This window comes from Anomaloglossus baeobatrachus, chromosome 10, assembly GCF_048569485.1.
Source record: "Anomaloglossus baeobatrachus isolate aAnoBae1 chromosome 10, aAnoBae1.hap1, whole genome shotgun sequence".
In the NCBI taxonomy this organism is placed as follows: Eukaryota; Metazoa; Chordata; class Amphibia; order Anura; family Aromobatidae; genus Anomaloglossus; species Anomaloglossus baeobatrachus.
In genome coordinates, this window is record NC_134362.1 from 191440301 (window position 1) to 191511665 (window position 71365).

Below are 71365 nucleotides of genomic sequence, written 5' to 3' on the forward strand. Positions count from 1 at the left end.
GCCCTTCTCCAGGCTGGAGACCGGGATACCTACGAGATACTCATGGCAGAGCGCAGGGCAGAGCGGCAGGCAGCGCGTGACTACCAGCTGCAGCTAGCTCAGCTCCGGCCCTCATCAGCCACACGTGACCTTCAAGACACCAAACTTCCAAAGGTCCGTGTTGAGGACTTCCCAGTGCTGGAGAAGGATGGAGACTTGGACTCTTTCTTGACTGCTTTTGAGCGGACTTGCTTGCAGCACCATCTGAACAAGGACCAGTGGGCCAAATACCTGACCCCCCGTTTAAGGGGTAAGGCCCTGGATATCCTTGGGGACTTGCCTGCTGAGGCAGATCAGGGCTACGACACCATCAAGCGGGCCCTGATCCAACAGTACAACCTCACCCCGGAGTCCTACCGCAAGAAGTTCCGGACGCTGCAGAAGGGACCAAAGGACTCCTGGGCTGACCACCGGCGGGCACTTGCCCGAGCTGCCGACCACTGGACCCAAGGCCTGCAGCTTTCCACCGGACCGGAGATCCTGGACTTGTTCATCACGGAGCAACTCTTGTGGAACTGCCCTGAGGATCTCCGCCAGTTCATCCGAGACCAGAAGCCAAAGGGATCCACGGCTACAGCTGCCCTGGCAGATGACTACACCAACAATCGGGCTCCTGAAGCCAGGAGAGCAGCCACCAGCAGCGCCTGGAGAGGGGGTAAGATGAACTCTGCGACTGCCCCACCTGCCCCTAGACTGCAGGGGGTGTCCCCCTCAACTCCCCTCTCCAGGCCCGTGGCAGAACCAAGACGGTGCCACCAGTGCAACCTACCTGGACACTTCAAGGCCATGTGCCCTCAGCGTCCCAAGGCCCCGGCTCCGTCCCCGTCCCAAGGGCCGCCCAAGGTGTATTGTGTGGGTGGGGGTGGTGGTAGGTCCCTGGACAGCTTCCAACCTGTCACCGTCGGCCAGTCTGTGACCATAGGACTGCGAGACAGCGCCTCGGAGGTGACTCTGGTGCGGCCTGAGATGGTGTCCCCCCAAGACTTGATCCCTGGAAAAACCCTCGCTGTCTCCGGGATTGGAGGCATTGACTCGGCGCTGCCTGTTGCTGACATTTATGTGGACTGGGGCGCAGGGCGAGGGGTGAGGGAGGTGGGGGTAACTGATCGGATCCCTGCAAACGTGCTACTTGGGACAGATTTGGGGCAGATAACCTCCCAGTTTGGGCCCCAACCAAGGGCTGAACCTTCAGCCAGTATTGACATGACTCCTAACAATGTTAATGTGTTATCTATGAATGATGTAAGGGAGGAGGGAGTGAACTCTGATATTTCTGCTTGCATAGACACCATAGACACACACTCAGCTGCAGCTGTGACAGGGGAGGGGGTCAGAGAAAGGTGTGACAATGCCTCTACAAGTAACCAGCCTGTGAGCTGGGATCTGTTGCCCTCTGCAGGGATAAGCAGAGAGCAGGGTGCTGCAGGGGGAGGACCAGTGTGTGGGGTGGGGGCTACCACAGCAAATGTGGGGTCCCCAGAGATTTCACAGCGGGGTTCTGTTGCTGCAGGAGGGGAACAGGCAGGTGAGATTGGGGCCGGTCCAGGAGCGGAAGTGCTCCCAGGTAAGATCTCGGTGCATGGTTCCCCCACAACCGGGGTGTCAGGAAGCCAGGTAGGTCTGCCTGAACCGGCGACTTGGTCAGGAACGGAGGAGGAGCAGGCACGACCCACGGTCGCAGCGGCTGTGGCCGCTGTCACCCGCAGTGGGAGTGCTGGAAGCCAAGGGGCCTCCCGGAGGTCCGATAGCTCTTCCCCTTCTGACCAAGTGGCAGCCGAGTCAGGTGGAGGCCAGGACACAGGTCCCGGGGTACTGACTGAAGATGTGACAGTCTCGTCGATTCTGGCCACATCTAGTCAGGGGTTTCAGGCAGCGTTAGAAGCTGACGACAGCCTGAAAGCTCTAAAGGAGCAGGCGGCACAGCCTCCCTCGGACTCGGACCCGGAGCGAGTGGTCTGGGACCAAGGACGGCTGTACCGGGCCACGGTCCAGCAGGGTTCACCGGAGGCGTGGCCCAGGGACCGACAGTTGGTGGTACCCTATCCGTTCCGGACGGAGTTGTTGCGGATCGCACATGAGATTCCGATGGCCGGACACCTAGGGATCGCTAAGACCAAGGCCAGGTTAAACCAGCATTTCTACTGGCCAAAAATGGGGGCCGATGTGGCTGCCTACTGCCGTTCGTGTGAAACCTGTCAGAGAGTGGGGAAGGCGGGGCCACGCCCCAAAGCCCCACTGGTATCTCTGCCCATCATCGATGAGCCTTTCAGGAGGGTGGCTGTGGATCTGGTCGGCCCGCTGGCCATCCCCAGCAGCTCCGGGAAACGCTTCATACTGACGGTAGTGGACTATGCCACCCGGTACCCAGAAGCAGTGGCCTTGTCGTCCATTCGGGCTGACAAGGTGGCCACCGCATTGCTGGAGATTTTCTCCCGAGTGGGTTTTCCCCAGGAAATGCTCACCGACCGGGGGACCCAATTCATGTCCCAGCTGATGGAGACCCTCTGTAAGCAAGTCCAGGTGCGACATCTGGTGGCCAGCCCGTACCATCCACAGACTAATGGCCTGTGCGAGCGGTTCAATGGCACCTTAAAGCAGATGCTTAAGATGTTGGTCGACTCCCATGGGCGTGACTGGGAGCGGTATCTCCCACACCTGTTATTTGCTTACCGGGAGGTTCCACAGGCCTCAACAGGATTCTCACCGTTTGAGCTCCTGTACGGGCGACGTGTGCGGGGCCCCCTGGCTCTGGTGAAAGAGGCTTGGGAAGGGGATTTGGCCACCCCTGGAGTGTCGGTTATCGAGTGTGTCATGCGCTTCCGGGACAAAATGCAGGCCTTGACGCAACTGGTACACGACAATATGGCTCAAGCCCAGGCCGATCAGAAGCGTTGGTACGACCAGAACGCTTGTGAGAGGACCTACCAAGTGGGTCAAGAGGTGTGGGTACTGGTCCCCGTACCACAGGACAAGCTTCAGGCAGCCTGGGAAGGCCCATACCTCGTGTACCAGCAGCTCAACCCTGTAACGTACCTGGTCACCCTGGACCCTGCCCGTGGAAGGCGGAAGCCCTTCCATGTGAACATGATGAAGGCACATCATGAGCGGGAGGCATGTGCGCTCCCCGTGTGCAACCTGCCCGAGGAGGGAGAAGCGGAAACCCTCTTGGATATGCTAGCCCAGGTTAGGGCAGGCGGATCCATTGAGGATGTGGAGGTTGGCCACCAGCTCTTGGAGGACCAACGGTCCCAGCTGTGGGCCACCCTGCACCCCTTCCGGGGGTTGTTTACCAACCAGCCCGGAAGGACTGACTTGGCTGTCCATCACGTGGACACTGGGGATCATCCCCCGATCCGGCGTTCAGCATATCGGGTCTCCCTGGAGGTGCAGCAACACATGCGCCAGGAGATTGACGAGATGCTGGAGCTGGGGGTGATCCAGGCATCCAACAGCGCTTGGGCCTCGCCTGTAGTCCTCGTCCCTAAGAAGGACCGAACCACTCGGTTCTGCGTGGACTACAGGGGGCTCAATGCTGTCACGGTCGCCGATGCGTACCCAATGCCACGCATCGATCACCTGCTCGATCAGTTGGCCGGGGCTCAGTACCTGACCATCATGGACCTGAGCCGGGGATATTGGCAGATCCCCCTGACTCGCAAGGCCAGGGAACGCTCTGCCTTTATTACCCCATTTGGACTGTACGAGTCCACGGTGATGCCATTCGGGATGAGGAATGCCCCTGCCACTTTCCAGCGGATGGTCAACACCCTGCTCAAGGGACTTGAAGGGTACGCGGCCGCGTACCTGGATGACATTGCCGTCTTCAGTCCCACCTGGGAGGACCACCTAGAGCATCTAGCACAGGTGCTCAGGCGGATCCACCGGGCAGGTTTGACCATCAAGCCGGGAAAGTGTCAGCTGGCCATGAGCGAGGTCCAGTACCTCGGTCACCGGGTAGGTGGGGGAACGCTGAAGCCCGAGCCTGAGAAAGTGGGGGCCATCGCATCCTGGCCCACCCCCAGGACCAAGAAGCAGGTGATGTCCTTCTTGGGGACCGCTGGGTACTATAGGAGGTTTGTTCCACGCTATAGTAGCCTGGCAAAGCCCTTGACGGACCTCACCAAGAAGAAGCTGCCCTCTGCAGTCGATTGGACAGTGGACTGCGAGACAGCCTTCCGGGCCCTAAAGGACGCCCTGTCCAGCCCGCCCGTGCTACAGGCAGCCGACTTCACGCGGCCGTTTGTAGTACAGACCGACGCCAGTGACTTCGGCCTCGGTGCGGTGCTCAGCCAGGTGGACTCTGCGAGCCAAGAGCACCCAGTCTTGTACCTGAGCAGGAAGCTGTTACCAAGGGAAGTTGCCTATTCCACGATGGAGAAGGAGTGCCTGGCCATAGTGTGGGCCCTGCAGCGTCTGCAACCCTATCTATACGGGCGCCACTTCATCGTGGAGACGGACCACAATCCCCTCAGCTGGTTGCACACCGTCTCTGGGACGAATGGGCGATTGTTGCGATGGAGCCTTGCGCTCCAGCAATACAACTTCACCATTCGCCACAAAAGGGGCCGTGACCACGGTAACGCAGACGGGCTGTCCCGACAAGGAGAGGTCGCGGACGGGCGCACGGGGGAACACCGGAGTGTGCTGCCCCCTAGCGCCCTCAAAAGGGGGGAGGTGTGAGGTAAATCCGGAGATATGACGATAAATCATGACATTCAAGTCATGTCAGGAAGCCCTCTCCTGGTGTCACTACCCCCTTCCCTTCACACAACTGGTTTAGCAACAAACTCCATGGCCATGTCCTGTGATATGGAAATTAGGTGGCTTTGGGACAATGGACACAGGATGACTCCCTGCCGTCACCCTGTAGTAGGAGCTGCTATCTAATTAGCAAGGCTATGGAAATAGCCAGACAGAACGACTCCAGTAAAAAATGGTTCATATCTCGCAAGCCATATTTCCGATAAATATGGCAACCATAAAAATGGTGTCTCCGCATGTGGACGATGCCGGCACCCCCTTTTTATGGGAACAGGACATTGGGAAATGCCCCAGGCGTGATATCAGCCAATGGGGAACTGGCAGACAGGTCATGAGTCCCCTCGTTCTGTAGCTAAATTCATAACTGTCACAATGAGAGCATTGGCGTCTGCCTACGACGCTCCCAGGCAAAGTTATAGCCAAAATCCCCTTTGCTGGATAATTCTGATCCATGCAGGGGGAGTGGCAGTGCTTCCCTGTGAGGTCACTAAGGTAGGAGGGGACCTGGATCTGCCCAGGTTGATAACCCTACTTCGGCCATTTTCCAGCGTTCTTCTGCTCGGGGGCCTGGTTGGGACAGACCTGTGAGAGAGTTCCTGGAAACCTGGTCTACAGCGCCCCCCTGTGGCCAGACGCACAAGGTAACTGATTGAATTGCATACCTGTTGTAAACCATGCTTTATCTGTAACTGTACTCTGACATATGTATATTCTGTAGATTCCCTATTGTATATATTGTAGTTTCTAGTGTGCTTTAGGCGATTAAATTATATAATTAATCTTGGGCTGTTCTGTTATCTCGATCTTGAATCCCACGTCTGTGTGTTCGGCTAATAGTTACCGTGAAGCGGTTGGTGGCAGCGAGTTGTGCCAAGGATTATTGTGGGGAGGCCAGTGAGATTCGGGAAGATATTATATATTCCGCCCGCGGAGGTCGGGGGAATATATACCTTACTCTCACCGGGGACCCTTCAATAATCGGCATAAGTAGTATAGCGGCCTCCTTGCTTATTGTCGGGCAATTCCATAATTGGCCTGACTATAAGAGGGGCGCTAGAGAGCGCGTCACGTGCTCTGTCTGTCGGTCGGGAGGTATAAAGGAGGGGTGACCCCCACTTGTTACACCCCGATTGTGACGTACTGGTAGCCAGCGCGGGGGATTTCTGAGTGACCCCCCCGGTGGTTTGTGACAGCGGGCACTACCATGCTCGGGTGCTCAGTACTCGTAACTAGTAATGAGCGGGCACTACCATGCTCGGGTGCTCTGTACTCGTAACTAGTGATGAGCGGGCACTACCATGCTCGCGTGCTCAGTACTCGTAACTAGTGATGAGCGGGCACTACCATGCTCGCGTGCTCAGTACTGCACTTCAATATAAATTACATAGCCAGATGTTTGCACAGTACTCGTAACTAGTGATGAGCGGGCACTACCATGCTCGGGTGCTCAGTACTCGCAACTAGTGATGAGCGGGCACTACCATGCTTGGGTGCTCAGTACTCGTAACTAGTGATAAGCGGGCACTACCATGCTCGGGTGCTCAGTACTCGTAACTAGTAATGAGCGGGCACTACCATGCTCGGGTGCTCTGTACTCGTAACTAGTGATGAGCGGGCACTACCATGCTCGGGTGCTCAGTACTCGTAACTAGTGATGAGCGAGCACTACCATGCTCAGGTGCTCAGTACTCGTAACTAGTGATGAGCGGGCACTACCATGCTCGGGTGCTCTGTACTCGTAACTAGTGATGAGCGGGCACTACCATGCTCGCGTGCTCAGTACTGCACTTCAATATAAATTACATAGCCAGATGTTTGCTCAGTACTCGTAACTAGTGATGAGCGGGCACTACCATGCTCGTGTGCTCAGTACTCGTAACTAGTGATGAGCGGGCACTACCATGCTCGGGTGCTCTGTACTGCACTTCAATATAAATTACATAGCCAGATGTTTGCTCAGTACTCGTAACTAGTGATGAGCGGGCACTACCATGCTCGCGTGCTCAGTACTCGTAACTAGTGATGAGCAGGCACTACCATGCTCGGGTGCTTTGTACTCGTGACTAGTGATGAGCGGGCACTACCATGCTCGTGTGCTCAGTACTGCACTTCAATATAAATTACATAGCCAGATGTTTGCACAGCGGTTATGGCAGGGACTGTAGGAGAGCTTTAACAATACAAACACAGGCTATTGGATGTATTATCGTTAATTAGGCGGCAGTGTGGAGGCCACTGTCATAATGCTGGTATGTTGACATGTCCAGTGTGATAAATCTGATATCTCTTGTTTTGACACATATGATTGTTAATTTTTATCTGATTCAATAAAGTTTAGCTTTTTAGGTTAAAACACCGTCCCTAATGGTTCTTTGTGGTTAAAAATTGATGGTGGTGTAAAAACCCGGAGTATGAGGGCTATGGTTTCAGGACAAATGACGTATAAGTCCATCCTTAATGCAGCAGCCAGTGTCACCTATCTGGCTAACCGCTACTCGGATGCCTCTGCTCTGTGCCAGTCATTGCACTGGCTGCCCATATACCACAGGATCCAATTCAAACTGCTTGTTCTCACCCACAAAGCTCTCCACAGTGCGGCACCCCCTACATCTCCACCCTCCTCTCTATCACCACAAAGCTCTCCACAGTGCGGCACCCCCTACATCTCCACCCTCCTCTCTATCACCACAAAGCTCTCCACAGTGCGGCACCCCCTACATCTCCACCCTCCTCCCTATCACCACAAAGCTCTCCACAGTGCGGCACCCCCTACATCTCCACCCTCTTCTCTATCACCACAAAGCTCTCCACAGTGCGGCACCCCCTACATCTCCACCCTCCTCTCTATCACCACAAAGCTCTCCACAGTGCGGCACCCCCTACATCTCCACCCTCCTCTCTATCACCACAAAGCTCTCCACAGTGCGGCACCCCCTACATCTCCACCCTCCTCTCTGTCTATCACCACAAAGCTCTCCACAGTGTGGCCCCCCCTACATCTCCACCCTCCTCTCTGTCTATCACCACAAAGCTCTCCACAGTGCGGCACCCCCTACATCTCCACCCTCCTCTCTGTCTATCACCACAAAGCTCTCCACAGTGCGGCACCCCCTACATCTCCACCCTCCTCTCTATCACCACAAAGATCTCCACAGTGCGGCACCCCCCTACATCTCCACCCTCCTCTCTATCACCACAAAGCTCTCCACAGTGCGGCACCCCCTACATCTCCACCCTCCTCTGTATATCACCACAAAGCTCTCCACAGTGCGGCACCCCCTACATCTCCACCCTCCTCTCTATCACCACAAAGCTCTCCACAGTGCAGCACCCCCCTACATCTCCACCCTCCTCTGTATATCACCACAAAGCTCTCCACAGTGCGGCACCCCCTACATCTCCACCCTCCTCTCTATCACCACAAAGCTCTCCACAGTGCGGCACCCCCTACATCTCCACCCTCCTCTCTGTCTATTACCACAAAGCTCTCCACAATGCGGCACCCCCTACATCTCCACCCTCCTCTCTGTCTATCACCACAAAGCTCTCCACAGTGCAGCACCCCCTACATCTCCACCCTCCTCTCTATCACCACAAAGCTTTCCACAGTGCGGCACCCCCTACATCTCCACCCTCCTCTCTGTCTATCACCCCACGTGTCCTCTACGCTCTGCAAATGACTTTCGACTAACATCCACACTAATTCGAACCTCCCACTCCCGGATCCAAGACTTCTTCTGAGCTGTACAAGTCCTCTGGAACGCTCTACCCCAAGAAGTTAGGACGAATCACAACTTACTCAGCTTTAGACGCACCCTAAAAACACATTTTTTTAGGGCGGCCTATCACACTCCCTAATCAAATCCAAATCACATAGTCCCTTTACAAATTCTCACAACATAACCCCACGTCAAACTCCATGGCACCCAAATGCATCTCAAAGTTCTGGCCAATTGGTCCAGGAAGCCATTATATATCCTCCATTTCCTTGAGATGGCTGGATTATCATTGTAAATAAGCACTTGTATCTTGCCCCCCCCCATATCTCGTAGATTGTAAGCTCTCACGAGCAGGGTTGCCTTTTTTCCCTCTAAATATTGTATTTTCTATAAATGTTACTTGTTTGTATATGATCCTCCTGAATTGTAAAGCGCTGCGGAATATGTTGGCATTATAGAAATAAAGATTATTATTATTACTGAGCACCCGAGCATGGTAGTGCCCACTCATCACTATTTACTAGTACTGAGCACCCGAGCATGGTAGTGCCCACTCATCTCTAGTTACGAGTACTGAGCACCCGAGCATGGTAGTGCCCGCTCATCACTAGTTACCAGTACTGAGCACCTGAGCATGGTAGTGCTCACTCATCACTAGTTACCAGTACTGAGCACCCGAGCATGGTAGTGCCCACTCATCACTAGTTACCAGTACTGAGCACCCGAGCATGGTAGTGCCCACTCATCACTAGTTACCAGTACTGAGCACCCGAGCATGGTAGTGTCCGCTCATCATTAGTTACGAGTACCGTGCACCCGATCATGGTAGTGCCCGCTCATCACTAGTTACCAGTACCGTGCACCCGAGCATTGTAGTGCCCGCTCATCACTAGTTACGAGTACTGAGCACCCGAGCATGGTAGTGCCCGCTCATCACTAGTTACGAGTACTGAGCACCCGAGCATGGTAGTGCCCGCTCATCACTAGTTACCAGTACTGAGCACCCGAGCATGGTAGTGCTCACTCATCACTAGTTACCAGTACTGAGCACCCGAGCATGGTAGTGCCCGCTCATCACTAGTTACGAGTACTGAGCACCCGAGCATGGTAGTGCCCGCTCATCACTAGTTACGAGTACTGAGCACCCGAGCATGATCGTGCCTGCTCATCACTAGTTACGAGTACTGAGCACCCAAGCATGGTAGTGCCCGCTCATCACTAGTTACGAGTACTGAGCACCCGAGCATGGTAGTGCTCGCTCATCACTAGTTACGAGTACTGAGCACCCGAGCATGGTAGTGCCCACTCATCACTAGTTACCAGTACTTAGCACCTGAGCATTGTAGTGCCCGCACATCACTAGTTACCAGTACTGAGCACCTGAGCATGGTAGTGCCCGCTCATCACTAGTTACAAGTACTGAGCACCTGAGCATGGTAGTGCCCGCTCATCACTAGTTACGAGTACTGAGCACCTTAGGATGGTAGTGTCCGCTCATCACTAGTTACCAGTACTGAGCACCCGAGCATGGTAGTGCCCGCTCATTACTAGTTACGAGTACTGAGCACCCGAGCATGGTAGTGCTCACTCATCACTAGTTACAAGTACTGAGCACCCGAGCATGGTAGTGCCCGCTCATCACTAGTTATGAGTACCGAGCACCTGAGCATGGTAGTGCCCGCTCATCACTAGTTACCAGTACCGAGCACCTGAGCATGGTAGTGCCCGCTCATCACTAGTTATGAGTACCGAGCACCCGAGCATGGTAGTGCCCGCTCATCACTAGTTATGAGTACCGAGCACCTGAGCATGGTAGTGCCCGCTCATCACTAGTTACAAGTACTGAGCTCCCGAGCATGGTAGTGCCCGCTCATCACTAGTTACCAGTACTGAGCACCTGAGCATGGTAGTGCCTGCTCATCACTAGTTATGAGTACCGAGCACCTGATCCTCCAGTCAGTCCCTTTAACCCGATGTTCTTACCGTTCTTTTATGGCCATGCTGTCTTCGTACTACCCCACCCCTTTCCCCCCGTAGATTTGTCAGCTTCTATGAGACCGCCACCATAGACAGCGCCCAAAGCTACACCATTGCCTTCCTGGTTTCGCTATTAACCATCAAGCTCTGGCGCCTCCTCAACCTGAACCCCAATCTGCACCTGATCACGGTGACGCTGCAGAAGGCGTGGAACGAAATCAGCGGCTTCCTCCTCACCATCCTCATCCTCCTGGTGGCGTACGCTATTTCGGTGAGTATTACGCGCTCCTGATGGCCGAGATTTATTTTCATCCTATTAATTTTATTATTTTTTTTTTATTTTTCAGTGCAATTTACTTTTTGGCTGGACCATTAACAATTACAGAACGGTGACCGACTCCGCTGTGACCATTATCAGCCTTTTAATTGGCATTTTTAATTATGATGAGGTAGGAGACGGATGCGGTCACATCCATAATACTCTTGATGCCGCGGCGCCCATGATCATGACTTTCCCCTGTGTTTGTAGGTGATCAGTCTGGACCCCGTCCTCGGCTCGCTGCTCATCTTCACCTGCGTCCTCTTCCTCGCCTTCATAATCGTCAACGTCTTCTTATCCGCTTTATTGAACGTCTTCTCCAGCGAACGCAAGAACCCGACGGTAAGAAAAAAACAACACTTGAAGCAAATGGGTCACCAGACTTCACTATAGAAGCTGCATCCATTATTAAATGAAGGGAATTTTGTTACTTACCGTAAATTCCTTTTCTTCTAGCTCCTATTGGGAGACCCAGACGATTGGGTGTATAGCACTGCCTCCGGAGGCCACACAAAGCATTACACTTAAAAGTGTAAGGCCCCTCCCCTTCTGGCTATACACCCCCAGTGGGATCACTGGCAGCTCAGTTTTAGTGCTAAAGCAAGAAGGAGGAAAGCCAATAACTGGTTCAAACAAATTCACTCCGAAGTAACGTCGGAGAACTGAAAACCGTTCAACATGAACAACATGTGTACCCGAAAACAACCAAAAATCCCGAAGGACAACAGGGCGGGTGCTGGGTCTCCCAATAGGAGCTAGAAGAAAAGGAATTTACGGTAAGTAACAAAATTCCCTTCTTCTTCGGCGCTCCATTGGGAGACCCAGACGATTGGGACGTCCAAAAGCTGTCCCTGGGTGGGAAGAGAAATACCTCATGTTAGAGCTGCAAAGACAGCCCTCCCCTACGGGGAGGCAACTGCCGCCTGCAGGACTCTTCTACCTAGGCTGGCATCCGCCGAAGCATAGGTATGCACCTGATAATGTTTGGTGAAAGTGTGCAGACTCGACCAGGTAGCTGCCTGGCACACCTGTTGAGCCGTAGCCTGGTGTCGTAATGCCCAGGACGCACCCACGGCTCTGGTTGAGTGGGCCTTCAGCCCTGATGGAACCGGAAGCCCAGCAGAACGGTAGGCTTCAAGAATTGGTTCTTTGATCCATCGAGCCAGGGTGGCTTTTGAAGCCTGCGACCCCTTGCGCTTACCAGCGACAAGGACAAAGAGTGCATCCGAGCGGCGCAGGGGCGCCGTGCGGGAAATGTAGATTCTGAGTGCTCTCACTAGATCTAGCAAATGTAAATCCTTTGCATACCGATGAACTGCATGCGGATAAAAGGAAGGCAAGGAGATATCCTGATTAAGATGAAAAGAGGATACTACCTTGGGGAGAAACTCCTGAATGGGGCGCAGCACTACCTTGTCCTGGTGGAAGACCAGGAAGGGAGCCTTAGATGACAGCGCTGCTAGTTCAGACACTCTCCGAAGAGACGTGACCGCTACCAGAAAGGCCACTTTCTGTGAGAGTCGAGAAAGTGAAACATCTCTCAGAGGCTCGAAGGGCGGCTTCTGGAGAGCAACAAGGACCTTGTTTAGATCCCACGGATCTAACGGCCGCCTGTACGGAGGGACGATATGACAAACCCCCTGCAGAAACGTGCGCACCTGAGAAAGTCGTGCTAGTCGCTTCTGAAAAAACACGGATAGTGCCGAGACTTGCCCTTTAAGGGAGCCGAGCGACAAGCCCTTTTCAAACCCAGATTGCAGGAAGGAAAGAAGGACAGGCAACGCGAATGGCCAGGGGGATACTCCTTGTGCAGAGCACCAGGATAAGAAAATCTTCCACGTTCTGTGGTAGATCTTAGCAGAAGTGGACTTCCTAGCCTGTCTCATGGTGGCCACGACCCCTTGTGATAATCCTGAAGACCCTAGGATCCAGGACTCAATGGCCACACAGTCAGGTTCAGGGCCGCAGAATTCCGATGGAAAAACGGCCCCTGGGACAGTAAGTCTGGTCGGTCTGGTAGTGCCCACGGTTGGCCGACCGTGAGGTGCCACAGATCCGGGTACCACGACCTCCTCGGCCAGTCTGGGGCGACGAGTATGACGCGGCCGCAACCGGATCTGATCTTGCGTAGCACTCTGGGCAAGAGTGCCAGAGGTGGAAACACATAAGGAAGCCGGAACTGCGACCAATCTTGCACTAAGGCGTCTGCCGCCAGAGCTCTTTGATCGCGAGACCGCGCTATGAAGGTCGGAACCTTGTTGTTGTGCCGAGACGCCATTAGGTCGACGTCCGGCACCCCCCAGCGGCGGCAGATTTCCTGAAACACGTCCGGGTGAAGGGACCATTCCCCTGCGTCCATGCCCTGGCGACTGAGGAAGTCTGCTTCCCAGTTTTCTACGCCCGGGATGTGAACTGCTGATATGGTGGAAGCTCTGTCCTCCACCCACATCAGAATCCGCCGGACTTCCTGGAAGGCTTGCCGACTGCGTGTCCCTCCTTGGTGGTTGATGTATGCCACCGCTGTGGAGTTGTCCGACTGAATTCGGATCTGCTTTCCTTCCAGCCACTGCTGGAAGGCTAGTAGGGCAAGATACACTGCCCTGATTTCCAGAACATTGATCTGAAGGGTGGACTCCTGCTGAGTCCACGTCCCTTGAGCCCTGTGGTGGAGAAAAACTGCTCCCCACCCTGACAGACTCGCGTCTGTCGTGACCACTGCCCAGGATGGGGGTAGGAAGGATCTTCCCTGTGATAATGATGTGGGAAGAAGCCACCATTGGAGAGAGTCCTTGGCCGTCTGGGAAAGGGAGACTTTCCTGTCCAGGGAAGTTGTCTTCCCGTCCCATTGGCGGAGAATGTCCCATTGAAGTGGACGCAGATGAAACTGTGCAAACGGAACTGCCTCCATTGCTGCCACCATCTTCCCTAGGAAGTGCATGAGGCGCCTTAAGGGGTGCGACTGACCATGAAGAAGAGACTGCACCCCTGTCTGTAGTGACCGCTGCTTGTCCAGTGGAAGCTTCACTATCGCTGAGAGAGTATGAAACTCCATGCCAAGGTACGTTAGTGATTGGGTCGGTGACAGATTTGACTTTGAAAAGTTGATGATCCACCCGAAGGTCTGGAGAGTCTCCAGCGCAACATTCAGGCTGTGTTGGCATGCCTCTTGAGAGGGTGCTTTCACAAGTAGATCGTCCAGGTAAGGGATCACCGAATGTCCATGAGAGTGCAAGACTGCTACCACTGCCGCCATGACCTTGGTGAAAACCCGTGGGGCTGTCGCCAGGCCAAATGGCAGAGCTACGAACTGGAGATGGTCGTCTCCTATCACAAAACGTAGAAAACGTTGGTGCTCTGTAGCAATCGGCACGTGGAGATAAGCATCTTTGATGTCTATTGATGCAAGGAAATCTCCTTGAGACATTGAGGCAATGACGGAGCGGAGGGATTCCATCCGGAACCGCCTGGCGTTCACATGCTTGTTGAGCAGCTTTAGGTCCAGAACAGGACGGAACGAGCCGTCCTTTTTTGGAACCACAAAGAGATTGGAGTAAAAACCTTGCCCCTGTTCCCGCAGAGGGACAGGGATCACCACTCCTTCTGCTCTTAGTGAGCACACCGCCTGCAGAAGGGCATCTGCTCGGTCGGGATGTGGGGAGGTTCTGAAGAACCGAGGCGGAGGACGAGAACTGAACTCTATCCTGTACCCGTGAGACAAAATGTCTGTTACCCACCGGTCTTTGACCTGTGGCAGCCAAATGTCGCAAAAGCGGGAGAGCCTGCCACCGACCGAGGATGCGGAGGGAGGAGGCCGAAAGTCATGAGGCAGCCGCCTTGGAAGCGGTGCCTCCAGTTGCCTTCTTGGGGCGTGAGTGAGCCCGCCAGGAATCTGAGCCCCTTTGCTCCTTCTGAGTCCCTTTGGACGAGGAGAATTGGGTCTTTCCGGAGCCTCGAAAGGACCGAAACCTCGACTGCCACTTCCTCTGTTGAGGTTTGCTTGATCTGGGCTGGGGTAAGGAGGAGTCTTTACCCTTGGATTGTTTGATGATTTCAGCCAATTGCTCACCAAACAGTCTGTCTACAGATAGTGGCAAGCTGGTTAAACATTTTTTGGAAGCAGAATCCGCTTTCCATTCCTTTAACCACAAGGCTCTGCGCAAAACCACAGAGTTAGCAGACGCCATTGCGGTACGGCTCGTAGAGTCCAGGACCGCGTTGATAGCGTAAGTCGCAAACGCAGACATTTGCGAGGTTAGGGACGCCACTCGCGGCACTGCTGGACGTATGATAGAGTCCACCTGTGCCAGACCAGCCGAAATAGCTTGGAGTGCCCACACGGCCGCGAATGCTGGAGCAAACGACGCGCCGATAGCTTCATAAACAGACTTTAACCAAAGGTCCATCTGTCTGTTATTGGCATCTTTAAGTGAAGCCCCATCCTCCACTGCAACTATGGATCTAGCCGCAAGCCTGGAGATTGGGGGGTCCACCTTTGGACACTGGGTCCAGCGTTTGACCACGTCAGGGGGAAAGGGATAACGTGCATCCTTAAGACGTTTGGAGAAACGCTTGTCTGGATAAGCATGGTGTTTCTGGACTGATTCTCTGAAGTCAGCGTGGTCCAGAAAAGTACTCAGTTTAGGCTTGGGATACCTGAAATGGAACTTCTCCTGCTGTGCAGCTGCCTCCTCTGCTGAAGGGGCAGGAGGAGAAATATCCAATAGGCTATTGATGGCCGCTATAAGGTCATTCACCATGGCGTCACCATCAGGAGTATCCAGATTGAGAGCGGTGTCAGGATTAGACTCCTGATCACCCTCCTCTGTGTCATCCTGCAGAGACTCTTCTCGCTGAGACCCTGATCCACGTGATGACGTGGAGGGTCTCTCCCAGCGAGCTCGCTTAGGCAGCCTGGGACTGTCATCTGAGTCAGAGCCTTCAGCCTGAGATGCCTGGGACCCCCTTGATGCACGGATTAACTCCAGCTGAGGGGGACCGGGGAACGTTGCCGCAGCAGTGTCCATGGTCTGAGTAACTGGCCTGGTCTGTAAGGTCTCTAGGATCTTTGTCATAGTGACAGACATCTTGTCAGCAAAAACTGCGAACTCTGTCCCCGTCACCGGGACAGGGTTCACCGGTGACTCTGCCTGGGTCACTACCTCCACAGACTCCGGCTGACGAAGTGGAACAGGGACTGAACATTGCACACAATGGGGGTCTTTGGAACCTGCTGGTAGATCAGCCCCACAAGCAGCACAAGCAGCGTATACAGCCTGTGTCTTGGCACCCTTGCGTTTTGCGGATGACATGTTGTCGTCTCCTCAGAGCAAGATAGGGTATACAGCCAAGAAGCGACCTTACAGTGCAATATATATATATATATATATATATATATGGTACAGAGAAAAAAGTACACCAATATAACACTGTGGCACAAGTGGGGCCAGCACTAATGTGCTGCTTACCGCCCGCTTAACGCGGGTGTGTGGTCGCCAGAAATCCCTTGTCTGGGTCTCCCAGAGCCTGTGTCCGTTCTCCAGCCAGACTGCATGAAGGAATGGCTGCCGGCGTCCTATGGAGGGGGGCGGGCCCTGGGCGTGTGCAGACAAAGAGCGGGAAACCTGCGCCCCACTGTGCTCAGTGAGAGGGCTGGAGCATGTAAATAAGGCTCCAGCCCTCGGCGCTGACGATTGCACAGCGTCTCTCCCCTTCCCTGATTGACAGGGAGGGGGCGGGAACGAAGCGGAGCTAGGCCGCAAAAGCCGGGGACTAAATTTATAAGCGACGCCGTCGTAAAAGCGCGGTCGTCGCTAAGTCCCCGGCGCACTACAAGTCTCAGCCGCGCCGCCGCTCCAGGGGCGGCCGGCGCGGCAGTCCCCCATACATAAAGTCACTCAGAGTGACTGTAACCCCAGCGCGCAGCGCTACAGTCCCCGGCGCACTAGCACACCCAGCAAGTCTGGAATGTGCACGGCCGTCCAAACGGGGACACAGAGTACCTGAATGTTGCAGGGCCTTGTCCCTGAATGGTACCCCGCTCCATATCCAGCAGGTTCTATGGGTCTGTGGATGGAGCCCGGCCTCAGGGCTTGGGGGCCGGTAAGATCCCACTTCCTCAGAGCCCCTCAGGGGGATGGGGAAGGAAAACAGCATGTGGGCTCCAGCCTCCGTACCCGCAATGGGTACCTCAACCTTAACAAACACCTCCAATGGAAATGGGGTGAGAAGGGAGCATGCTGGGGGCCCTAGTATGGGCCCTCTTTTCTTCCATCCGATATAGTCAGCAGCTACTGCTGACTAAACAGTGGAGCTATGCGTGGATGTGAGCCTCCTTCGCACAAAGCTTGAAAACTGAGCTGCCAGTGATCCCACTGGGGGTGTATAGCCAGAAGGGGAGGGGCCTTACACTTTTAAGTGTAATGCTTTGTGTGGCCTCCGGAGGCAGTGCTATACACCCAATCGTCTGGGTCTCCCAATGGAGCGCCGAAGAAAGATTTTTTTTTTTACCTGATGAAGCTGGTGTACTTACTTTGAAAATGCATATCAGAATGGCTATACTATGATACTGAAACATGGGCATCCTCACAATATACTTATTGGAATATTAGGCAGGAAAACATTGAGAAATGATCATACAATAGAGATGAGCAATTTTCTCCAGTCTTCACCCAGCGTCCGGGGCACTAAATGTGCCCCATGAAATAATGACATTGTGGGGCCCAATAAGCAGCGGAGGCAAGGATGTGATGCGGAGTGCTGATCTATCAGTCATGCTGAGATTGACTTTCACAGTAAGTACACCACCCTCATTGGCTCTAAAACCAATTGAATAATGCATTCAGTTTGTATAGTGAAATGTGATCTGCTTAATCCACCGTGGAGCGAAAAATAAAAACTGAATACTCAGCTCCCAGAATGGCGCCGGTCCTAGATTATCCGTGCAGTGTTGTCCAACGAGCACATGACAAAATGTTATGGGAGTACGTCAGCCAAAAAGCAGACTAGCATCGCCTACGAGTACTGAGCGACCGAGCATGGTAGTGCCCGCTCATCACTAGTTACGAGTACAGAGCACCCGAGCATGGTAATGCCCGCTCGTCACTAGTACAGAGCACCCGAGCATGGTAGTGCCCGCTCATCACTAGTACAGAGCACCCGAGCATGGTAGGGCCCGCTCATCACTAGTACAGAGCACCCGAGCATGGTAGTGCCCGCTCATCACTAGTTACGAGTATAGAGCACCTGAGCATGGTAGTGCCCGCTCATCACTAGTACAGAGCACCCGAGCATGGTAGTGCCCGCTCATCACTAGTACAGAGCACCAGAGCATGGTAGTGCCCGCTCATCACTAGTTACGAGTACAGAGCACCTGAGCATGGTAATGTCTGCTCATTATTAGTTACGAGTACCGTGCACCCGAGCATGTAGTGCCCGCTCATCACTAGTACAGAGCACCCGAGCATGGTAGTGCCCGCTCATCACTAGTACCGAGCACGGTAGTGCCCGCTCATCACTAGTACCGAGCACGGTAGTGCCCGCTCATCACTAGTACCGAGCACGGTAGTGCCCGCTCATCACTAGTTACGAGTACAGAGCACCTGAGCATGGTAATGTCCGCTCATCATTAGTTACGAGTACCGTGCACCCGAGCATGGTAGTGCCCGCTCATCACTAGTTACGAGTACTGAGCACCCAAGCATGGTAGTGCCTGCTCATCACTAGTTATGAGTACCTGAGCACCCCTTCTATAACGTGATTTTAAGGAGTTTTCTCTCCAGACCCCACTCCGAAACTGCACCAATCCTATCCAGAGTGTGTCGAGCATTGCTAAATATTTACATTCACATAAATAGGGCTGATCTGCAATACCGAACACAAGGATATTAGTTGTGCCTCTGGGGAACGACCCATTCTCTCCATGCCAGAAAGCCTAAATTCCGGACAAGTATCCCCCAACTTCATTATCTACCCTCTTCCACATTTTAGCCATATGAAGAAAAAGAAATTGTGGACATGCTCATGGTAAAGCTGTCGGGGCTCCTCGGAGCGTCCAAGAAGGCAGAACAGTCGTCGGCAAAGAAAAAGAAGTCATGATCTATCTAGTCCAATTGTAAGTCATCGTGGAGAGACGGAAGCGATGAGGTGTAATAAAATCCTATTTATTGGCAGTGAGTGTGATCCTTCTCAACCCCAGTATATAAATAAATATATATTTAATAGGTTGTCCACTACTTTTACATTGATGGCTTATCCTTAGGATAGGTCATCACTGTCTGATTGGCCACGGTCCGACTTCCCGCACCCCCACCGATCAGCTGTTCTCGGTGTTGGCCGTAAATGCTTGGCTCTGGAGCTGCGCCGTCTTCTGATAGTGGCTGCGGCCGGGTACTACACATCCGCCTCCTAATGATCTGAATGTGCAGTCCCCGGCCGCTATCAGAAGATGGAGCAGTTTCGGAAGAAGGGAATTTTGTTACTTACCGTAAATTCCTTTTCTTCTAGCTCTTATTGGGAGACCCAGACGATTGGGGTATAGCTACTGCCCTCCGGAGGCCACACAAAGCACTACACCAAAAAGTGCAAGGCCCCTCCCCTTCTGGCTATACCCCCCCGTGGTATCACGGGTTCTCCAGTTTTAGTGCCAAAGCAAGAAGGAGGAAGCCAATAACTGGTTTAAACAAATTAACTCCGAATAACGTCGGAGAACTGAAAAACCGTTCAACATGAACAACATGTGTACCCGCAAACAACCAAGAAATCCCGAAGGGCAACAGGGCGGGTGCTGGGTCTCCCAATAAGAGCTAGAAGAAAAGGAATTTACGGTAAGTAACAAAATTCCCTTCTTCTTCAGCGCTCTATTGGGAGACCCAGACGATTGGGACGTCCAAAAGCTGTCCCTGGGTGGGTAAAGAGATACCTCATGTTAGAGCTGCAAAACAGCCCTCCCCTACGGGGATGTCACTGCCGCCTGCAGGACTCTTCTACCTAAGCTGGCATCCGCCGAAGCATAGGTATGCACCTGATAATGTTTGGTGAAAGTGTGCAGACTCGACCAGGTAGCTGCCTGGCACACCTGTTGAGCCGAAGCCTGGTGTCGTAGCGCCCAGGACGCACCCACGGCTCTGGTTGAATGGGCTTTCAGCCCTGAAAGAACCGGAAGCCCTGAGAACGGTAGGCTTCCAGAATTGGTTCTTTGATCCATCGAGCCAGGGTGGCTTTAGAAGCCTGCAACCTCTTGCGCGTACCAGCGACAAGGGCATCGGAACGGCGTATGGGCGCCGTGCGGGAAATGTAGATTCTGAGTGCTCTCACCAGATCTAGCAAACGTAAACATTCTCATACCGGTGAACCGGATGAGTGCAAAAGGACGGTAAGGAGATATCCTGATTAAGATGAAACGAGGATACGACCTTAGGGAGAAACTCCGGAATGATGCGCAGCACTACCTTGTCCTGGTGAAAACACCAGGAAGGGAGCCTTGGATGACAGAGCTGCCAGCTCAGACACTCGCCGAAGCGATGTGATCGCAACGAGAAACGCCACCTTCTGTGACAGGCGAGAAAAGGAAACTTCCTTCAGAGGCTCGAAAGGCGGCTTCTGGAGAGCAACTAGAACCCTGTTCAGATCCCATGGATCTAACGGCCGCTTGTACGGGGGTACGATATGACAAACCCCCTGCGGGAACGTGCGCACCTTAGAAAGACGTGCTAGACGCTTCTGAAAAAACACGGATAGTGCTGAGACTTGCCCTTTGAGGGAGTCTAGCGACAAGCCCTTTTCTAACTCCTATTGTAGGAAGGAAAGAAAAGTAGGCAATGCAAATGGCCAGGGAGACACTCCCGGAGTAGAGCACCAGATTAAGAAAATCTTCCACGTTCTGTGGTAGATCTTAGCAGACGTGGGCTTCCTAGCCTGTCTCATGGTGGCAACGACCCCTTGGGATAATCCTGAAGACGCTAGGATCCAGGACACAAAGGCCACACAGTCAGGTTCAGGGTCGCAGAATTCCGATGGAGAAAACGGCCCTTGAGACAGTAAGTCTGGTCGGCCTGGTAGTGACCCCGGTCGGCCGACCGTGAGATGCCACAGATCCGGGTACCACGATCTCCTCGGCCAGTCTGGTGCGACGAGTATGACGCGGCTGCAATCGGATCTGATTTTTGCGCAGTACTCTGGGCAAGAGTGCCAGAGGTGGAAACACATAAGGGAGCCGGAACTGCGACCAATCTTGCACTAAGGCGTCTGCCGCCAGAGCTCTGTGATCGCGCGATCGTGCCATAAATGCCGGGACCTTGTTGGAGTGCCGAGACGCCATTAGGTCGACGTCCGGCACCCCCCAGCGGCAACAGATTTCCTGAAACACGTCCGGGTGAAAGGACCATTCCCCCGCGTCCATGCCCTGGCGACTGAGGAAGTCTGCTTCCCAGTTTTCTACGCCCGGGATGTGAACTGCGGATATGGTGGATGCTGTGTCCTCCACCCACATGAGGATTCGCCGGACTTCCTGGAAGGCTGCTGACTGCGTGTCCCTCCTTGGTGGTTGATGTATGCCACCGCTGTGGAGATGTCCGACTGGATTCGGATCTGCTCTCTTTCTAGCCACTTCTGGAAAGCTAATAGGGTAAGATACCCTGCCCCGATTTCCAGAACATCGATCTGAAGGGTGGACTCCTGCTGAGTCCACGTCCCCTGAGCCATGTGGCGGAGACAAACTGCTCCCCACCCCGACAGCCTCGTATCTGTCGTGACCACTGCCCAGGATGGGGGCTATGACAATGAGGTGGGAATAAGCCACTATTGCAGAGAGTCCTCGGCCGTCAGGGAAAGGGAGACTTCCCGTCCAGGGAGGTTGACTGCCCATCCCATTGGCGGAGAATGTCCCATTGCCGTTGGCGCAGATGAAACTGCGCAAAGAGAACTGCCTCGATGGCTGCCACCATCTTCCTTAGGAAGTGCATGAGGCGCCTTAAGGGGTGCGACTGGCCTTGAAGGAGAGACTGCACCTCTGTCTGCAGTGAACGCTGCTGGTTCAGCGGAAGCTTCACTATGGCTGATAGAGTATGAAACTCCATGCCGAGATACGTTAGTGATTGAGTCGGAGACAGATTTGACCTTGCCAAATTGATGATCCACCCGAAAGTCTGGAGAGTCTCCAGCGTAACATTCAGGCTGCGTTGGCATGCCTCGAGGGAGGGTGCTTTGACGAGTAGATCGTCCAAGTACGGGATCACCGGGTGTCCCTGAGAGTGCAAGACTGCTACCACTGCTGCCATGACCTTGGTGAACACCCGTGGGGCTGTCGCCAGACTGAATGGCAGAGCTACGAACTGAAGATGTTCGTCTCCTATCACAAAACGTAGAAAACGTTGGTGCTCCGTAGCAATTGGCACGTGGAGATAGGCATCTTTGATGTCTGTTGAGGCAAGGAAGTCTCCTCGAGACATTGAGGCAATGACGGATCGGAGGGATCCCATCCGGAACCGCCTGGCGTTCGCATGCTCGTTGAGCAGTTTCAGGACCAGAACAGGACGGAAGGAACCGTCCATTTTTGGAGCCACAAAGAGATTGGAGTACAAACCCTCGCCCTCGTTCCTGAGGGGGGACAGGGATCACCACTCCTTCTGCTCTTAGAGCGTCCACCGCCTGCAGCAGGGCATCTGCTCGGTGGAGAGGTGGGGCCGTTCTGAAGAATGGAGTCGGAGGACGAGAACAGAACACTGTCCTGTGCACGTGAGCACAATGTCCGTCACCCACCGGTCTGTGACCTGTGGCAGCTAAATGTCGCCAAAGGCGGGGGAGTCTGCCATCAACCGCGGATGCGGAGAGAGAGAGAGAGAGCTGAGAGTCCTGAGGAGACCGCCTTGGTAGCGGTTCCTCCGACTGCCTTCCTTGGGCGAGATTGAGCCCGGCCGGAATCTGAGCCCGTCTGAGGTTTAGTAGCCCTTTTGCACGAGGACAATTGGGACCTGCCGGAGCTTGGAAAGGACCGAAACCTCGACTGTACTTTTAGGACAGTATTAACAGGGTAAGTCGCAGTGCAGACATTGCGGGGTTACGGACGCCTCTGCGGTACAGATGTCCCTGCTCAAGGTCAGCTGCGCAAGAACAGCTGAAAAGGTTAGGTTGCCAATACGGCTGTGGATGCCGGAGCAACCGACACGCCGATAGCCTCCTAGACAGATTTCAACCAGAGTCCATCTGTCTGTGAATGGCATCTTTAAGTGAAGCCCCATCTCCAGTGCAACTATGGCTCTATATGCAAGCCTGGAGATTGGAGAATCCACCTTTGGACCCTGGGTCCAGCGCTGACCACGTCAGGGGAAAAGGGATAACGTGTATCCTAAAAACGTTTGGAGAAGACGCTTATCTGGTAAGCGTGGTGTTTCCGGATTGCTTCTCTGAAGTCAGCGTGGCCAGAAAAATACTCAATATCTGCGTGAGATACTGAAAAGGAACTTCTCCTGTTCGTCTCCTATCTCCACTGGGGGAGCTGAGGGAGAAAGATCCAACCTTCCATTGATGGACGGTATAGGATCATTCCGTATGGCGTTACCACCCGGTGTATCCGGATTGAGAGCGATGTCAGTAACAAAGCCCTGAAGAGCTGCCTTTCGGTCAAGTAGATTGCCCATGGGTGCAAGTCTCTATATTATGACTACTCCGTCCCTGTCCATGGACAGGGTTGACAGGAGGTTTCTTTGGCCACAACTAGTAGAGCCCCGGCAGACGAAGTGCTAGAGACCCCGGCAGACGACGTGCTACAGGGGAGCATGCACACAATGGGACGGTGTCATGAACAGCATCCCATGTAGTAAAAACAGCACTGAAATCTGTGTTGCTTTTTTGCCGCTGCCGACTAGCTATCTAGAAGTATATAGCCAAGATTGGTGACCGTACATTGCAATGTATAGCATACAGGCATAAAGTACAAAAGACCAATGCAGCACAAGCAATACAAGCAGCATAGAAGCCTGTGCCCTGGCACCCCTGCTCTTCTGCTGCTGTATACTAGTCATCTAGGGGAATATAGCCCAGAAGAGTGACCCTACAGTGCAATGTATAGCATACAAGCACAAGTACAAATGAACACTGCAGCACATGCAATACAAGCAGCATAGAAGCCTGTGCCCTGGCACCTCTGCTCTTCTGCTGCTGTAGACTAGTCATCTCGGGGAATATGGCCCAGAAGAGTGACCATACAGTGCTATGTATAGCATACAAGCACAAGTACAAATGCACACTGCAGCCCATGCAATACAAGCAGCATAGAAAAAAACCTGTGCCCCAGCACCCTTGGTTTTCTGCTGCTGTAGTCTAGCCATTCCAGGAGAATATAGCTAAGACTAGCGACTGTACAGTGCAATGTATAGCATATAAGCATAAACACAAATGAACACCTCAGTCGTGCAATACAAGCAGCCTAGAAAGCCTGTGCCTTAGCACACCTGCTTTCCTGCTGCTGATGTGTCGCTCCCCAAGCGGGCATATAGCGACCTATGCAGTTAAAAACAACACATGTACACACTGCAGTTATATCGTGGTCAGCACTATGTGCCTCTTACCGCCCGCCTATAAGCGGGTGTATGATCGCCACCGTCCTGCCTTGGTGCCGAAAGTCCGAGCTCGGACTGCAGTAATGGCTGCCGGCTTCTTCCCCAGCTCATGTGAGGAGGGGCGGGCCGTGGGCGTGCCCCCAAGGCAGAGCGGGAATCCGGCGTCCGACAGTGTGCAGTGAGAGGGCTGGAGCATGTAAAAAAGGCTCCAGCCCTCGGCGCTGCTGATTGCTCAGCGCCTGTCCCCTTCCCTGAGTGACAGGGAGGGGGCGGGAACGAAGCGGCACTAGGCCGCAGAAGCCGGGGACTGGATTTATAAGCGCCGCCGCCGTAAAAGCGCGGTCGGCGCCCAGTCCCCGGCGAACTACAAGTCCCAGCCGCGCCGCCGCTCCCGGAGCGTCCGGCGCGGTAGTTCCCAAAACACAAAGTCACTCAGCAAAGCTGCAGTGACTGTAACCCTTTACTGTCCCCGGCGCACTAGCACACCCAGCAAGTCTGGAGTGTGCTGTGCCTGTGTGTACGGGGACACAGAGTACCTGTAATGGTGCAGGGCCATGTCCCTGAACGGTACTCCAGCTCCGTATCCAGCAGGTTCAAATGGGTCTGTGGATGGAGCCCGGCGTCAGAGCTTTGAGGCCGGCAGGATCCCACTTCCTCAGAGCCCCTCAGGGGGATGTGGAAGGAAAGCAGCATGTGGGCTCCAGCCTCCGTACCAGCAATAGGTACCTCAACCTTACAACACCATCCACGGGTGAGAAGGGAGCATGCTGGGGGCCCTATATGGGCCCTCTTTTCTTCCATCCGAAATAGTCAGCAGCTACTGCTGACTAAAATCTGTGGAGCTATGCGTGGATGTCTGACCTCCTTCGCACAAAGCTTGAAAACTGGAGAACCCGTGATACCACGGGGGGGTATAGCCAGAAGGGGAGGGGCCTTGCACTTTTTGGTGTAGTGCTTTGTGTGGCCTCCGGAGGGCAGTAGCTATACCCCAATCGTCTGGGTCTCCCAATAGAGCGCTGAAGAAATGAGTATTTCCGGCCACCTGCTGCCACCGCCAGGACCGAGAACAGCTTATCGGTGGGGGTACCGGGTGTCGGACCCCAGCTGATCAGACATTGAAGATCTATCCTAAGGGGCCCTTTGCACACTACGACATCGCAAACGGATGCCGCGATAGTCCTCGCTGCGATATCTTGTGATAGCTGCCGTAGTGAACATTATCGCTACGGCAGCTTCACACGTACTTACCTGTCCTGCAACATCGCTCTGGCCGGCGACCCGCCTCCTTCCTAAGGGGGCGAGTCGTGCGGCCTCACACGGCAGCCGGCCAATAGAAGCGGAGGAACGGAGATGAGCGGGACGTAAACATCCCGCCCACCTCTTTCCTTCCTCATTGCAGACGGGACACAGGTAGGAGATGTTCCTCGCTCCTGCGGCTTCACACACAGCGATGTGTGCTGCCGCAGGACCGAGGAACAACGTCGTACCGTCGCTGCAGCCAAAATAATGAAAATGACCGACACTGCACCGATCATACGATACCGACGCTTTTACGCTCGGTAATCGTAGTTAAAACGATTTACACACTAATGACGCCGGAAGTGCGTCACTTTCGATTTGACCCTGCGATGTCGTAGTGTGCAAAGGGCCCCTAAGGATAGGTCATTAACAAAAAAGTAGTGGACCATCCCTTTAATTTCAGGTGCGATATATTCCTGCCCTATAACCACTCCACAAAAACCCAGGAAGGCCACTGCTTTATTTTTAAGAAATGCACGCCCATACAAGCTCAACACAAGTCTGTAAATGTTATGTACAAAGGTTAGAAAATCAGGAAGGGAAGCAGCGCATTAATATATTAGCCGAGAGAAGTCCTTTGGGTCTCGCTTTATGACATTCCCGCATAACATAGAAAATATGGCTGCTCTGGAGAAAGTAGGTCCTCGGCGTAGACTCACACCAGGAAAGTGGCTGCAAAAGCCACCGAATATTCAGTGTAAGGGTAATCAACACATCAAACCTGCATTCTCACCCTCGGTTAGAGGAGAAGCTCTGCCTATAATGTGCAAAAAGGAGGTTTTATAGCCGAGATGTTCAAACTTTCTTAAGTTTTCTTCTTCAGCTCCTCGAATCTGCGCGAGAGATCATCAAAATCAATATCTTCTGAATTGGAAGTGGCAGCTCCGGCAGAGGCGGCGGGGAGCGTGTCTGGAACGGAGGGCAATTCCGGAAGGACGAAATTATCCGATACTTTTGTTCGTGGTTTGGCGACGGGTGCGGAGTTACTCGGACCTGAAGAAACAAGAGCAATGTGGTTCACCGTCTCCAACCAAAATATATGAAATAAAGCTTTCCTTCTATTATGCTCAGCCTTGTGCACACTCACCATCTGGAGGAGGGGCGTTTGCATGGGGCCCGAGATCACCAATCTGTTGGAGACAGACAATTTTATAGAGTTGGTGGAGGACGACTTTGGAAATTTCTGGCTGTCGGATGGGAGCCTTGAGTAGTGCCTCTTAAAAGGGTGTTACACGCAGCGATGTCGCTAGTGAAAGCACTAGCCCCCGTCATTTGTGCGTCACGAGCATATCGCTGCCCGTGGCACACAATATCGTTAGGACCCGTCACACATACTTACCTGCCTAGCGACGTCGCTGTTGACGGCGAACCGCCTGCTTTCTAAGGGGGCGGTTCGTGCGGCGTCACACAGCGGCGTCAGACAGCGGCTGCCCAATAGAAGCGGAGATGAGCGGCCGTAACATCTCGCCCACCTGCTTCCTTCCGCATTGCCGGCGGCTGCAGGTAAGGTGTAGTTCGTCGTTCCCGAGGTGTCACACCTGCGTCCTCCACAATCAACGATTTTTTGAAAAGGAACGACGTGTCAACGATGGACGATTTGGTGAGTATTTTCCATCGTTAACGGTCGTTCCTTGCTGTCACACGCAACAACGTCGCTAATGATGCCCGATGTGCGCCACGGAATCCGTGACCCCGGCGATATATCGTTATATACGTCGTTGCATGTAGTGGGGCCTTCACTTGATGGCATCTGTGGCTCAAGACGACTAAGCAAAAGAAGAGCTGCGGATGCCGGGAAGCAAGATGCCGTTCTTATGGGTCACGTCTAACGGCCACAGATTGCAGACGTGGCCGCTGGGCGCAGATTTGCACCATTTCTAGTTACTTTTACAGCGCACATCTTCATAGAATAACTGCACTTTTATGTTTTGAGATGTCAGACGTGCCAAAGGTTTTGGATTACCGGGGGTTCAGATGCAGTAACGCCCATTGATTGGCAAAACCAATACTGCAGAAGGGCTCATTAGATTTATTGCGGCACTTCTGTCCCTAAATTTTAGAATTGGGGTGGGATCGGCAACAGCTAATGTATCTACGACATGTCTGAAAGTGCAGTTATCCTTAAACCCTTGTGCAAATGTCCGTCTTGCGATGCACATATGGGATCGGACTGTGACCTCCATGGCATGCGGAAAGAAATCATCATCTCCACCAGCATCGCCTCTGCCGTGTAACAACATGTGCACCATCAGCTACTTACAGACTCATATGTCGGAGGCATAGATGGGATTGGTGGCGGCCCCATGCCCATTGCTGCCGGATTCAGGTTACCAAAAGGTTGGTAGATTCCCATAGGTGGTCCATTGAATGTCTCCTGTTGTGATCAGAAAACAGTGCATCGGTCACTAGATTTCACAAAGCACATTACTAAATAGATCTTGAGGAGACTGGTATACTAAGGCGGGCTTTGCACGCTGCGACATCGGTAACAATGTGTTACCGATGCTGCAGCGATAGTCCCGCCACCGTCGCACGTGCGATATCTAGTGAAAGGTGCCGTAGCGATTATTATCGCTACGGCAGCTTCACACGCACATACCTGCCGTGTGACGTCCCTCTGGCCGGCAACCCGCCTCCTTCCTACGGGGGCGGGTCGTGTGGCGTCACAGCGACGTCACACGGCAGGCGGCCAATGGCGGCGGAGGGGCGGAGATGAGCAGGATGTAAACATCCCGCCCACCTCCTTCCTTCTCATTGCATCCCGCCCACCTCCTTCCTTCTCATTGCAGCCGGGAGGCAGGTAAGGAGATGTTCCTCGCTCCTGTGGCTTCATACACAGCGATGTGTGCGGCCGCAGGAACGAGGAACTACATCACACCTGTCGCTGCATCGGCATTATGGAAATGTCGGAGGCTGCAGCGATGATACGATAACGACGCTTTTGCACTCGTTCATCGTATCAAAAAGGTTTTACACGTTGCGATATCGACTGCGACGCCGGATGTGCGTCACTTTCGATTTGACCCCATCGACATCGCACGTGCGATGTCGCAACGTGCAAAGCCGCCCTTACTCTGAAAACCCATATCAGAATGGTTGTATCATCCTATATCAGAGTTTCCCTGCCTAAAAGGAGCTCTTGATTTTCATAATAAAGTAATGATGACGTGGATTTTCAAAGTAACCACACCAGTGTCATCAGGTCTAGAATCCACTCTAGCTGGGAATGGATCTCTATCCATCTAGACAGTTGTGACTACATCCCATTCTCCCATAGAAATAGTGTTACAGGTATAGACTAAATTATCCTTCACCTTCAGTATGAAAGTGAGCACAACAGTAACCAGCAACACATACATTCTGATGGATATCCAAAGTAACCACACCAGTCTCTTCAGGTCTAGAATCCACTATAGCTGAAGGGAATGGTTCTTATCTAGGCAGTGGTGACTATATCCCATTCTCCCCCATAGAAATAGTGTTAGGGTAGTTTCACACTTGCGTTCAGCGCAGTGCGTTATCTATGGAGAATAGCGCAGTGCGTTTTGTATGGACAACGCACTGTAACGCAAGTGTCAGCGTTGCATCCGCTGGACGACGCGTCATTATTTTGACGCTGCGTCGGGCGGAGGGAACGCAGTGTGTAACTTTTTTTGAGCGACGGAAACCTTTATTTTTCACTGCGCATGCTCTTTTTTTTTTTTTTAAAATCATAGAAACTTTATTTTGTTTCTCGGTGGCCAAACGTTCAGCTGTTCCCGACCGCCGGCATGTGAGAGCGCTCAGCTGAACTCCCGGCCGCCGGCATGTGAGCGCGCTCAGCTGAGCGCCCGGCCGCCGGCATGTGTGCGCGCTCAGCTGAGCGCCCGGCCGCCGGCATGTGTGCGCGCTCAGCTGAGCGCCCGGCCGCTGGCTATTGAGAGCGCTCAGCTGAGCGCCCGGCCGCCGGCTATTGAGAGCGCTCAGCTGAGCGCCCGGCCGCCGGCTATTGAGAGCGCTCAGCTGAGCGCCCGGCCGCCGGCTATTGAGAGCGATCAGCTGATCGTTCACAATAGTCTGCTGCCGGTTAAACTGTAAAAAAAAAAAAAAAGAAGGGAATTTTGTTTACTTACCGTAAATTCCTTTTCTTCTAGCTCTAATTGGGAGACCCAGACAATTGGGGTGTATAGGCTATGCCTCCGGAGGCCGCACAAAGTACTACACTTAAAACTGTTAGGCCCCTCCCCTTCTGCCTATACACCCCCCGTGCTCCCACGGGCTCCTCAGTTTTGGTGCAAAAGCAAGAAGGAGGAAAAATAATTATAAACTGGTTTAAAGTAACTTCAATCCGAAGGAAACTCGGAGAACTGAAACCATTCAACATGAACAACATGTGTACACAAAAAAAACAGGGGCGGGTGCTGGGTCTCCCAATTAGAGCTAGAAGAAAAGGAATTTACGGTAAGTAAACAAAATTCCCTTCTTCTTTTTCGCTCTATTGGGAGACCCAGACAATTGGGACGTCCAAAAGCAGTCCCTGGGTGGGTAAAATAATACCTCGTAAGAGAGCCGTAAAACGGCCCTTTCCTACAGGTGGGCAACCGCCGCCTGAAGGACTCGTCTACCTAGGCTGGCATCCGCCGCAGCATAGGTATGCACCTGATAGTGCTTCGTGAAAGTGTGCAGGCTCGACCAGGTAGCCGCCTGACACACCTGTTGAGCCGTAGCCTGGTGCCTCAAAGCCCAGGACGCTCCCACGGCTCTGGTAGAATGGGCCTTCAGCCCTGAGGGAACCGGAAGCCCAGCAGAACGGTAAGCTTCGATAATTGGCTCCTTGATCCACCGAGCCAGGGTTGATTTGGAAGCCTGTGACCCTTTACGCTGGCCAGCGACAAGGACAAAGAGTGCATCCGAGCGGCGCAGGGGCGCCGTACGAGAAATGTAGAGTCTGAGTGCTCTCACCAGATCTAACAAGTGCAAATCCTTTTCACATTGGTGAACTGGATGAGGATAAAAAGAAGGTAAGGAAATATCCTGATTGAGATGAAAGGGGGATACCACCTTAGGGAGAAATTCCGGAACCGGACGTAGAACCACCTTGTCCTGGTGAAAAACCAGAAAAGGGGCTTTGCACGACAACGCTGCTAGCTCAGACACTCTCCGAAGAGAAGTGACTGCTACTAGAAAAACCACTTTCTGCGAAAGTCGTGAGAGGGAGATATCTCTCATTGGCTCGAATGGTGGTTTGTGAAGAACCATCAGCACCCTGTTTAGATCCCAGGGTTCTAACGGCCGCTTGTAAGGTGGAACGATGTGACAAACTCCCTGCAGGAACGTGCGTACCTGTGGAAGTCTAGCTAGGCGCTTCTGGAAAAAAAACAGAGAGCGCTGAAACTTGTCCCTTAAGGGAACCGAGCGACAAACCCTTTTCCAGTCCAGATTGAAGGAAGGACAGAAAAGTAGGTAATGCAAATGGCCAGGGAGAAAAACCCTGAGCAGAGCACCACGACAGGAAAATTTTCCACGTCCTGTGATAAATCTTGGCGGACGTTGGTTTCCTAGCCTGTCTCATAGTGGCAATGACTTCTTGAGATAACCCTGAAGACGCTAGGATCCAGGACTCAATGGCCACACAGTCAGGTTGAGGGCCGCAGAATTCAGATGGAAAAACGGCCCTTGAGACAGCAAGTCTGGTCGGTCTGGTAGTGCCCACGGTTGGCCGACCGTGAGATGCCACAGATCCGGGTACCACGACCTCCTTGGCCAGTCTGGAGCGACGAGGATGGCGTGGCGGCAGTCGGCCCTGATCTTGCGTAACACTCTGGGCAACAGTGCCAGCGGAGGAAACACATAAGGGAGCTGAAACTGCGACCAATCCTGAACTAAGGCGTCTGCCGCCAGAGCTCTGGGATCTTGAGACCGTGTCATGAACATTGGTACCTTGTTGTTGTGCCGGGACGCCATGAGGTCGACGTCCGGCACCCCCCAGCGGCAACAGATCTCCTGAAACACGTCCGGGTGAAGGGACCATTCCCCTGCGTCCATGCCCTGGCGACTGAGATAATCTGCTTCCCAGTTTTCCACGCCTGGGATGTGAACTGCGGATATGGTGGAGGCCGTGGCTTCCACCCACATCAAAATCCGCCGGACTTCCTGGAAGGCTTGCCGACTGCGTGTGCCGCCTTGGTGGTTGATGTATGCCACCGCTGTGGAATTGTCCGACTGAATTCGGATCTGCTTGCCTTCCAGCCACTGCTGGAACGCTTTCAGGGCAAGATACACTGCCCGAATTTCCAGAACATTGATCTGAAGCGAGGACTCTTGCCGGGTCCACGTACCGAGTCCTGTGGTGGAGAAAAACCGCTCCCCACCCTGACAGACTTGCGTCCGTCGTGACTACTTCCCAGGATGGGGGTAGGAAGGATTTCCCCTTCGATAATGAAGTGGGAAGAAGCCACCACCGAAGGGAAGCTTTGGTCGCCTGAGAGAGGGAGACGGTCCTGTCGAGGGACGTCGGCTTCCTGTCCCATTTGCGTAGGATGTCCCATTGAAGGGGACGCATGTGAAACTGCGCGAAAGGGACTGCTTCCATTGCTGCCACCATCTTCCCCAGGAAGTGCATGAGGCGCCTCAAGGGGTGTGACTGGCCTTGAAGGAGAGATTGTACCCCTGTCTGTAGTGACCGCTGCTTGATCAGCGGAAGCTTCACTATCGCTGAGAGGGTATGAAACTCCATGCCAAGGTATGTGAGCGATTGGGCCGGTGTCAGATTTGACTTTGGAAAATTGATGATCCACCCGAAACTCTGGAGAGTCTCCAGGGTAGCGTCGAGGCTGTGTTGGCATGCCTCTTGAGAGGGTGCCTTGATCAACAGATCGTCCAAGTACGGGATCACCGAGTGACCCTGAGAATGGAGGACCGCTACTACAGTAGCCATAACCTTGGTGAAAACCCGTGGGGCTGTTGCCAGGCCGAATGGCAGTGCCACGAACTGCAGGTGTTCGTTTCCTATGGCGAAGCGCAAGAAGCGCTGGTGCTCTGGGGCAATCGGAACGTGGAGATAAGAATCTTTGATATCGATCGATGCAAGGAAATCTCCTTGGGACATTGAGGCGATGACGGAGCGAAGGGATTCCATCCGGAACCGCCTGGTCTTTACGTGTTTGTTGAGAAGTTTCAGGTCTAGGACAGGACGGAAAGACCCGTCCTTCTTTGGGACCACAAACAAGTTGGAGTAAAAACCGTGGCCCTGTTGATGAAGAGGAACAGGGACCACCACTCCTTCTGCCTTCAGAGTACCCAGCGCCTGCAGAAGAGCCTCGGCTCTCTCGGGAGGCGGAGAAGACCTGAAGAATCGAGTCGGGGGACGAGAGGTGAACTCTATCTTGTAACCGTGAGACAGAATGTCTCTCACCCAGCGGTCCTTTATTTGTGGCAGCCAGGCGTCGCAAAAGCGGGAGAGCCTGCCACCGACCGAGGATGCTACTAGAGGAGGTCGAAAGTCATGAGGAAGCCGCTTTGTTAGCGGTGCCTCCAATGTTCTTTTTAGGACGTGACTTAGACCGCCATGCATCAGAGTTCCTTTGTTCTTTCTGAGACCTTTTGGACGAGGAGAATTGGGACCTGCCCACGCCCCGAAAGGACCGAAACCTCGACTGCCCTCTCCTCTGTTGGGGAATGTTCTGTTTGGGCTGGGGTAAGGATGTATCCTTTCCCTTGGATTGTTTGATGATTTCATCCAGACGCTCGCCAAACAGCCTGTCGCCAGAAATTTGCAAACTGGTTAAGCGCTTTTTGGAAGCCGAATCTGCCTTCCATTCCCGTAGCCACAAGGCCCTGCGGAGTACCACCGAATTGGCGGTCGCCACCGCCGTACGGCTCACAGAGTCCAGGACAGCATTAATAGCGTAAGACGCAATTGCCGAGGTCTGGGTGGTAATGGATGCCACTTGTGGCGCGGCCGTGCATGTGGCTGCTTCAATTTGCGCTTGACCTGCTGAGATAGCTTGTAGCGCCCATACGGCTGCGAATGCTGGGGCAAAAGAAGCTCCGATAGCTTCATAGATGGATTTCAACCAGAGCTCCATCTGCCTGTCAGTGGCATCTTTGAGCGAGGCCCCATCTTCCACTGCAAGTATGGACCTAGCCGCCAGTCTGGAGATTGGAGGATCCACTTTGGGACATTGAGTCCAACCTTTAACCACGTCCGGGGGGAAAGGATAACGTGTATCCTTAAGGCGCTTAGAAAAACGCTTATCTGGACAAGCATGGTGATTCTGGATTGCCTCTCTGAAATCAGAGTGGTCTAGAAACATACTCTGTGTCCGCTTGGGAAACCTGAAACGAAATTTCTCCTGCTGAGAAGCTGACTCCTCCGCCGGAGGGGCTGAGGGAGAAATATCCAGCAACTGATGGATGGACGCAATAAGATCGTTTACTATGGCGTCCCCGTCTGGAGTATTAAGATTGAGAGCGCTCTCAGGATCAGAATCCTGATCAGCTGTCTCCGCATCATCAACCAAAGATTCCCCCCGCTGAGACCCTAAACAATATGATGTCGAGGGAAATTCTAAGCGAGCCCGCTTAGTCGATCTGGGGCTGGGGTCTAAGTCAGAACCCTCAGACTGGGATGCAGGAGATACCCCGGGAGGACATTGTTGGTCCAACTGAGGGGGGCCCGGGAACAACGATTCAACAGAGTCCCGTTGCTGAGATACCGGCCTGGACTGCAAGGCTTCTAGTATCTTAGCCATAGTCTCAGAGAGTTTAGCAAACTCAGTCCCCGTCACCTGGACAGTGTCAACAGGTGGCTCCCCCTGGGCCCCTCTTAGCATAGGCTCCGGCTGAAGAAGTGGCACAGGGGTCGAACACTGCACACAATGAGGGTCAGTGGAACCTGCCGGTAGCGAGGTCTTACATGCGGCGCAGGCAGCATAATAAGCCTGTGTTTTGGCACCCCTGCCTTTTGTGGGCGCCATGCTATAGTTTTCCTTGAGTTACACAAAAGGGTATATAGCCAGAATGAACTGTGCTCATACAGTGTAAAGTATATACGATACACAAATAATGTACCAATACACTACAGCACCATGGGGTTCGCACCACAGGTGCTGCTTACCAGCCGCCTAAAGCGGTTGTGAGGCCACCAGAGACCGTGTCTGGGTCTCCCAGGACTTGTCCCTCTTCTGCAGCGTCGGTGGAGCTGACAGGAATGGCTGCGGCGTCCTGACGAGATGAGGGAGCTGTGGGCGTGGCCGAAAAAGAGCGCGAACTGGTGCTCACACCGTGCACAGTGAGGGGGGTGGAGTATGTAAATCATACTCCAGCCCTCAGAGCTGCTCGCTCCGTGCAGCGTTCCGCCCTTCCCCCTGCCTGTCAGGGCTGAGGGCGGGAGAAAAGTAAACTAGGCCGCAAGGAAGCCGGGGACTCTAGTAATAAACGCGGCCGCCGTAAAAGCGCGGCCGGCGTGAAAGTCCCCGGCGAACTACAAGTCCCAGCCGCGCCGCAGTGTCCCATGGCAGCGGCGGTTAGTGCGGTAGCCCTTACATATAAACACACTCAGCGACGCTGAGTGTGTAATGGCACATATAGACCCGGTCAGCGCCGCGGTCCCCGGTGCACTAGCACACCCAGCAAAGCTGAGGTGATGCCGTGCGCGGTCCCCACAGGGATACAGAATACCTCCAAGATGCAGGGCCATGTCCCTGAACGGTATCGGCTCCTATCCATCAGGCTCCACAGGAGTTGTGGATGAAGCACGGTCTCAGTGCCTGGAGACCGATGAGATCCCACTTCGCCCAGAGCCCTAAGGGGGATGGGGAAGGAAAAACAGCATGTGGGCTCCAGCCTCCGTACCCGCAATGGGTACCTCAACCTTAACAACACCGCCGACAAGAGTGGGGTGAGAAGGGAGCATGCTGGGGGCCCTATATGGGCCCACTTTTCTTCCATCCGACATAGTCAGCAGCTGCTGCTGACTAATCTGTGGAGCTGTGCTGTGCGTGTCTGACCTCCTTCGCACAAAGCAGAAAACTGAGGAGCCCGTGGGAGCACGGGGGGTGTATAGGCAGAAGGGGAGGGGCCTAACACTTTTAAGTGTAGTACTTTGTGCGGCCTCCGGAGGCATAGCCTATACACCCCAATTGTCTGGGTCTCCCAATAGAGCGAAAAAGAAAGAAGCTTTCCGTTGTTTTGTACGATCCGTTGCATCCGCCACACAACGCAATGCTACGGAAGCCGTCCAACGCAAGTGTGAAAGTAGCCCTACAGGTATTGACTACATCCTTTACCTTCAGTAGGAAAGTAAGCACAACAGTAACCAGCGTCACATACATACCGGTCCACCGGGTGTGGGGTAATTGAATGGAATTGTAGGAGTTGGCATATGCATTGCTGGCACAGTTGGCAATGGTACACCAAATCCTCCACCACCGCCGCCACCACCACCGCCTCCTCCTCCTTTCTTTATGTCATCTGAAAATTCCACATCTATAAGATCTGCTTCGATACCGGTGGGAACCTCGGCCTTAAAACGCAAGAATAAGTGGAAATTAGAAGCATACCAGGGGACAAGGCTACCGTTACCAAATGTATTACTCTTCACCTACCATAACCACAGAGTCCGGCTCATAGGGAACATTGTAGTTCTTGGCGATCTCAATGAGGTACCTTTCGACCAGAATTTTTGGAGGAGCCTCCACACTCAGCTTGTGCATCAGCTGCAAGAAAGAAATCACAGCTAGATAACGTCTTATCAAATATAATGACAGCCAGTGACACCGGAACCTACCCGATCATTGACGGTTCCGATCTGGTTTGTCCTGCACAGCTTGCCGTACTCTTTACTATACTTGGCGCACAGTTGATCCGCGACCTGCGGGGAGATGTAGGGTCACACGTCAGAGGAGGACAGGTCCATAGTTCTTGTTTCTTCATCGTTCCTATGGGAGACCCAGACCATGGGTGTATAGCTTCTGCCTCCGGAGGACACACAAAGTACTACACTAAAAAGTGTAGCTCCTCCCTCCGAGCATATACACCCCCTGGATAACCAAATATAGCCAGTTCAATGCTTTGTGTTCAGGAGGCACACATCCACACATGCATTCTCATCTGATTTTTCATTTTGGAAAGTGTTTGAAGAAAAGTGGGTCCAAGCCTGGACCCCCGGCATGTCCCTTCTCACCCCACTGTGTCGGCGGTGTTGTTAAGGTTGATTTCAGGGCTGGAGCCTTACATGCCGCGCTCCTTCACCATCCCTCGGGCTCTGGCTTGAAGTGGGAGCCAGCACGGTTCTCACTGCCTTGCAGGAGACCGGTCTCCATCCGCAGCCCTTTCAGGATCCTGCCGACGGAGCACTCATCCCTCAGGGACCTGGCCCTGCGTCTCACAAGCTAAGTATTTGAGACGTTATTGTAGGGGGGTCCCTTGCACTTTATTGTGTGGGAGAGTGTGTTATTTAACTTTGGTGAGATTTCCGGCCGGTTCTCTGGTTTTGACCTGAGAACCGCGCCGAGGGTGCCTGCGCGCCGGCCGCATTGTAAAATTTAGGCCCCAGCTTCGCCTGCGGCCTACTTTCGTTTTCACTGCCCCTGCATGTCAGTCATGCAGAGGGACAGTGCGGCTCCGCCCACCGGCCGTTCGGCATAGGGGAGGACACTCCTCTCTGAGGAGATGTTTCCCTCCCCTGTATTTCTCCTTGGCCCTCCGGATCCCGCTCTTTGACTAGGCCCCGCCCCCTCCACTCGCTCCGGCGCCATTTTCTCAGCGTTCTCATACTGATCGGCGCTGGCTGCAGCATCTCTGCTAATCTGTCTGGGGGTCCGAGCTGTGGGATCCGGAGGGCACACAAACGGGCTGGTAAGCCACAACCTCCGGTTGTGGACTTTTCTTATACACTCTCTGGGGGTCATTCTGGCTCAGAGCCCCCACCTCAGCAGCATGTCTCACACTAGGAGCAAGGCTGCAAGGCTGTACTCCATATGCACTGCATGTAAGCTCGTACTGCGTGAACCGAGCACATATCCACATTGTGATGCCTGCTCTAACATGGTGGTGCCTTAGCCTGGAGTCTCCCCAGTGGTCCCTCCGGCTGCTCCGGCCCCGGTGGCTGAACCCCCGGCTTGGGTAGAATCCTTCTCTAAGTCTATCTCCCAGTCTTTTGCCGACTCCATGGGAGAGTTGTCCCGGACTCTGCTGAGCATGCATCAGCCCCCTTCTCAGGGCGCCTCTGCTGCTACGGCTCGCTCTGCAGAGCTCACAGAGGATTCTTCACCTGCTCCCAGACCCCGTCCTCCTAAAAGGAGACGCAGGGTCCCCTCGCCTTCCTCGTCCCGCGGCTCTGATTCCAGAGCTGACTCGCAGGACGCCTTTACAGGGGGCTCGGACGCTACCTCCATGTGCCCCATTGATCTGACCGAGGGTGAAGCAGATGTTAGTGATTTGATTGCGTCCATTAATTCTGTACTGGATCTCAATCCACCAGTATCAGAGGAGCAACCCTCTCTGGCAGAAAAGCACCAGTTTACCTTGCCTAAGAGAACAAGGAGTGTGTTTTTTAACCACTCCAGTTTTCAGACCACTGTGTCCAAGCCCAGGGCCTGTCCTGACAAACTCTTCCCAAAGCGTGGTTCCGATGACCGTTTTCCTTTTCCACCTGAGGTGGTCAAGGAGTGGGCTCACTCACCAAAGGTAGACCCTCCGGTTTCTAGAATCTCAGCCCGGACAGTTGTATCAGTGGCTGACGGCACCTCACTTAAGGATCCCACTGACCGCCAGGTTGACCTTCTGGCCAAATCTGTATATGAGGCGGCAGGGGCCTCGTTCTCCCCGTCTTTTGCAGCAGTGTGGGCTCTCAAGGCCATCTCTGCTTCTCTGGAGGAGTTGCATTCCCTCACTAGGGACTCCATGCCTGAAATGGTTGCTTTAACTTCCCAGGCTTCGGCCTTTTCATCCTACGCCATGTCTGCCATGCTGGAGGCTTCTCACCGCACTGCGGTGGCTTCGGCTAATTCCCTCGCTATCCGCAGGATCTTGTGGCTTCGAGAGTGGAAGGCAGACGCTTCTTCAAAGAAGTACCTTGCTGGGCTCCCATTTGCTGGGTCCAGACTGTTCGGTGAACAACTGGATGAGATTATTAAGGAGGATACTGGCGGGAAGAGTACTTCCTTGCCACAGACTAAAGCCAGGAAACCTGTCCAGGGCAGGAACCAGTCGAGGTTTCGTTCCTTTCGTTCCTCCAACTGGTCGTCCTCTAAGCCCTCGTCCACTAACTCAGCCAAGGACCAGAAGCCCAACTGGCGCACGAAGCCGCGTCCCCAGAAGTCCGCAGGAGCTGCTGCCACCAAGGCAGCCTCCTCTTGACTATCTGGCCGAGCCAACAACGTCCTTGGTCGGTGGCAGGCTCTCCCACTTTGGCGACGTGAGGTTTCAGCACGTCTCCGATCAGTGGGTGCGGGATATCATCTCCCACGGCTACAGGATAGAATTCTCTTCCAGCCCGCCAAACAGATTTTTTCTGTCAACTCCCCCCTGCTCCAAGGCCGCCGCCTTCTCACAGGCCGTGGCATCCTTGCAGGCCAACGGAGTAATTGTACCGGTTCCCGCCCGGGAACGGTTCAGAGGTTTCTACTCAAATCTCTTCCTAGTCCCCAAAAAGGACGGTTCCTTCCGGCCCATCCTGGATCTCAAGCTTCTCAACAAGCATGTTCAGGTGCGGCATTTTCGCATGGAGTCTCTGCAATCAGTCATTGCCTCAATGACCCAAGGAGACTTCCTGGCATCCATCGACATCAGAGATGCCTATCTGCATGTGCCAATCGCAGTGTCACACCAGCGTTGGCTACGTTTAGCAATCGGAGAGGAACATTTCCGGTTCGTGGCTCTCCCCTTCGGGTTAGCCACGGCCCCTCGAGTATTCACCAAGGTCATGGCAGCAGTGGTTGCGGTTCTGCACCTCCAGGGGTTGGCAGTGATTCCTTACCTGGACGACCTTCTAGTCAAGGCTTCATCCAGCGCAGACTGTCAGCGGAGTGTCTCGCTCACTCTCGCCACTCTAGTCCAATTCGGGTGGCTTGTCAATCTACCCAAGTCCACTCTGACTCCAACCCAGAAACTCACGTACTTAGGGATGCAATTCGAGACTCTGCCGGCACTTGTCAAGCTGCCCTTGGTCAAACAGCAGTCCCTCCATCTGGCGGTGCGCTCTCTGCTGAGGCCCCGCCGTCATTCCATCAGGCACCTAATGCAGGTGCTGGGTCAGATGGTGGCGTCAATGGAAGCGGTTCCCTTTGCCCAGTTCCATCTGCGTCCTCTGCAGCTGGACATTCTCCGCTGTTGGGACAAGCGGATCTCTTCCTTGCACAGGTTGGTGGCTCTGTCGCCACAGACCAGGGGCTCCCTTCAGTGGTGGCTTCGGCCCCTCTCTCTGTCTCAGGGACGCTCCTTCCTGGCCCCGTCCTGGGTGATTCTCACCACGGATGCCAGTCTTTCCGGCTGGGGAGCAGTATATCTCCACCACCGAGCACAGGGCACTTGGACTCCGTCCGAATCAGCCCTCTCGATCAATGTGCTGGAAATCAGGGCTGTGCTCCTAGCTCTCGTAGCCTTTCACCACCTGTTGGCGGGCAAGCACATTCGAGTCCAGTCAGACAACGCGACAGCGGTTGCCTACATCAATCACCAGGGCGGGACTCGCAGCCGCCTGGCAATGTTGGAGGTTCAAAGCATCCTTCAGTGCGCCACCATATCCACAGTCCACATCCCAGGCGTGGAAAACTGGGAGGCAGATTATCTCAGCCGTCAAACCGTGGACAGCGGTGAGTGGTCCCTGCATCCGGCAGTGTTTCGGTCAATCTGCCGCAAGTGGGGCACTCCGGAAGTGGATCTAATGGCATCCCGGCACAACAACAAGGTCCCGGTTTACGTGGCTCGCTCCCACGATCCTCATGCCTTTGCAGCGGACGCGCTGGTTCAGGATTGGTCCCAGTTCCGTCTGTCTTACGTGTTTCCCCCTCTAGCTCTCTTGCCCAGAGTCCTGCGCAAGATCAGAATGGAGAGCAGTCGGGTCATCCTCATTGCTCCAGACTGGCCCAGGCGATCTTGGTACCCAGATCTGCTCCATCTGTCCGTAGAGGTGCCGTGGCATCTCCCGGACCGCCCAGACCTTCTCTCACAAGGTCCGTTTTCCCTCCAGAATTCTGCGGCTCTCAGGTTGACGGCGCGGCTCTTGAGTCCTGGATCTTCACGACTTCTGGTATCCCTCCTGAAGTCATCTCCACTATGACTCGGGCTCGGAAGTCTTCCTCGGCCAAAATTTATCACAGGACTTGGAAAATTTTCCTATCCTGGTGTCGTTCTTCCGGCCATGCCCCTTGGCCTTTTTCCTTGCCGACCATCCTGTCTTTTCTACAGTCCGGTCTGCAGCTAGGACTATCCCTCAATTCCCTCAAGGGACAGGTCTCGGCTCTGTCAGTGTTGTTCCAACGGCGTATCGCCCGGCTGGCTCAGGTGCGCACCTTTATGCAGGGCGCATCTCACATCATTCCGCCTTATCGGCAGCCTTTGGACCCCTGGGACCTTAATCTGGTCCTCACGGCCTTGCAGAAACCTCCCTTTGAGCCTCTTAGGGAGGTTTCTTTGTTTCGTCTTTCACAGAAAGTCGTCTTTCTAGTGGCCATAACTTCCCTCAGGAGAGTCTCTGATTTAGCTGCGCTCTCTTCGGAGTCACCTTTTTTGGTTTTTCATCAAGACAAGGTGGTTCTCCGTCCGACTCCGGACTTTCTCCCTAAGGTGGTGTCACAAACCACCGGGGGGGTCACTCAGAAATCCCCCGCGCTGGCTACCAGTACGTCACAATCGGGGGGTAACAAGTGGGGGTCACCCCTCCTTTATACCTCCCGACCGACAGACAGAGCACGTGACGCGCTCTCTAGCGCCCCTCTTATAGTCAGGCCAATTATGGAATTGCCCGACCATAAGCAAGGAGGCCGCTATACTACTTATGCCGATTATTGAAGGGTCCCCGGTGAGAGTAAGGTATATATTCCCCCGACCTCCGCGGGCGGAATATATAAAATCTCCCCGAATCTCACTGGCCTCCCCACAATAATCCTTGGCACAATTCGCTGCCACCAACCGATTTACGGTAACTATTAGCCGAACACACAGACGTGGGATTCAAGATCGAGATAACAGAACAGCCCAAGATTAATTATATAATTTAATCAGCCTAAAGCACACTAGAACTACAATATATACAATAGGGAATCTACAGAATATACATATGTCAGAGTACAGTTACAATCAAAGCATGGGTTACAAACAGGCATACACAGTTCCAGCAGTTACCTTGTTGCGTCTGGCCACAGGGGGGCGCTGTACCCAGGTTTCTAGGATCCTTCCCACAGATGTTTCCTACACGTGCCCCCAGCGAAAAGAACCTTGGAAAATGGCCGAAGTAGGGTTATCAACCTGGGCAGATCCAGGTCCCCTCCTACCTTCGTGACCTCACAGGGAGCACTGCTCCACCCCTGGCTTGAGTTATGGACAATATCCCAACATGGAATATGGGCCATAACTTTGCCTGGGAGCGTCGTAGCGGACGCCAATGCTCTCATTGTGACAGTTATGAATTTAGCTACAGAACGAGGGGACTCATGACCTGTCTGCCAGTTCCCCATTGGCTGATATCACGCCTGGGGCATTTCCCAATGTCCTGCTCCCATAAAAAGGGTGTGCCGGCATCGTCCGCATGCAGAGACACCATTTTTATGGTTGCCATATTTATCGGAAATATGGCTTGCGAGATATGAACCATTTTTTTTTGGAGTCGTTCTGTCTGGCTACTTCCAAGCCTTGCTAATGAGATACAACTCTTGTTACAGGGTGACGGCAGGGAGTCATCCTGGGTCCATTGTCCTCACATCATCTCATCTCCATATCAGAGGAGATGGCTGTTGGAGGTGTAAGTGGGATGTGACACCTTCACAGATGCTGGACATTTGAGAACAAGAAGGGAGGGGGGGGGCACTGCCAGGGAGTGATGAGAGCAATTATGACTTCTAGTCATAATTCCTCTTCATATCCCAGGATTTACCTCACACCTCCCCCCTTTTGAGGGCGCTAGGGGGCAGCACACTCCGGTGTTCCCCCGTGCGCCCGTCCGCGACCTCTCCTTGTCGGGACAGCCCGTCTGCGTTACCGTGGTCACGGCCCCTTTTGTGGCGAATGGTGAAGTTGTATTGCTGGAGCGCAAGGCTCCATCGCAACAATCGCCCATTCGTCCCAGAGACGGTGTGCAACCAGCTGAGGGGATTGTGGTCCGTCTCCACGATGAAGTGGCGCCCGTATAGATAGGGTTGCAGACGCTGCAGGGCCCACACTATGGCCAGGCACTCCTTCTCCATCGTGGAATAGGCAACTTCCCTTGGTAACAGCTTCCTGCTCAGGTACAAGACTGGGTGCTCTTGGCTCGCAGAGTCCACCTGGCTGAGCACCGCACCGAGGCCGAAGTCACTGGCGTCGGTCTGTACTACAAACGGCCGCGTGAAGTCGGCTGCCTGTAGCACGGGCGGGCTGGACAGGGCGTCCTTTAGGGCCCGGAAGGCTGTCTCGCAGTCCATTGTCCAATCGACTGCAGAGGGCAGCTTCTTCTTGGTGAGGTCCGTCAAGGGCTTTGCCAGGCTACTATAGCATGGAACAAACCTCCTATAGTACCCAGCGGTCCCCAAGAAGGACATCACCTGCTTCTTGGTCCTGGGGGTGGGCCAGGATGCGATGGCTTCCACTTTCTCAGGCTCGGGCTTCAGTGTTCTCCCGCCTACCCGGTGACCGAGGTACTGGACCTCGCTCATGGCCAGCTGACACTTTCCCGGCTTGATGGTCAAACCTGCCCGGTGGATCCGCCTGAGCACCTGTGCTAGATGCTCTAGGTGGTCCTCCCAGGTGGGACTGAAGACGGCAATGTCATCCAGGTACGCGGCCGCGTACCCTTCAAGTCCCTTGAGCAGGGTGTTGACCATCCGCTGGAAAGTGGCAGGGGCATTCCTCATCCCGAATGGCATCACCGTGGACTCGTACAGTCCAAATGGGGTAATAAAGGCAGAGCGTTCCCTGGCCTTGCGAGTCAGGGGGATCTGCCAATATCCCCGGCTCAGATCCATGATGGTCAGGTACTGAGCCCCGGCCAACTGATCGAGCAGGTCATCGATGCGTGGCATTGGGTACGCATCGGCGACCGTGACCGCATTGAGCCCCCTGTAGTCCACGCAGAACCGAGTGGTTCGGTCCCTCTTAGGGACGAGGACTACAGGCGAGGCCCAAGCGCTGTTGGATGCCTGGATCACCCCCAGCTTCAGCATCTCGTCAGTCTCCTGGCGCATGTGTTGCTGCACCTCCAGGGAGACCCGATATGCTGAACGCCGGATCGGGGGATGATCCCCAGTGTCCACGTGATGGACAGCCAAGTCAGTCCTTCCGGGCTGGTTGGTAAACAACCCCCGGAAGGGGTGTAGGGTGGCCCACAGCTGGGACCGTTGGTCCTCCAAGAGCTGGTGGCCAACCTCCACATCCTCAATGGATCCGCCTGCCCTAACCTGGGCTAGCATATCCAAGAGGGTTTCCGCTTCTCCCTCCTCGGGCAGGTTGCACACGGGGAGCGCACATGCCTCCCGCTCATGATGTGCCTTCATCATGTTCACATGGAAGGGCTTCCGCCTTCCACGGGCAGGGTCCAGGGTGATGCCATTCGGGATGAGGAATGCCCCTGCCACTTTCCAGCGGATGGTCAACACCCTGCTCAAGGGACTTGAAGGGTACGCGGCCGCGTACCTGGATGACATTGCCGTCTTCAGTCCCACCTGGGAGGACCACCTAGAGCATCTAGCACAGGTGCTCAGGCGGATCCACCGGGCAGGTTTGACCATCAAGCCGGGAAAGTGTCAGCTGGCCATGAGCGAGGTCCAGTACCTCGGTCACCGGGTAGGCGGGAGAACACTGAAGCCCGAGCCTGAGAAAATGGAAGCCATCGCCACCAATATGTCACAAACCACCGGGGGGGTCACTCAGAAATCCCCCGTGCTGGCTACCAGTACGTCACAATCGGGGGGTAACAAGTGGGGGTCACCCCTCCTTTATACCTCCCGACCGACAGACAGAGCACGTGACGCGCTCTCTAGCGCCCCTCTTATAGTCAGGCCAATTATGGAATTGCCCGACCATAAGCAAGGAGGCCGCTATACTACTTATGCCGATTATTGAAGGGTCCCCGGTGAGAGTAAGGTATATATTCCCCCGACCTCCGCGGGCGGAATATATAAAATCTCCCCGAATCTCACTGGCCTCCCCACAATAATCCTTGGCACAATTCGCTGCCACCAACCGATTTACGGTAACTATTAGCCGAACACACAGACGTGGGATTCAAGATCGAGATAACAGAACAGCCCAAGATTAATTATATAATTTAATCAGCCTAAAGCACACTAGAACTACAATATATACAATAGGGAATCTACAGAATATACATATGTCAGAGTACAGTTACAATCAAAGCATGGGTTACAAACAGGCATACACAGTTCCAGCAGTTACCTTGTTGCGTCTGGCCACAGGGGGGCGCTGTACCCAGGTTTCTAGGATCCTTCCCACAGATGTTTCCTACACGTGCCCCCAGCGAAAAGAACCTTGGAAAATGGCCGAAGTAGGGTTATCAACCTGGGCAGATCCAGGTCCCCTCCTACCTTCGTGACCTCACAGGGAGCACTGCTCCACCCCTGGCTTGAGTTATGGACAATATCCCAACATGGAATATGGGCCATAACTTTGCCTGGGAGCGTCGTAGGCGGACGCCAATGCTCTCATTGTGACAGTTATGAATTTAGCTACAGAACGAGGGGACTCATGACCTGTCTGCCAGTTCCCCATTGGCTGATATCACGCCTGGGGCATTTCCCAATGTCCTGCTCCCATAAAAAGGGTGTGCCGGCATCGTCCGCATGCAGAGACACCATTTTTATGGTTGCCATATTTATCGGAAATATGGCTTGCGAGATATGAACCATTTTTTTTTGGAGTCGTTCTGTCTGGCTACTTCCAAGCCTTGCTAATGAGATACAACTCTTGTTACAGGGTGACGGCAGGGAGTCATCCTGGGTCCATTGTCCTCACATCATCTCATCTCCATATCAGAGGAGATGGCTGTTGGAGGTGTAAGTGGGATGTGACACCTTCACAGATGCTGGACATTTGAGAACAAGAAGGGAGGGGGGGGCACTGCCAGGGAGTGATGAGAGCAATTATGACTTCTAGTCATAATTCCTCTTCATATCCCAGGATTTACCTCACAGGTGGTATCTCCTTTCCACCTTAACCAGGACATTTCATTGCCTTCCTTTTGTCCGGCTCCTGTTCATCGCTTTGAAAAGGCGTTGCATACTCTGGATCTGGTGCGGGCGCTCCGGATCTATGTGTCTCGCACCGCTGCTCTTAGGCAGTGCACCTCTCTTTTTGTGCTGACCACAGGTCGGTGTAAGGGCCTCTCGGCTTCTAAACCGACCCTGGCTCGTTGGATTAGGTCGGCCATTTCTGATGCCTACCAATGTACTCAAGTGCCCCCACCGCCGGGGATCAAGGCGCACTCGACCAGAGCTGTCGGTGCCTCTTGGGCTTTCAGGCACCAGGCTACGGCTCAGCAGGTCTGTCAGGCTGCCACTTGGTCTAGTCTGCACACCTTTTCGAAGCACTACCAAGTGCATGCTCATGCTTCGGCAGATGCGAGCTTGGGCAGACGCATCCTTCAGGCGGCTGTCGCCCACTTGTGAAGTTAGGTTTCGCCTACTTCTCAGTTTTCTGTTTATTTCCCACCCATGGACTGCTTTGAGACGTCCCATGGTCTGGGTCTCCCATAGGAACGATGAAGAAAAAGAGAATTTTGTTTACTTACCGTAAATTCTTTTTCTTATAGTTCCGTAATGGGAGACCCAGCACCCTCCCTGTTGCCTGTTGGCAGTTTCTTGTTCCGTGTGTTATCACCGGCTGTTGTTGTAGACAGAGGCTCCGGTTGTCCCGGTTTTTTGCTCTATCTCTACTTGTGGGTGGCTATTCTCCTTCAGCTTTTGCACTAAACTGGCTATATTTGGTTATCCAGGGGGTGTATATGCTCAGAGGGAGGAGCTACACTTTTTAGTGTAGTACTTTGTGTGTACTCCGGAGGCAGAAGCTATACACCCAATGTCTGGGTCTCCCATTATGGAACTATAAGAAAAAGAATTTACGGTAAGTAAACAAAATTCTCTTTTTTTTTGCACATGGGTGCCACCAATAACTCACTATTTTCAGTTCGGACACTTCGGTCTGTAAACGTGGGGCCGCCCAAATTAGTGTGGAGACTGCTTCAGCCAAGCCCGGGTCCAGCTCCCTGGAAAAATACAAATGTGTACATAGTTATAGAAAACGGAAACACATAGGAGCATGTTCACACTTGACAGATAAGGCCGCTTTCACACATCCGGCTTTTCTTCACTTTGTCGGATCCGGCGCGCTCCCGTACAGTGTATACAGTACAATGGCCGCACTGCAACTTCCTGGGCACATGCTCCGGTCACATGACCGCACGTGACCAGAGCTTGTTGTGCGGCCATTGTACTGTAAAGGGAGCGCGCCGGATCCGACAAAGTGAAGAAAAGCCGGATGTGTGAAAGCGGCCTAAGCTGCAGATTTCCTGAAAATCCAGAGTGCATTACAGTACAGCAAAATGGATAACATTTTACCAAATCTCATTCATAAGCGTCAGTGCCCTCCGTTCTCCAGAGCGGTCACTTATTTAGGGATGTACTGCCAACGTAGTGCTCAGGATGGATGGAAAGGATGGCAATGGGACACTCACCAAAATAATTGAAAGGGGGTTTCCTGGCATATGATATTGCTAACCTATTCTTTAGCAAAGGTCATCAATATCAGCTTGGTGGGGGTCCGACACCTGTCACCCCCCCCCAACAATTAGCAGCTTTCAGCTCCAGACAGATGTAAACAGTGAATGGAGCAGCGCGCAGGCCTGTGCTGTTCTGGCTCTGTTCACGTCCAGTCACCAACAGAACTGAAAGCAGCAGAGGGTGGATGTGTCAGGTGTGAGATCCCCGCCAATCTGGCCGAGGGCGGATGTGCCAGGGGTTTAATCCCTACCAATCTGGTCGAGGGTGGAGGTGGCAGACATGGATCCCCCCTATCTGGTTGAAAGAGGAGGTGGCAAGCGTGGGATCCCCACCTATGTATTCGAGGGAGGAGGTGGCAAGTGTGGGATCCCCACCAACCTTGCAGAGGGTGGACGTGGCAAGCGTGGAATCCCCACCAATCTGGCCGAGGGTGGAGGTGGCAGGTGTGGGATCCCCACCAACCTTGCAGAGGGTGGACGTGGCAAGCGTGGAATCCCCACCAATCTGGCCGAGGGTGGAGGTAGTAGGTGTGGGATCCCCACCAAACTTGACGAGGGTGGAGGTGGCGGGTGTGGGATCCCCGCCTGTCTGGCCGAGGTGTCGGGCGTGGGATCCCTGCCTATCTGGCTGAGGGTGGAGGTGGCAGGCATGGGATCCCCGCCAATCTGGCCGAGGGTGGAGGTGGCAAGCGTGGGATCCCCACCAATCTGGCCGAGGGTGGAGGTGGCAAGCGTGGGATCCCCACCAATCTGGCCGAGGGTGGAGGTGGCAAGCGTGGGATCCCCACCAATCTGGCCGAGGGTGGAGGTGGCAAGCGTGGGATCCCCACCAATCTGGCCGAGGGTGGAGGTGGCAAGCGTGGGATCCCCACCAATCTGGCCGAGGGTGGAGGTGGCAGGCGTGGGATCTCCCCAACCCTTGTTGAGGGTGGACGTGGCAAGCATGGGATCCCCACCAATCTGGACAAGGGTGGAGGTAGTAGGTGTGGGATCCCCACCAACCTTGCAGAGGATGGAAATGGCGGGTGTGGGATCCCCACCAGTCTGGTCGAGGGTGGATGCCCCGGGTGCGGGATCCCCGCCTGACCAAGGGTGGATGCCCCGGGTGCGGGATCCCCGCCAATCTGGACCAGGTTGCATGCGTGGGATCTACACCAATCTGGCCGAGGATGGAGGTAGCAGATCTGATTTTGAGGCATTTAAAGATCATCCATATTATAAGTCTGAAAAATGCCTTTAATCTCCCAAATGCAGACTTACTTCATAGACTGAATTAACCCGAATCTGGCCAGGAGCAGGTCACAGTACAGCTCCAAAATCTCCATGGCTTCCACCAGGTAGTCTTCTCGGATAATGTGCTCCACCCGGATCCTCGCCCGCTCATCCTTCCCAGATGATAAATAGTCTGCGATCTCCTTTCGGGCCTTTTGTGCCAACTCAGCTGCAAAGAGAAAGCGAAGAAGACAAAACTTACAAACCTCGGCACGTGTCTGACCGTGCGCGCCCCTCTATCCTACCTCGGTGGGGCCACCCCTTTATCTGTGGAGTTACTCACTTTTTTTCTTCTCCAGAAGTTTTAGTCGGTTTATGACAAGCCTCAAATTCACTCGAAGGCGCTCGGCCTTGAACCCGGAGCCCAACATTGTATTGTGCCTCACCCCCTGCAAAAAAGAGATTCTCACTGATTATGCGGTCTAAAAAATATATACAAAAAGGGGGAAAAGGCAAAGACTAAAAAGTGCTATGGACCTCTCCTCGCCCAGGGCCGTCCCGCTACGGACCTCTCCTCCTCGCCCAGGGCCGTCCCGCTACGGACCTCTCCTCCTCGCCCAGGGCCGTCCCGCTACGGACCTCTCCTCCTCGCCCAGGGCCGTCCCGCTACGGACCTCTCCTCCTCGCCCAGGGCCGTCCCGCTACGGACCTCTCCTCCTCGCCCAGGGCCGTCCCGCTACGGACCTCTCCTCCTCGCCCAGGGCCGTCCCGCTACGGACCTCTCCTCCTCGCCAAGGGCCGTCCCGCTAGGGACCTCTCCTCCTCGCCCAGGGCCGTCCCGCTAGGGACCTCTCCTCCTCGCACAGGGCCGTCCCGCTAGGGACCTCTCCTCCTCGCCCAGGGCCGTCCCGCTAGGGACCTCTCCTCCTCGCCCAGGGCCGTCCCGCTAGGGACCTCTCCTCCTCGCCCAGGGCCGTCCCGCTAGGGACCTCTCCTCCTCGCCCAGGGCCGTCCCGCTACGGACCTCTCCTCCTCGCCCAGGGCCGTCCCGCTAGGGACCTCTCCTCCTCGCCCAGGGCCGTCCTGCTATGGATCTCTCCCAGACTCCCAGTGCCATCTTAGGCATACACTTATATGAATCTCCATAGTTATATGGTGTCTGGACACTCTTCAAGAATGATCTTTTATATAGATATCGGATATGCCAGTCATGCAAAATCTAAAAGCCATATGCAAATCAGGCTGAAAATGCCTTGGAGGCGTGGCTAGCTTCTTCCCCGCCCTCAGTACACTACCATCCGATCTCTACTTCTGTTTAAATAAAAGGAAAAAAGGAAATGGGAGAAGTAACATCTGTGTGACCCGTGACCATTTTACAGAGCAGTGGGGGCGGCACCGCACCATCCTCAGGGGGGGGGGGGAGGGGCGGAGACATTCCGTTACCAGTGCAGCACTGGTGGGGACAGAAAGCGTGTGTGCTCTACACCCTGCTCCTATGCGATGCACAGGTGACAGGTAGGAGTCGCATGGAGGATGAATCATCCTGTTTGGGGAGTATATTTAGAAGACATTGTGACCTTTATAACTTCCTCCTCCGCCCGCTATCTACTATTAAATAGGCGCAACGACACAGAACATTGCAAGACGCAGGGAATATACAAAAACTAAGGCAATGCCCCTCCTTCCCCATCAAGGGGTGCATGGATTACAAAAATGTCCACCTTGCAGCTGTTTACAAAAATTCTTGAATAGAAATCAACCATTTTTTGTCTACAGCTCTAATGCACATTCATGTGTTTCCACGGTTACAGACTATAAACACATTCTGCAGTCATTGTTACCAAATGTATCTGATAGCACACAGGGTTTGTTTATAGTCTGTCACCATGGATACACATAGATCTGCATAGGAGATGTCAGAGGAATTCTATTTGCAAGGTGTAGACAGTAGCGTGGCTTTGTGGACCTCCCAACCCCTCCCCAAATAGGACTGACCCCTGACCTAAGAGCAGAGGGTCGCTGTGCTGGGGAATAGACGCCGCCATCTGTAACCTGCACCGTGTATCCAGCGTGAGGACACATTCCTCCCGACATGTGACCCCACCTGAGGACAATGAGGTAATGCAGCACATGACTCCATAGCTCAGGAGCAGCGCTCTCCATCCTGCAGCGCTCCGGCTGTTACATGACTACAGCGCCATCTAAGCATGCTGGGGGTGGTACCTAACCGTAGGAGACCACCACACTACAGCTGGATTAAAAGGGTCTTCCCATCTTGTAAAGTGATAACCAGATCCTTGCCCCCCCAACCTAGGGTACCCCCATGATCCAGAGAATAGAGCGGCCGAATCTATATTTTCGTGCTCTGCGCTGCTCCCAGCTTCTTAAACATCAGACCTTACGAACGATGGCAAATGCCCTTTAATTGCAAAATCCAAGGATAAAAGGAAATGTCTAAATTTAAAGGGGTACTCCCATAATTTTAGAGAGGACATGTCATCAGGCTTCATCTGCCTCCTGGTAAGGTTTCCAGTCATCTGCTTTAGTATAGTGAAGTGTCTTCTGGTGGAGGCAGACTGGATGCGGTGGTCATGTGACCTAACACTGTCACATGATCACTGGGAATCCCAGGAAGCGGCTGCTGTCCGAGAGGCGAGTGTATGACTTTTTGCTACTTTATATGGGGCACTTTAGAAGGGGTTTGTCCAGCAGCTGACAACCCCTTTAAGTAGCTACAATACCTAGAAATGTCACTAGGAGGCTGATACTGCTCTATAAAAGGGGCTGTCCAGGACTTCTCTGTACCCTTATGAAGCCAGAAGGTAAAGATGTAACATTACAGTACAAGACAAACTATTACATGGGGGCCTGAGAAAGATAGAGGCAAAATAAGTAATAAAAAAATAAGAAAAATAGAGGGGAAAAAAGTAATAAAAAATAAGAAAAATAGAGGGGAAAAAAAGTAATAAAAAATAAGAAAAATAGAGGGAAAAAAAAGTAATAAAAAAGAATAGAAAAAAAAAAGTAATAAAAATATTTAAAAAAAAAAAAGTTTAAAAATTCCCTCCTTTTCCAGGTACAAAAATAGATTAAAAAACCCCAAATAAACACATTTGATATCGCTACATCCGAACTACAAAAATATAAAATAGAACTAAATTATCCGGAAAAAGCGTTAAAATTTACAAAGCCAGAAATGTTAGTTTTGTTCTCAGTTACTGCACCCTCCTAAAAAAAAATAAATAAAAGCGACAACAGTACACCCAATTAGTACAAAAAAATTATATATATATTTTTTGTTACCTTTATTTTTTTACTATATACACAATGTATATGATAAAAAAATAACAAAATATATATTTTTTTGTACTAATTGGGTGTACTGTAGTCGCTTTTATTTAATACACACAAATATATTATAATATATATATATACATATACATACATATATATATATATATATATATATATATAAATAAGGTATACAAAATATTTTTTGGGGTGGGCTGAAAGTTCTTAATTCTTATTTAAACACTAAAATATAAAACTATGGAAGTTTGGTATCGCCATAATCGCTCCGATCTGTAGAATGATGTCATTGGGTCATTTTCACAGGAAGGTGAACGAAGTAAAAAAAACAAACCCTCAAATAATGATGATAGAACAATGGTGGTGGTTGGGGGCTGTTTTTTGGATTTTTCCCTTTTTTTGTGGTGGTGGGAGGGGGCTATTTTGATTTTACCCCTTTTTTCGTGGGATGGGGGCAGTTATTTGGATTTTTCCTCTTTCTTCGTGGTAGTGGTGGGAAGGGGGCTGTTAATTGGATTTTTCATCTTTTTTCGTGGTGGGAAGGGGGTGTTATTTTGATTTTCCCCCTTTTACGTGGTCGTGGGAGGGGGTGTTATTTGGATTTGTCCTCTTTTTTTGTGGTGTTGGGGATGGTGTTATTTGGATTTTTCCCTTTTTCCTGGTGGTGGGAGGGGGCATTTTGACTTTTCCCCCTTTTTTCACGGTGGTGGGGTAGGGGGTGTTATTTGGATTTTTTTCCCTTTTTTTGTGGTGGTGGGAGGGGGGCGGTTTTTTGGATTTTTCCCCTTTTTTCATGGTGGTGGACTGGACTGTTATTTGGATATTGCCCCTTTTACGTGGTGGTGGGAGGGGGGTGTTATTTGGCTTTTCCCCCTTTTATCATGGTGGCGGGGGGGGGGGGGGTAATTTGTATTTGTCCCCTTTTTTCGTGGTTGCTGGAGGGGGTGTTATTTGGATTTTTTCCTGGTGGTGGTGGTGGGGTGTTATTTGGATTTTTCCCCTTTTTTTCACGGTGGTGGGGTAGGGGGGTGTTATTTGGAATTTTTCCCCTTTTTTCGTAGTGGTGGTGGGAGGGGGACTGTTATTTGGATTTTTCCCCTTTTTTCATAGTGGTGGTGGGAGGGGGACTGTTATTTGGATTTTTCCCCTTTTTTCATAGTGGTGGTGGAAGGGGGGCTGTTATTTGGATTTTTCCCCTTTTTTTCACGGTGGTGGGGTAGGGGGGTGTTTTTTGGAATTTTTCCCCTTTTTTCATAGTGGTGGTGGGAGGGGGGCTGTTATTTGGATTTTTCCCTTTTTTGTGGTGGTGGAAGGGGGCTGTTTGGATTTTCCCCCTTTTTTCATAGTGGTGGTGGGAGGGGGGCTGTTATTTGGATTTTTCCCTTTTTTGTGGTGGTGGAAGGGGGCTGTTTGGATTTTTCCCCTTTTTTCATAGTGGCGGTGGGAGGGGGGCTGTTATTTGGATTTTTCCCTTTGTGGTGGTGGAAGGGGGCTGTTTGGATTTTGCCCCTTTCTTCATGGCGGGAGGGGGCTGTTATTTGGATTTTTCTTTTTTTCGTACTGGTGGTGGTGGGGGGGTTGTTATTTGAATTTTTCCCTTTATCAGTACATTATATGGTAAAATGAAAGGAGGCGTCAACCATACCACAGCTCGTGCAGCAGTAAAGAAGCTCAGGTTCGGCTATGAAGGGGTTAAATGGGGTTCTGTAGCCTGCAGCCAGGTAATAGATACAAGGTAGCAGCCAATGAGGACACAGCAGGGTCCGGACCACACACAATCCCAGTGCTGCCCCTATACACGGACTATGGGGTACAAAGGGCCGCTTTAAGGACATGCATTATGTATGAGGGGACACACAGGAAGCGCCGGCACCTCTCCTCACACACACCGGACACGTACACTGCGCACACTCCGGCCACCGTACTCACCGCAGACCCCGCCGGCTGTACAGGCCTCACTGCGCCGCCGGCTCTACCTGTCAATACCTACAACTGCGCCAGGACACGCCCTCTGCTGACGTCGCGCTAGTGGGCGGGACTAAGAAATGGAAACCCAACGCTTTCTAGTGACGTCAAAGTCATGTGCCAAGGTGGTGGGCGGGACTATAAAATAGAAAACCAACTCTTCCCAGTGACGTTAGTCATGTGCCAAGGTGGTGGGCGGGGCTAAGCCTGGGAGCAGCCGAAAGGTGATAGGTGGAAGCGTCTACTTCCTGATGACGTCACAGCCATGTGATAGAGTCTTGTGTTCTGTCAGGAGTGTTCTGTGTGTAACTGTTTGTTGACCGGTACTGTCATTACGGCAATTTAAAGGAGTTGTCCATTTATTCGTAAATAAAGCCTAATTATTTTCCCTCTCCTTGTATCAATAAGACTGACATCCTCTGTAATCCAAAGCTCCACTTCTCGTCTCCAAGACTTCTCATGAGCTGCTACAATTCTCTGGAATGCACTTCCCAGGACAAATTGATTAATTCACATTAGCCATAATTTTAAGCGTGCCATAAGACACAGAATTTCCAAACGCCCCCCAACAACATAGGACTTGTGTTTGTAGCTTTAAATCTTGAGTCATACTTTAATGACATTCATTTTACCATAGAAAAATGAGGTGGGGGGTACATAGATGATACCTGTGCCTGGTGGTGTGGACAGTTACGTAGGTGACACCTGTGCCTGGTGGTGTGGTCAGTTACGTAGGTGACACCTGTGCCTGGTGGTGTGGTCAGGTACATAGGTGACGCCTGTGCCTGGTGGTGTGGTCAGTTACGTAGGTGACACCTGTGCCTGGTGGTGTGGTCAGGAACGTAGGTGACGCCTGTGCCTGGTAGTGTGGTCAGGTACGTAGGTGACGCCTGTGCCTGGTGGTGTGGTCAGGAACGTAGGTGACGCCTGTGCCTGGTAGTGTGGTCAGGTACGTAGGTGATGCCTGTGCCTGGTGGTGTGGTCAGGTACGTAGGTGATGCCTGTGCCTGGTGGTGTGGTCAGGTACGTAGGTGACGCCTGTGCCTGGTAGTGTGGTCAGGTACGTAGGTGACGCCTGTGCCTGGTGGTGTGGTCAGTTAAGTAGGTGACACCTGTGCCTGGTGGTGTGGTCAGGTACATAGGTGACGCCTGTGCCTGGTGGTGTGGTCAGTTACGTAGGTGACACCTGTGCCTGGTGGTGTGGTCAGGTACATAGGTGACGCCTGTGCCTGGTGGTGTGGTCAGTTACGTAGGTGACACCTGTGCCTGGTGGTGTGGTCAGGAACGTAGGTGACGCCTGTGCCTGGTAGTGTGGTCAGGTACGTAGGTGATGCCTGTGCCTGGTGGTGTGGTCAGGTACGTAGGTGATGCCTGTGCCTGGTGGTGTGGTCAGGTACGTAGGTGATGCCTGTACCTGGTGGTGTGGTCAGTTAAGTAGGTGACACCTGTGCCTGGTGGTGTGGTCAGGTACATAGGTGACGCCTGTGCCTGGTGGTGTGGTCAGTTACGTAGGTGACACCTGTGCCTGGTGGTGTGGTCAGGTACATAGGTGACGCCTGTGCCTGGTGGTGTGGTCAGTTACGTAGGTGACACCTGTGCCTGGTGGTGTGGTCAGGAACGTAGGTGACGCCTGTGCCTGGTAGTGTGGTCAGGTACGTAGGTGACGCCTGTGCCTGGTGGTGTGGTCAGGAACGTAGGTGACGCCTGTGCCTGGTAGTGTGGTCAGGTACGTAGGTGATGCCTGTGCCTGGTGGTGTGGTCAGGTACGTAGGTGATGCCTGTGCCTGGTGGTGTGGTCAGGTACGTAGGTGATGCCTGTGCCTGGTGGTGTGGTCAGGAATGTAGGTGACGCCTGTGCCTGGTGGTGTGGTCAGGTATTAGGTGACGCCTGTGCCTGGTGGTGTGGTCAGGAATGTAGGTGACGCCTGTGCCTGGTGGTGTGGTCAGGTATATAAGTGACGTCTGTGCCTGGTGGTGTGGTCAGGTACGTAGGTGACGCCTGTGCCTGGTAGTGTGGTCAGGTATATAGATGAGGACTGAGCCTGGTGGTGTGGTCAGGTACGTAGGTGACGCCTGTGCCTGGTGGTGTGGTCAGGAACTTAGGTGACGCCTGTGCCTGGTGGTGTGGTCAGGTATGTAGGTGACGTCTGTGCCTGGTGGTGTGGTCAGGAACGTAGGTGACGCCTGTGCCTGGTGGTGTGGTCTGGTACATAAGTGACGCCTGTGCCTGGTGGTGTGGTCAGGTACGTAGGTGACGCCTGTGCCTGGTGGTGTGGTCAGGTAAATAGATGAGGACTGAGCCTGGTGGTGTGGTCAGGAACTTAGGTGACGCCTGTGCCTGATGGTGTGGTCAGGTACGTAGGTGACGCCTGTGCCTGGTGGTGTGGTCAGGAACTTAGGTGACGCCTGTGCCTGGTGGTGTGGTCGGGTACGTAGGTGACGCCTGTGCCTGGTGGTGTGGTCAGGAACGTAGGTGACGCCTGTGGCTGGTGGTGTGGTCAGGTACATAAGTGACGCTTGTGCCTGGTGGTGTGGTCAGGTACATAGATGAGGACTGAGCCTGGTTGTGTGGTCAGGTATGTAGATGACGCCTGTGCTTGGTGGTGTGGTCAGGTGCGTAGATGACGCCTGTGCCTGGCGGCGTGGTGAGGTACGTAGCTGATGCCTGTGCCTAGAGGTGGGGTCAGGTACATAGATGAGGACTGAGCCTGGTGGTGTCAGGTATATAGATGATGCCTGTGCCTGGTGGTGTGGTCAGGTACGTAGATGACACCTGTACCTGTCGTCGTGGTGAGGTACGTAGCTGATGCCTGTGCCTAGAGGTGTGGTCAGGTATGTAGATGATGCCTGTGCCTGGTGGTGTCAGGTATGTAGATGATGCCTGTGCCTGGTGGTGTGGTCAGGTACGTAGCTGATGCCTGTGCCTGGTGGTGTCGTCAGGTATATAGATGATGCCTATGCCTGGTGGTGTGGTCAGGTATGTAGAGGACGCTTGTGCCTGGTGGTGTGGTCAGGTATGTAGATGACACCTGTGCCTGGTGGTGTAGTCAGGTACATAGATGACAACTGTGCGTGGTGGTGCGGTCAGGTACATACATGGCGCCTGTGCCTGGTGGTGTGGTGAGGTATGTAGCTGATGCCTGTGCCTTGTCGTGTGGTCAGGTACATAGATGAGGACTGAGCCTGGTGGTGTAGTCAGGTATGTAAATGATGCTTGTGCCTGGTGGTGTGTTCAGGTACGTAGATGATGCCTGTGCCTGGTGGTGTGGTCAGGTTTGTAGATGACGCCTGTGCCTGGTGGTGGGTTCAGGTACGTGGATGACGCCTGTGCCTGGTGGTGTGGTCAGATACGTAGATGACGCCTGTGCCTGGTGGTGGAGTCAGGTACTTTGCATGTCGTCTAGCATGCAGACCTCGCTGATATAAACGACTTTGCATGGTCTGACGTGATGCTCGGTGCCTCTCACCTGCCTTAAATATGCCTGGAGTTGTGTGATATTCATCATTCTACTTCAGAGGACATTGCAATGTGGGATGCGGACACTGGATGTCAGCTACTCTGCTTTTCTGTGACTCTTCCAGTCTTTTTGTGTCTCTGTACAACTTGCTGGTGACACTCTGTGACACTCTAAGCTCCATGGCCACTTCTATCTGAGAACATCCTGCTTGAAGCCTCACAATGGCGAGGTACTGCTGACGAACTGTTAGGTGTCGTCTTTGTCTCATGATGTCAAAATATGACCAGCATGATGAGGACTGTATAATACCAATTCTAATAGGACCCCGAAATTTATTGGGTGAATCACAGATGAAACACCTATTGTGAATTTTGCAATTAAGCTCCTTGTTAGAGAACAGCAAGTTGTGCAAAAAGTCCTGAAACATTGAACAGTAGGACATGAGCATCCAAAAGTGTAGGGAAGATCACATTAAAGGGAACCTGTCAGCAGAAATGTCCCCTAAAACCTAACAGATTCCCCCTCTGCAGCTCCTGGGCTGCATTCTATAAAGGTCCCTGTTATGATTGTGCCCACTTTCTGACCGAAAAAAAGTGTTTATAAAGTTGTACCTTTTTGGCTTCTGATTCTGTAAATCCGTCACGGGGGCGGGCTGCCTGATGGCCGTTATTCTGCCCCCTGGTCCTGTATGCCGCCCCCATCGCTGATTTCAATACTTCTGGACGCCGCCCACTGCTCCAGCCATCCCCGCGCATGCCCAGTGCCCATCTCTCGGGGATGAGCACTGTGCCCAGCGTCACGTGCACGCAGGGTTAAGATTATGGGCGGTGCTGTGATGTTTATTCCTAAGCAACCGCCCATAATCGCGGGACCGCGCTTTCGGTGTAGTCACTGCTCCGCGCTCTTCCCATCTATTTCCTGCCTCGGGGCAAGATGGGAAGGAGGCGAAGTGAGGTCAGCAGCAGCGCGCTTGCGCAGAAAGAAGCAGGCCGAGGGGGAAAGCGCGGTCCCGCGATTATGGGCGGTTGCTTAGGAATAAACATCACAGCACCGCCCATAATCTTAACCCTGCGTGCACGTCACCAGCGGTGACGCTGGGCACAGTGCTCATCCCCGAGAGATGGGCACTGGGCATGCGCGGGGATGGCTGGAGCAGTGGGCGGCGTCCAGAAGTATTGAAATCAGCGATGGGGGCGGCATACAGGACCAGGGGGCAGAATAACGGCCATCAGGCAGCCCGCCCCCGTGACGGATTTACAGAATCAGAAGCCAAAAAGGTACAACTTTATAAACACTTTTTTTCGGTCAGAAAGTGGGCACAATCATAACAGGGACCTTTATAGAATGCAGCCCAGGAGCTGCAGAGGTGGAATCTGTTAGGTTTTAGGGGTCATTTCTGCTGACAGGTTCCCTTTAAGTTCTCTCTCTCTCTAGTATATACATATATATACAGTTAGGTCCAGAAATATTTGGACAGTGACACAATTTTGGCGAGTTGGGCTCTGCATGCCACCACATTGGATTTGAAATGAAACCTCTACAACAGAATTCAAGTGCAGATTGTAACGTTTAATTTGAAGGTTTGAACAAAAATATCTGATAGAAATTGTAGGAATTGTCACATTTCTTTACAAACACTCCACATTTTAGGAGGTCAAAAGTAATTGGACAAATAAACCAAACCCAAAAAAAAAAATGTATTTTCAATATTTTGTTGCGAATCCTTTGGAGGCAATCACTGCCTTAAGTCTGGAACCCATGGACATCACCAAACGCTGGGTTTCCTCCTTCTTAATGCTTTGCCAGGCCTTTACAGCCGCAGCCTTCAGGTCTTGCGTGTTTGTGGGTCTTTCCGTCTTAAGTCTGGATTTGAGCAAGTGAAATGCATGCTCAATTGGGTTAAGATCTGGTGATTGACTTGGCCATTGCAGAATGTTCCACTTTTTTGCACTCATGAACTCCTGGGTAGCTTTGGCTGTATGCTTGGGGTCATTGTCCATCTGTACTATGAAGCGCCGTCCGATCTACTTTGCGGCATTTGGCTGAATCTGGGCTGAAAGTATATCCCGGTACACTTCAGAATTCATCCGGCTACTCTTGTCTGCTGTTATGTCATCAATAAACACAAGTGACCCAGTGCCATTGAAAGCCATGCATGCCCATGCCATCACGTTGCCTCCACCATGTTTTACAGAGGATGTGGTGTGCCTTGGATCATGTGCCGTTCCCTTTCTTCTCCAAACTTTTTTCTTCCCATCTTTCTGGTACAGGTTGATCTTTGTCTCATCTGTCCATAGAATACTTTTCCAGAACTGAGCTGGCTTCATGAGGTGTTTTTCAGCAAATGTAACTCTGGCCTGTCTATTTTTGGAATTGATGAATGGTTTGCATCTAGATGTGAACCCTTTGTATTTACTTTCATGGAGTCTTCTCTTTACTGTTGACTTAGAGACAGATACACCTACTTCACTGAGAGTGTTCTGGACTTCAGTTGATGTTGTGAACGGGTTCTCCTTCACCAAAGAAAGTATGCGGCGATCATCCACCACTGTTGTCATCCGTGGACGCCCAGGCCTTTTTGAGTTCCCAAGCTCACCAGTCAATTCCTTTTTTCTCAGAATGTACCCGACTGTTGATTTTGCTACTCCAAGCATGTCTGCTATCTCTCTGATGGATTTTTCTTTTTTTTCAGCCTCAGGATGTTCTGCTTCACCTCAATTGAGAGTTCCTTAGACCGCATGTTGTCTGGTCACAGCAACAGCTTCCAAATGCAAAACCACACACCTGTAATCAACCCCAGACCTTTTAACTACTTCATTGATTACAGGTTAACGAGGGAGACGCCTTCAGAGTTAATTGCAGCCCTTAGTGTCCCTTGTCCAATTACTTTTGGTCCCTTGAAAAAGAGGAGGCTATGCATTACAGAGCTATGATTCCTAATCCCTTTCTCCGATTTGGATGTGAAAACTCTCATATTGCAGCTGGGAGTGTGCACTTTCAGCCCATATTATATATATAATTGTATTTCTGAACATGTTTTTGCAAACAGCTAAAATAACAAAACTTGTGTCACTGTCCAAATATTTCTGGACCTAACTGTATATATATATATTATATATATATATATATACATATATATACATATATATATAAATATATATATATATATATATACTACAGTCCAAAAGTTTAGGGTCACTTAGATATTTCCTTATTTTTGAAAGAAAAGCACATTTTTTTTTTTCAATGAAGCTAACATTAAATTAAACAGAAATACACTCTATTCATTGTTAATGTGGTAAATGACTATTCTATCTGCAAACATCTGGTTTTGAATGCAATATCTACCAACAATCACCACTCCAGTGTTCTAATGGTACATTGTGTTTGCTAACTGTGTTAAAAGGCTAATGGATGTTTAGAAATCCCTTGAAAACCCTTGTGCAAGTATGTTAGCACATCTGAAAACAGTTTTTTTGATTAGAGAAGCTATAAAACTGACCTTCCTTTTGAGCTAGTTGAGAATCTGGAGCATTAAATTTGGTGGTTCGACAATCTATTCAACTTCTTAGAAATGAAGGATATTCCATGCAAGAAATTGCCAAGAAACTGAAGATTTCCTACAGCAGTGTGTACTACTCCCTTCAGAAGAGAGCACAAACAGGCTCTAACCAGAGTAGAAAGAGAAGTGTGAGACCGCGCTGCAAAACTGAGCAACAAAACAAGTTCATTAGAGTCTCTATTTGAAAAATCGACGCCTCACAGGTCCTCAACTGGGAGCTTCATTAAATAGTACCCGCAAAACGCCAGTGTCAACGTGTACAGTGAAGAGGCGACTCCGGGATGCCGGCCTTCAGGGCAGAGTGGCAAATAAAAAGCCATATCTGAGACTGGCTAATAAAAGGAAAAGATTAATATGGGCAAAAGAACACAGACATTGGACAGAGGAAGATTGGAAAAAAGTGTTATGGACAGACGAATCGAAGTTTGAGGTGTTTGGATCACACAGAAGAACATTTGTGAGATGCAGAACTACTTAAAAGATGTTGGAAGAGTGCCTGACACCATCTGTCAAGCATAGTGGAGGTAATGTGATGGTCTGGTGTCTCTTTGAGTATTAATTTCTTGAAATGCATCTCTTATGTAATTTTTCAAATCACCGACACTTTTTGGTTTTTGACTATAAACTTTGTCCTTGAGTACTCCCCCCCCAAAAAAAAATCCATTGGGGTCAAGTCTGGTGAACGTGCCGGCCAATCAAGTGGGCCTCTTTGGCCAATCCATTTATTAGGAAATGTTTCATCCAGATACTCGCGGACCACTCTTGAATAATGTGGAGGGGCCTCATCTTGTTGGAAATAAAGGACATTTGAATTAGGCTAAAGCTGTAACTGGGGAACAACTTGATTCATTAGCATTTCGAGATCCTTATCTCCTGTGACTGTTCCATCAAAAAAATATTGGTCCTAAAACACCAAAACTTGAAATACCACCCCAAATATTGACACCAGACTCATTTAGTTGTTGCTCTAATGTTAAATGCATGTTCTCATACCAGTAAATACAATTATGTCTGTTAATATGGCCGAATAATGTGAAAGAAGCTTCATCACTCCACATAATGTTATCCAAAATCTTGGATTTTCTTCAATTTCATTAAGCATAATCTCACTAAATTGCAGCCGCCTGTCTGGATCATCCTCCAATAAACCATGAATTGGACGTGGACGATAAACGTTCCACCCATTAGATTTCAGGTTTCGCAAGATAAAAGCTCGTGAAATTCCCAATTCTAAAGAGACTCTTCTGGTGGACTTTCTTGGACTCTGAACAAATGTTTCAGCAACAAGTTGTTTCTTATTTTCTGTCCAGGCTGTTTTGGGTCAACCAGTTTTTGGAGCATTAAGGATTGAGCCAGTGGCATCGAATTGGTAATGAATGCAGTAAATGGTTCGTTTCTTTGGAGCTTGAATACCAAATGTTTCAACCCAATTTGCTCTAACAGTTTCAGCATTTTGAGATTTCCAATACTCTTTTAAAATCCATTTTCTTTGATCTGTATTTAAATTATTTGCCATTATGGGTTATCTGAATTATCTGAAAAGAAAACAGATTTAGGGGAGATTTATTTGTGAAAACTGGATCTGTGAAACTGACTCAGTTGCCCCTAGCAACCAATCAGATTCCACCTTTGATTTTCCAAAGAGAATGTGAAGAATTAAAAGTGTTATCTGATTGGTTGCTAAGGGCAATTGAGTCAGTTTCACTTTACACCGTGTGTGATAAATCCCAGCATAACCCTATTACACACTGTACTACTGTACTACTTTTGGATCATCCTGTATATATATATATATATATATATATATATATATATATATATATAGTTCCTACAAGTAGTATTCAACCCCCTGCAGATTTAGCAGGTTTACACATTCGGAATTAACTTGGCATTGTGACATTTGGACTGTAGATCAGCCTGGAAGTGTGAAATGCAGCAAAAAAGAATGTTATTTCTTTTTTTATTTTTTTTTTTAAATTGTGAAAAGTTTATTCAGAGGGTCATTTATTATTCAACCCCTCAAACCACCAGACTTCTGTTTGGTTCCCCTAAAGTATTAAGAAGTATTTCAGGCACAAAGAACAATGAGCTTCACATGTTTGGATTAATTATCTCTTTTTCCAGCCTTTTCTGACTAATTAAGACCCTCCCCAAACTTGTGAACAGCACTCATACTTGGTCAACATGGGAAAGACAAAGGAGCATTCCAAGGCCATCAGAGACAAGATCGTGGAAGGTCACAAGGCTGGCAAGGGGTACAAAACCCTTTCCAAGGAGTTGGGCCTACCTGTCTCCACTGTTGGGAGCATCATCCGGAAGTGGAAGGCTTATGGAACTACTGTTAGCCTTCCACAGCCTGGACAGCCTTTGAAAGTTTCCACCCGTGCCGAGGCCAGGCTTGTCCAAAGAGTCAAGGCTAACCCAAGGACAACAAGGAAGGAGCTCCGGGAAGATCTCATGGCAGTGGGGACATTGGTTTCAGTCAATACCATAAGTAACGTACTCCACCGCAATGGTCTCCGTTCCAGACGAGCCCGTAAGGTACCTTTACTTTCAAAGCGTCATGTCAAGGCTCGTCTACAGTTTGCTCATGATCACTTGGAGGACTCTGAGACAGACTGGTTCAAGGTTCTCTGGTCTGATGAGACCAAGATCGAGATCTTTGGTGCCAACCACACACGTGACGTTTGGAGCCTGGATGGCACTGCATACGACCCCAAGAATACCATCCCTACAGTCAAGCATGGTGGTGGCAGCATCATGCTGTGGGGCTGTTTCTCAGCCAAGGGGCCTGGCCATCTGGTCCGCATCCATGGGAAGATGGATAGCACGGCCTACCTGGAGATTTTGGCCAAGAACCTCCGCTCCTCCATCAAGGATCTTAAGATGGGTCGTCATTTCATCTTCCAACAAGACAACGACCCAAAGCACACAGCCAAGAAAACCAAGGCCTGGTTCAAGAGGGAAAAAATCAAGGTGTTGCAGTGGCCTAGTCAGTCTCCTGACCTTAACCCAATTGAAAACTTGTGGAAGGAGCTCAAGATTAAAGTCCACATGAGACACCCAAAGAACCTAGATAACTTGGAGAAGATCTGCATGGAGGAGTGGGCCAAGATAACTCCAGAGACCTGTGCCGGCCTGATCAGGTCTTATAAAAGACGATTATTAGCTGTAATTGCAAACAAGGGTTATTCCACAAAATATTAAACCTAGGGGTTGAATAATAATTGACCCACACTTTTATGTTGAAAATTTATTAAAATTTAACTGAGCAACATAACTTGTTGGTTTGTAAGATTTATGCATCTGTTAATAAATCCTGCTCTTGTTTGAAGTTTGCAGGCTCTAAAGCTGGTGTCACACACAGCGACAACGACAACGACGTCGCTGCTACGTCACCATTTTCTGTGACGTTGCAGCGACGTCCCGTCGCTGTCGCTGTGTGTGACATCCAGCAACGACCTGGCCCCTGCTGTGAGGTCGCCGGTCGTTGCTGAATGTCCAGCTTCATTTTTTGGTCGTCACTCTCCCGCTGTGACACACACATCGCTGTGTGTGACAGCGAGAGAGCGACGAAATGAAGCGAGCAGGAGCCGGCACTGGCAGCTGCGGTAAGCTGTAACCAGCGTAAACATCGGGTAACCAAGGGAAGACCTTTCCCTGGTTACCCGATGTTTACGCTGGTTACCAGCCTCCGCCGCCCTTGCTGCCAGTGCCGGCTCCTGCACTGTGACATGTGGCTGCAGTATGCATCGGGTAATTAACCCGATGTATACTGTAGCAAGGAGAGCAAGGAGCCAGCGCTAAGCAGTGCGCGCGGCTCCCTGCTCTCTGCACTGTGACATGTAGCTGCAGCACACATCGGGTTAATTAACCCGATGTGTGCTGCAGGAGAGCAAGGAGCCAGCGCTAAGCGCGGCTCCCTGCTCTCTGAACTGTGACATGTAGCTGCAGCACACATCGGGTTAATTAACCCGATGTGTGCTGCAGGAGAGCAAGGAGCCAGCGCTAAGCGCGGCTCCCTGCTCTCTGAACATGTAGCACAGCGACCTTATGATCGCTGCTTCTGCTGTGTTTGACAGCTAAGCAGCGATCATAACAGCGACTTACAAGGTCGCTGTTACGTCACCGAAAATGGTGACGTAACAGCGACGTCGTTGTCGCTGTCGTTTAGTGTGAACCCAGCTTTACTTATTTGCATCTTATCAAACCTGCTAAATCTGCAGGGGGTTGAAGACTACTTGTAGGCACTGTATATATATATATATATATATATATATATATATACAGTTAGGTCCAGAAATATTTGGACAGTGACACAATTTTGGCGAGTTGGGCTCTGCATGCCACCACATTGGATTTGAAATGAAACCTCTACAACAGAATTCAAGTGCAGATTGTAACGTTTAATTTGAAGGTTTGAACAAAAATATCTGATAGAAATTGTAGGAATTGTCACATTTCTTTACAAACACTCCACATTTTAGGAGGTCAAAAGTAATTGGACAAATAAACCAAACCCAAACAAAATATTTTTATTTTCAATATTTTGTTGCGAATCCTTTGGAGGCAATCACTGCCTTAAGTCTGGAACCCATGGATATCACCAAACGCTGGGTTTCCTCCTTCTTAATGCTTTGCCAGGCCTTTACAGCCGCAGCCTTCAGGTCTTGCTTGTTTGTGGGTCTTTCCGTCTTAAGTCTGGATTTGAGCAAGTGAAATGCATGCTCAATTGGGTTAAGATCTGGTGATTGACTTGGCCATTGCAGAATGTTCCACTTTTTTGCACTTATGAACTCCTGGGTAGCTTTGGCTGTATGCTTGGGGTCATTGTCCATCTGTACTATGAAGCGCCGTCCGATCAACTTTGCGGCATTTGGCTGAATCTGGGCTGAAAGTATATCCCGGTACACTTCAGAATTCATCCGGCTACTCTTGTCTGCTGTTATGTCATCAATAAACACAAGTGACCCAGTGCCATTGAAAGCCATGCATGCCCATGCCATCACGTTGCCTCCACCATGTTTTACAGAGCATGTGGTGTGCCTTGGATCATGTGCCGTTCCCTTTCTTCTCCAAACTTTTTTCTTCCCATCATTCTGGTACAGGTTGATCTTTGTCTCATCTGTCCATAGAATACTTTTCCAGAACTGAGCTGGCTTCATGAGGTGTTTTTCAGCAAATTTAACTCTGGCCTGTCTATTTTTGGAATTGATGAATGGTTTGCATCTAGATGTGAACCCTTTGTATTTACTTTCATGGAGTCTTCTCTTTACTGTTGACTTAGAGACAGATACACCTACTTCACTGAGAGTGTTCTGGACTTCAGTTGATGTTGTGAACGGGTTCTTCTTCACCAAAGAAAGTATGCGGCGATCATCCACCACTGTTGTCATCCGTGGACGCCCAGGCCTTTTTGCGTTCCCAAGCTCACCAGTCAATTCCTTTTTTCTCAGAATGTACCCGACTGTTGATTTTGCTACTCCAAGCATGTCTGCTATCTCTCTGATGGATTTTTTCTTTTTTTTCAGCCTCAGGATGTTCTGCTTCACCTCAATTGAGAGTTCCTTAGACCGCATGTTGTCTGGTCACAGCAACAGCTTCCAAATGCAAAACCACACACCTGTAATCAACCCCAGACCTTTTAACTACTTCATTGATTACAGGTTAACGAGGGAGACGCCTTCAGAGTTAATTGCAGCCCTTAGAGTCCCTTGTCCAATTACTTTTGGTCCCTTGAAAAAGAGGAGGCTATGCATTACAGAGCTATGATTCCTAAACCCTTTCTCCGATTTGGATGTGAAAACTCTCATATTGCAGCTGGGAGTGTGCACTTTCAGCCCATATTATATATATAATTGTATTTCTGAACATGTTTTTGTAAACAGCTAAAATAACAAAACTTGTGTCACTGTCCAAATATTTCTGGACCTAACTGTATATATATATATATATATATATATATATATATATATATACATATATATATATATATATATATATATATATATATATATATATAAAATTTATGTCACCGGTTTTGAAGATGTACCATACAAACTTTCATACATTTCCTTTGACAGAGCTCTGTAATGGGGTTGTACTTTGCATGTTAAGCTCTTTTATTGTATTTATTTTTTGAGGGGATGTGATGACCGAAAAAAATGGAAATTCTACAGTTTTGATCTTTTTTGTTAACCATTTTGGTTATTTTTTTCAAAGATGGAACTTTTATGGACGTGGAGATACCAAATATGGTTTCTTTTTCTTTCTCTTTATTTTTGAACCAGGGAAAGGAGAGTGATTCAAATCTAATATATAAAGCTGAGTGTATGTATGTGTGTGTGTGTGTGTGTATGTCCGCTAAAGGAATCCGCACCGTTGCATTTACAATCACGAAATTTTGCAGACACCCCATGTGACTCAGGAAACGTCATATACTGTGTTTGGACGGGAAAATTTAACCCTGCTCTTTACAGTTACTCCCCAAAAACATGCCTCCATTAAAGTGAATGGAGCTGCGAGCTATTAGGTTATTAATAGCTGCGGCGATTGGTTGGTGTAGGAAAAAAATAAATTGTTAGTATAAGAAGCTTTTGTGTGAGGTAATAAGATGTCTGTGGGGAGACGGATAGAGAGACAGAAAGAGACAGAGAGAGAAAGAGAGAGACAGACAGTCAGTCAAAGAGACAGACAGAGGCAGACACAGACAGACAGGGAAAGAGACAGACAGAGACAGATAGCAAAAGAGACAGACACAAAGGGAAACAGACAGACAGACAAACAGAGACAGACAGAGACAGACAGGGAAAGAGACAGACAGACCTGGAAAGAGACAGAGACAAGTAAAGAGACAGACGGGGAAAGAGATAGACTGGGAAAGAGACAAAGACAAGTAAAGAGACAGGGAAAGAGACAGAGACAGGCAAGGAAAGAGACAGAGACAAGTAGAGAGACAGGGAAAGAGACAGAGACAGACGGGGAAAGAGACAGACCTGGAACGAGACAGACCTGGAGCGAGACAGACCTGGAAAGAGACAGACGGGGAAAGAGACAGACCTGGAACGAGATAGACCTGGAACGAGACAGACGGGGAAAGAGACAGAAGACAGAAACTCGGAGAGAGACAGACAGACAGTTACTATCCCGGGCAACACCCGGGTACTACAGCTAGTATATATATACATATATATTGTATATCATTATTTTTTTTTAATATTTTTTTTTTAAATTTTGAATTGAAGGAGTCATTTGGTGAAGACAAGTTAAAATATATCCTAAGGATAGGTGATATAACTTGTTGATCTGTGGGTGTCTCTAAATTGGCAACCATTCAGAAATTCCAGGACAGTCCGCACTTTTTTGCCCTGTCTGTAATTTTTTTTTAAGGCATCTGTACCATTAGTGCGGCATCCATTTTTCTCATATGCAAAAGTAAAAATATCAGACTGAGACATGAATGGCCATGTCGTTGAATGAGGCCTAATATTGTGACCAAGCTGCATTGAAATGAATGGAACAGAGCTGTAATACCTCATATAACCTACAGACAGGAGTGGCGCTGTTCTGAAAAGAAAACAGACATTTTTCTAATTCTATTCAGCCCTTTTAGCTTATATATGAACTTTGTCTCCACAACTGACTCCTCTGATTTGCCATAAATGTCTGATAGCGTCACGCGTCTATTTACTCTAATAGCAAATTCGTAGAATCCATTTTGCTGTAATTTTCTATCAAAAGGTAACATAATGTAGCAGGAGACACTTCTCCAGATCTCTAGCCACCCCCCAAAAATGAAAACCCAATAAAGTGGTGATTAGTGATAAGCGAGCACTACCATACTCAGTACTCGTTAAGAGCAGTCAGATGCTCGGATGGACGAGATTCGAGTACCAAGTATAAAGTAAGTCAATGGAGAACGCGAGCATTTTTCTGGGAAATCTTCCAGAAAAATGCTCAAGTTCCCTATTTATTTCCGTTGTTCTCGGGTACTTGAGTCGCGTCCATCCAAGTGTGCAACTGCTGGTTATGAATACCGAGCATGGTAGTGCCCGCTCATCACTAGTTACGAGTACGGAGCACCCGAGCATGGTAGTGCCCGTGTGAAGCCCCGCAAGTATTGTGTCGGTGCATTACCTTCAGGGACTCCACGCAGCTGGATCCTGTCACAGGTAGGAAATCTTCTATCTAGGATTGTCGTGACGCCACTCTCAGAATTGCGGTCAGTGGGGACCGCCACTGCAGATTAAGGGACGCCTGGGGCTGATGGTGGGTGCAGTCAGTTGTAATAGCCTCCTGAGAGTGAGGCAAGCCCCAGGGCCCTGTGTAAGTGTGTGGAACTACAAGTCGCAGAATGACTCACACGCACAAGCAGGATGTCTTTCAGGGGTTTTACTCACTGATGGTGGCAGGGTGAGTAACCCGGGCGTAGCTGGGATGAACCAGGCTGGAACCAGGTGTCCTTTAGGCTGACTGATGAGGGTGGCTACCGACTCGCCTTCCTTAGCCCTTTCCGTTTTGGGGTAACCCCTGCTTGAAGCCCTGCTGGAGTCGCCCAGGGAAGTTGCTGGTGCCTCTCTCCCCTTCTTTTTGGCCCGTTTGCTTGTAGCCTGGACCAGATCACTCCGGCAGCTTGCCTCCTGTGAACTATGGGCCCTAACTGTGGCTACGTGGCTGCGGACTCTGTAGTGTTGTCTTGGGGGTGTAAAGTGCCCCCTCATGCAGGTTTGGCAAAGGAAAGGTGAATCTATCCCTGCACTGGGACCTGCTACCCGTTTGGGCCTGGTTCTCCCTGACAGTCTCCTTACTTTCCACTCCGTTGCTCTCTCTTTAGCTGTGTGTGGATTTCGGGCAGCACTCCCAGGTGACCGTTCTCCCCCGTCGGTAGTCACTGCGCGGACGCTGTTAGACTGCCACAGCTCCAGGGTCTGCTCCTCACGTCTGCTTTCCCTGAGCTGCACACTAAACCGGCTCACTCGTGGGACCTGCACTACTGCTCCTGTCTGAGCTCCACTTCCATGCTCCTCACTCCTCCACACTCTGCTTCAGACTGCTCCTCTCCTCCTCCTTCCTCTTTTCCCTTTTGTGCCTGCCTACGCCACCTAGCAACCAGGCTCTCTACCACACCCCTCGAGTGGAGATGGAGGCTGCGCCCAGGCTTCGCCCCCTCCTGGGATCCCCAGGGGTCCTCTCAAAGGTACATGTGTGAGACCTGATCACTATGCGCCTGTGTAGTCACACCTCGGTCAGCCTTCTGGATTACCTGTATTGTACTGTCCCCAGCATGGGTGCAGTACTCAGTGGTGCCTGACCAGGTCAGGGGCGCCACACCCGCTCATCACTAGTTACAAGTAGCGAGCCCCCGATCATGGTAGTGCCCGCTCATCACTAGTTATGAGTACAGAGCACCCAAGTATTATTATTATTATTATTATTATTTATTATTATAGCGCCATTTATTCCATGGCGCTTTACAAGTGAAAGGGTATACGTACAACAATCATTAACAGTACATAACAGACTGGTATAGGAGGAGAGAGGACCCTGCCCGCGAGGGCTTACAGTCTACAGGGAATGGGTGATGGTACAATAGGTGAGGACAGAGCTGGCTGCGCAGTGGTCTACTGGACTGAGGGCTATTGTAGGTTGTAGGCTTGTTGGAAGAGCCTTGTTGGAAGTATGGTAGTGCCCGCTCATCACTAGTTATGAGTACAGAGCACCCAAGTATGGTAGTGCCTGCTCATCACTAGTTATGAGTACAGAGCACCCGAGCATGGTAGAGCCCGCTCATCACTAGTTACAAGTACAGAGCACCCGAGCATTGTAGTGCCCGCTCATCACAAGTTACGAGTATAGAGCACCCGAGCATGGTAGTGCCCGCTCATCACTAGTTACGAGTACAGAGCACCCGAGCATGGTAGTGCCCGCTCATCACTAGTTACCAGTACTGAGCACCCGAGCATGGTAGTGCCCGCTCATCACTAGTTACCAGTACTGAGCACCCGAGCATGGTAGTGCCCGCTCATCTCTAGTTACGAGTACTGAGCACCTGAGCATGGTAGTGCTCACCCATCACTAGTTGCGAGCACCTGAGCATGGTAGTGCCCACTCATCACTACTAATGTGTACTGAGCACCGAACATGGTGATATCAATCAGGTACATTAGCGATGAAGAGGCACTACCGTATGACCCATAAGGGAAATCTGAGTCCTCCTAGCATCGAGGGTGGAGTAGTAGTAGTAGTTTGGTACGAAACGCCATTGTACAGGCTGCGTAGTAATTAA

The 71365-nt window shown here is 51.6% G+C and overlaps 2 protein-coding genes across 2 annotated transcripts in view; one reads left to right on the top strand and one right to left on the bottom strand.

Moving 5' to 3' along the window:
• Positions 1–18965, top strand: part of PKD1L3 (polycystin 1 like 3, transient receptor potential channel interacting) — a 65647-nt gene extending 46682 nt beyond the window's left edge. Inside the window, exons 29-32 of the mRNA XM_075325437.1 lie at positions 10557–10767; positions 10844–10945; positions 11026–11157; positions 18802–18965. Coding sequence (XP_075181552.1) covers positions 10557–10767; positions 10844–10945; positions 11026–11157; positions 18802–18909 — 553 coding nt within the window. The 3' untranslated portion in view covers positions 18910–18965. The remainder of the gene's footprint in view (positions 1–10556; positions 10768–10843; positions 10946–11025; positions 11158–18801) is intronic.
• Positions 18966–26109: 7144 nt separating this feature from the next.
• On the bottom strand, positions 26110–54130 carry IST1 (IST1 factor associated with ESCRT-III). The gene is made up of 10 exons (XM_075326037.1): positions 54024–54130; positions 49130–49233; positions 48835–49015; positions 46974–47061; positions 36436–36519; positions 36254–36364; positions 35983–36171; positions 27928–28041; positions 26755–26797; positions 26110–26660 (listed from the first exon to the last, which is right to left on the bottom strand). The coding sequence occupies exons 2-10, from the start codon at positions 49215–49217 to the stop codon at positions 26473–26475; spliced, it is 1086 nt and encodes a 361-aa protein (XP_075182152.1). The 5' UTR covers positions 49218–49233; positions 54024–54130; the 3' UTR covers positions 26110–26472.
• Between the last annotated feature and the right edge of the window lie 17235 nt (positions 54131–71365).

Coding starts and splice junctions, on each gene's coding strand:
- IST1 (XM_075326037.1), bottom strand. CDS start 49,217: ATGTTGGGCTCCGGGTTCAAGGCCGAGCGCCTTCGAGTGAATTTGAGG. Junction 49,016..49,129: donor ACTTCTGGAGAAGAAAAAAA/GTGAGTAACTCC, acceptor TTCTCTTTGCAG/CTGAGTTGGCACAAAAGGCC. Junction 36,365..36,435: donor TCGGAACCGTCAATGATCGG/GTAGGTTCCGGT, acceptor TCTTTCTTGCAG/CTGATGCACAAGCTGAGTGT.